The sequence below is a fragment of the Callorhinchus milii genome, unplaced genomic scaffold (assembly GCF_018977255.1).
Source record: "Callorhinchus milii isolate IMCB2004 unplaced genomic scaffold, IMCB_Cmil_1.0 Scaffold1, whole genome shotgun sequence".
Lineage (NCBI taxonomy): Eukaryota > Metazoa > Chordata > Chondrichthyes > Chimaeriformes > Callorhinchidae > Callorhinchus > Callorhinchus milii.
In genome coordinates this window covers 32,923,034-32,995,122 of record NW_024704742.1, presented here as the reverse complement: position 1 = coordinate 32,995,122, position 72,089 = coordinate 32,923,034, and positions in this window count along the sequence as shown.

Genomic DNA, 72,089 nt, shown 5'->3' with positions numbered 1-72,089 from the left:
GGTTCAGGAAACCTACTGTGCCACAGAGGACCAGCTGGAGAGGATGAGCAAATAGTTTTAATACAGAACGCACTAAATTAAGCTAGTTATACCAATAAATTGGAACCGGACTCATTGCGGACAAAGAAACAATGCAGATAATTAGTCATTTGGTAAAATAAAAATTGGCTGAGTTGGTTCATTAAAACAAAAAATCTCATTGTGCATATAGTACATTGCGCATCATGTGAGTTGACTGTCAGTCAATTTAAGAAAAAAACAGTTTAACCAAAATATTTGAAGTGACATAGTCTATCATTTTGTTGGTCTCAGAAGATTTATATATTTAGAATTTTCTGTTAAATCATAATAGTTATTATTTTACAAATAATATGAATATAAACAAGATGGTTACGAATTGGCAGCCTTATGAAGTCAGCATCCAAATAATTAAACAAAGGAGAAAAGTGTTTTGTGAGACTTAAAATCCAATCTTTACATAAATATGTTTTAAAAGGAAACAGTTCTTGGTGAGTAGAATAATTTTACACAACCATTTCTCTTTAGGAAAGGATAGGTCATAATAAATCTGTAGGTCCACAAGCAACTTGGAATCAATGGGTTGAAACTGTAACAAGTAATTCAATGTGAGCTGAGCTGAGTGTCTGAGCTGGAGTCCTGGGAATCGCACCCAAAATCTTTGAGAACTGCAACCTCCATGATGTCTGCTGAAAGCTTTGGGTCCAACCGTTTAACAAACTCCACAACAAGGTCACAATTTTCACCCCATGTTCCACCCCATTTGTAAAATTTAAAAGACCTCATAAATGTGGTTTAATGTGGCTGGTTTAATGTGCAATACATGGGTAGGTTTCATGAAAGTTCAAACTGAGATTGGTGTCCGAACAGAGTACCAGAGGGTCCAGAGGGTCAACAACAACATCCACAAAAACTTGCACTTATATAGCACCCTCCACACAGGGCAGCAACTCAGAGTGCTTAACAGTGGCGGAGCCTGACTCCGAGCTGGGGGGAGTGGGGATGTAGGCGTAAACATGGTCGAACAGGAAAGTTTTCAAGTGATACTTGAAAGAGGGGAGAGAGGGGCCAAGCCTAAAGGAATGATGGAGAGTGTACCAGAGTTTTGGGGCATAGTGGCTGAAAGCACGACCTCCAATGGTGGGGCAGAGGGTGCGAGGGACAAGCAGGAGGCTGGTGCTAGTCAAGTGGAGGCACTGGGTGGTGGATTGGGGAGTGAGGAGGTTGGAGAGGTAGGGAGGTGCCAGGGAGTGAATGGATTTGAACATGAGTGTGACGATCTTGAAGTAGATCTGCTCAGTGATGGGGAGCCAGTGGAGCCTGGCCAGAACTGGTGAGGTGTGGGTACAGAGTTTGGTCTGGGTCAGTATGCGAGTGGTAGAGTTTTGAATGAGCTGGATCTTGTGAATGGTGGAGCTGGGGAGACCGACAAGGAGTGCATTGGAATAATCCAAGCGAGAGGTGACAAATGCATGCACGAGGGTTTCGGCTGCATTTGGGATAAGGTACGGTCAGAGGCAGGCAATGTGGTGGAGGTGGAAGAAGGCGGTCCTGGTCAGGGACCGGATGTGGGGAAGGAAGGACAGTTGGAGGTCGAACCGGATGCCTAGGTTGCGCACAGATTCAGTGAGTCTGAGGGAGAGTCTAGGGAGGTTGAGGAGTTTAGATCTTTAGGAGTGAAGCTGTTGACGGGAGCCAAGGATTATGGCTTCCATCTTGTGCATATTCAGCTGCAGGAAGTTTACACTCATCCAGGCTTTGATGTCTCCCAGACAAGCTGTTAGCTCATCGGCAGACCTGGAGTTCGTACTGGAGGAGACAAAGTAGATTTGTGTGTCATCTGCATTCATGTAGAAGTTTACCCCGTGTCTGCAGATGACATCGCACAAAGGGAGCATATAGTTAAGGAAAAGAAGAGGGTCAAGGATGGAGCCTTGAGGTACCCTGCAGGTGACCCGGCAGGGGCAGGAGGAGAAACGCTTTGCTGAGATGAAGTGGAGGTGGTTGGTTAAGTAGGACTGGAACCCTGTGAGTGCGGTCCCACTAAGGTAGATGAGGGAGGAGAACCGATGGAGGAGGACGGCATGGTCGATTGTGTCAGACGCGGCAGAGAGATCCAGAAGGACGAGGAGGCAGAGGGAGCCCTGGTCACAGATAGAGAGATTGTTGTTTGTGAGTTTGACAAGCGCTGTCTGTGCTGTGGGCAGAGTGAAAACCAGACTGCAGGGGCTCGAGGAGGGAATGGAGGGAGAGATGTGATCGAGGTTGACCTGCAACAATGCATTCCAGGACTTTGGCAAGGAAGGGTAGGTTGAGGATGGGATGGTAGTGTGAGAGATTAGAGGGATCAAGGGTGTGTTTTTTGAGGAGGGGTGTGATGACAGTGGTTTTCAGGGGGAGTGGAACGGAGCCTGAGGAGAGAGACTGGTTGACCGTGTCAGCCAGCAGGGGAGAGAGAAGGGGAAGTTGAGTGACCAGCAGCTGGGTGTGGAGGTTCAAGATAGCAAGTTGTGAACTTCATCTGGGTTATTGTGATTGAGAGGGAGGAGGGAGAAATGGGAGCAAAGGTGTAAGGAGGGGGGAGTAGCAGGAGCTGTGGCAGAGGGAGAAGGTGGTGTGGATAGTCTGGGTGGGGTGAAAGGGGACATGGTGGGGGAGGGGGAGGTGTGGAATGATGCTGCCAAGCAGATGTTTCAATTTTTCAGGCAAAGAAGTCTAGGACCTCTTCGCACTTGGCGTTTAGACGTGAGGATCAAGGGGGCTTGACGGGAGGTGGGTACACGGAGGAGGTGATGGACAGTGAAAAACAGTGTCTTTGGATTGTTGTTTGCCTCCAGCATGATTTTGGAGTAAAAGTCAGTTTTGGCCTGTGAAAGGGAGTGGCAGTAGGTGCGGAGGTGCTCGAGCCACAGCTGGTGGTGAATCGTGAGGCCGGATTTCTGCCATCTGTGCTCGAGCATCCGGGTTTGTGTTTTGAGTGAGCAGAGATTACTGTTGTACCGGGGGAGCGGGCGGGTTTGGAAACTGCCCAGGATTTCAGGGGAGTCAGAGAATTGAAGGTTGTGGGAAATACGGTCATTCAGGATCGCTGCGGGTGGAGGACCAGAGGGAGAGGAGATCCAAGAAAGAGAGGGCATTTGTGAGGGATTCAGGGGGAAGCTTTTTCCAAGGGCAGAAGAAAATGGTGGCGGGTTTGGAAGAGGGGAGGGGGATTGTAGGAGGAGAGGGAGATGAGGAAGTGGTCCAAGATGGCCTTGTTCATGATTGACAGTTCGGAAATGTTAAGGCCATGTGTGATGACGAGGTCGAGGGAGTAGCCACGGTTGTGGGTTGACAAGTCGATGTGGAGGGTGAGGTTTTAGGGAGGAGAGGAGGGCAATGAAATCTGAAGAGGTGGTGCAAGGAGAGTTTCAGGTGATGGTCAGGTCAATTGCATCTTATCTGGGGTCACTGATTCTGAATTATTTTTCAACTCCCACAATGTAGATCCCTTTTGTCAGGTATAATTTATAACAGGGTAGTTGAGAGCAGCTACGCCACTGACTATATTTTGAAAAAGTAAATGAACCAGAGCAACAGTAAAATAAACATCGTGGAGGCTGGAGAGCAGAGGCCAGCTGTCACATGCCTTCTGCTCTGCTTTCTTTAACCCCTGCAAAGTATGTTGTGGTTGTTAGCATTCTGCACCGGTTCTGATTATCCAGGTAAATAATGAAGACCTTCTAGAGTGAAATGATCTGATAGTCACATCTGTACATCTGATTAAGTATTGGAAAATTTCTACCTCATTTTTTGCATATGTGAATGATATGGGAATGTACCACCAAGGACTATATAAAACCCAGATACAGTTGTTTCATGAGTCATGCAGACGAATGGAGTACAAATAGTAGCATTTGTGTTGTAGTCTGAATATGGAGCATACGGTTATATATTGTCTGCTCACAATAAGGAATGAAGGGACAACAGATTCTCATGCATGTATGCTCAAACATTGGCACATAGTGCCGTTTGCTGACTCTTGTATTGCCAAAGAATTTGTTGTTGATTAGAAAGAGCTGAGAAGACAGTTGCCTCTTTTCAATCAGTAGAAAATACCAAAGTGGCCTCTTTCACTGCAGGAAGTTTTTTTAAGTAATAAAGGCAGGGCTTGCGTCAGCTTCTTGTTCAATACGAAGCAAGAGCTGTAGGAGACAATTTCTAGGAGGCAGTTTAATTTCCAGAGATAATTTAAAGAGTCGGCTGGTACTTTGAAAATCTTGGCATTGCATAAATACAAAATGTGCAGCACAGGAACAACTTAACATATATTTGGCATTCATTTGGTGCAATAGATCTGGAACTGCGCAATAATGTCTCCCCGCCACACACACACACACACACACACAGAGGCACAATTTTTTTAAAAAAAAGCCCTGTAGGCCTGATTCTTTTTCCTTTACAGATACTCTGAGGCGACCATGCAAAAGTACACTGTTTACCTTGGAATCATTGTTTTTAGTGTTTCTCCCTCAAGTTTAAATGTCACCTGAGCAGACTCCTCACACACTCCATCAATCACACAATGACATCGAAACATGCTGACCTCACTGAACATATGTGACCCTGCTGTGCATATAGTGCAAAAGACAGTAATAGCAGAAACTGGTATGGGAAGGAGCAAATGGAAATAATGGTCATTTTCTTTGGCTCTTGAATGAATTACCCAATCCATTCGAAAATATTTTAAATAGTACCTGAGGAAAAAAGGTCTTTTGAAAACAATTATTAGGTGAGTGAATAATGTTTAACTATTATTTGTGTCTCAGATGTCGAGGTGAAATTCAAAAGTCTAGATTCTTGATCTGGACTGATATACATCTTGTTATCGAATATGGCCAAATTTGTTAGGTTTGCAAAATAAAATAAACTTGCTGCATGCAGTATGACTCTGTCATAATATGACTTGTTATACAGCATGAGTCCATTTATTGTGCAGATAAGTTGGTATAATGGGAGTCCAACTATGCCAGCAGTGCAGTACTATTCTGAAGCAGAGCAGCTGATTTCCTAGATCTGCGTTTCAATTAGTCCCGCAAGCAAGACTAAAGAAGTGAGACCAGTAGCCATTATTTTGCAGACCTGTTATAACATACGTATAATTTTAACATTGCTTAATAGGCTGGTCTTTTTCATCAGCAACTGTCTGACACATGTAGACTTCCATGCTTAAACCAGGTACCATGCTTAACAGTACTAAAACCAGACTGATAGTTCCACATATGTATGCCACCCACATATGAAAATTTCTTTGTGTCTGGAATGGAATGTACCTGGAGAATGCATCTTTCTCCCTGGAGGGATGCAGCCTGCTTACCTAATTCTGGAGAGTATTAGGCACAGGTTAGCAAGAGTTAAGGTGAACTAAAACCATTTGCAGCTTACTGCTGAGAGCACTGTTTGGCAAGTTTCCTGCTTGTCCATCTAAAAGCACTGTACTCATTACAGCATAAACTTACAGGATTAACTGGAGCTGAGTGGGAGGATTCCTCTGATCCCGTCTGATCCTCTGAGTTCTGTCGATGAGTCCAGTTGGCTGGTCTGTCATTAGCAGTGACTGGAGAACTCTGGATCCACCTGGTTCAGGAACCAGACTACCAAGAGCACACAAAGGGGTAACTTAGTTCTGATATTCCATTGTTGTGTTTTTTTGCCTCTTCTCAGGGTCTCAAAGACAGTATCCAAACAAAAGTCTGTGCCCACTACAATCCCCCTAAGAATCAATAATTGGGACACATGCCCCTTGTAGGTTCCAGTCAATACATTCAAGGTCTCCTCTCAAGTTGTGCAGAGCTGTTATACTGCACTTGAGAGTGCTCACCATCATTTGCCACTGAATGGACCAGTGTTCAAGATGATTAGTACAGCGCATGAAATCCCCAGTTGATGAGATCCCTAGGTGAGTCTACCAACAGCACAGTATCATCTGCAACAAAGCATCACCATTCTAACAGAAATGCCTGGAGCAGATACACCAAGTCCATCCCACTCAATGCCATTTAATAATCATTGATGAGGACATCAAATAAAGTTGGCAGCAGTGAACTGCATCCCCCAACCCTGCTCGGTGAGTCCCCCATTAAACTTAACATGAATATTGGAGCTGGACTACACATTCTGGATAAAATCCAAAATTTGGTCTTGTTTTACCTTGGTTTCCAATTTTGTCATGAGGTCTTCATGAAGTGCTGGGTCAAAAACTTTATGGAAATCAATGAACACAACATAAATAGATTTCCTCTGAGCATTACAACATCTCATGCAAAGACACAACCTACCCTACACACTGTCTGTTTCTTCCTGGCCTCCAATGCATCTGAAATATGTTCAGTGACTACCTCAACTGCCACCATAGTGGTGGAGTCACTGAAGTCACTGAAATTAATGAGATACCTAGTTAGTTTTTGGTCTGCCTGGTGTGGCCCTTCTCGTGAATAGATACTACAATTTTGCTCTGGTGGACACTGATGGATGTCGGGTCAGACAGAACATAAGATTCATAGAAAAATACACAATGCAATGATTTCTAATGGGATTCTGAGTTACAAATGGAGACTCCTTTTGGTAATCAGAAGTACATTATTCCCACCCACCATATCCCCAGTCTGGAAGTAGATCGGATTGGAGAACACAGGTTGGTTTAATGCACTTCCAGTGAGTGGAAGATATCCTATTTGTATCTTGGACATTTTTTCTCAAGTAGTTCCATTTGAAATCTCCGTGTTTTAGATTCCAGCATTTATAATTTGGGTAAATACCTGATAAATATCAGTAAAGTTGGAAAGGAACCAGAATAAGTAAGCTAACGAGTGGTAAATGAGGTGGAGCTGGAAGGGGTTGGGTTCAGATCCAAAGTCTTACACAATATTGCCTGGAGCCCACAAGCAGACCACAAGCGGTTTTCTGCAGTCTGCCAAAATGTTTGTTACTCCTTCGGGATAGAGGGAGTGCTGCTATCTGACAGTTTCTGAGGTTGGCAATGGGGCGTTTATTACATATATAGTATGACAAAACATTAATGAGGCCCACAAGCTGAATGTACAAAATGGACTGGATGTTTTGAACACATTAATCAGTTAAAGAATTTGCTTTGCTAACTTAGATGCTAAATATGTGAGTGGGTGAGCTCTCTGTTTTTCTTCCCATTTCATGGTTTCACTCAGCTATAAGATAAGCATATCTGGGAAGGTGAAGGAAAGGGTTGCAGCCTCAGCAAAGCCCCTCTGAAGAAACAGCTTGCTTTTATTTCCAGTGCCTTATTACGTTAAAGCATCTCAAAGCTCTTTATAATGATTACTGTCAAGTGTAGTGACTGATCTTTGTAGGAAAATGCAGCAACTAATTTGAAGACAGCATTGATCCACAAACAGATGATCAATTTTATCTGGACGATTGTTGGCCAGGACAGAGGGAGAAACCATTCTGTCCACCTGAGCAGGCAGACTTTGTTTAATATCTCATCTGAAGAACGACATCTCAAACAATACAATTTTCCCCATTGATTTGAAGTATCAGACTAGCCTGTTTGAGTACAACGACCTGACGTGAAACTTGAACCAATAACTTTCTGACTCAGAGTTAAGAGTGCTACCAACTGAGCCTGTCTGAGGCTGACACCTATTCTAGTACATTGGAGATCAGAAGGCAAAATAAAACAAAATTGCCGGAAATAAACATAGCAGGTCAACAAGCACATGAAAGGGAAAGATAAATAAAAATTTCATGTGTGACTCTTTTATCAGATTTGAAATCGTGAGTTGGGGAGTCTCTTTATAAGAGAGAGGGCAAATAGGATGAGTCAAAGGTTAATAGAAACACTTGGGTTGAAAATAAATAAATGAAAAGGCACTTGTTTCTATGGCAACTCTCTCATTGGATTCCAAAGTTCAAGGAAAGGAGAACTTCACAAATTGTTGGAAACAAGAGCACTTTACTGTCATTTGACATGTCAGAGTGATCAATAAAACTCAGCCAGCTGTGACACATCTACTTCTTTCCTGTCAGCTTTTGCCATTTTTTTCCAGTTTAATGGATTTGTAAAGTGGCTTCCTCTTCAGAACTCGCCTCAGGAATCAGGAAATCGTCCTGGGGTTCTGTGTCAGCATAGTTCATTTGTCTTCTGTTACTCCAGTAATGCTTGTTAAACCCAGCAGAAGATAAAACATATTTCCAATACTTCATTAATTTGTTTGCAGGTTAGTGAAATGCTTCAATTGTGATCTCATGTGCAAAACTTTATGAAACTATCTTATGAAACAGTCATGTGTCCGAGTACAGTTACATCCCCAACAGAGCACAAACTGCTGGGAAACTTTTTTTCAGGTGAATGGAAATAGTTCAGGGGGAAAATGTGACATGTGATAGCAGCACCAATAAATAATCACATCGACCAAAAATGTGGTAAAAAGCAGAGTGAATGGTTATTGAAGGGAACTTTTCTCGAGTCCACGGATAACTACTGACTGCATCTGACTGCATTCATGATCAATGTTGTAATTGTCATTGGTGATAACACCACCTGCTGAATGTTTACCCCTTTGTCTCATGAAGGATGTTGCATTTAAAGACATTTTTTCATACATACATACCAGAATAAGTAAGCTAATGAGAATTTAATAAATATCAGTTATTGTGCTTTATTACACTTAATCTAGGTCTTTAATTCGACTTGTTATGATGGTTTGTCTTAATACTTGCCTTTCAATGCAGCTTTTAAGACCATTTTCTCTTATAGCAGCATTATTAAACTGGAACAATTTAAGTCAGGTTGGGAAAAGCCAAGGCTTGGGGAAACAAATTGTGCATTGGAGCACTGTTGGATTTTAACCAACTAAAACTGTATTGGTTGTTGTATGTTGCAAGGTGCCTGACACATGCAGAAAGCCATCACTGTGATTAAGAGTATCCAAACCAAACTGAAAGTTCCATGCATCCCACCTACACATGGAAATCCCAGATATAGATGGTTGGAATGGAAGTGCACTCTTTCTCTGGAGGAACACATCCTGCTGACCTAATTACCAAAACTATTAATTGCAGGTTGGCAAGAGCCAAGGCTTGGCGGCCTCAGACTATGTTGGGGGTACTGATGGAGTCTAACCAGCTAAAACCGCATAGGAACACTCTCTAATTTAATTTAATCCTTGCATTTCATATAGCACTTTTCACGTCGGGAGGACGTCCCAAAGCGCTTCACAGAACACACTGTAAAGTGAATTGACTGTATATTTGTGGGCGAACGCGGCAGCCAATTGCACACAGCAATGTCCCACAAACAGTCGTAGATTGAAAATGACCAATTTATTATTGTTTTTGGCTTTGGAGGGATTATTATTAGGGGTGTGGAGTAAGGAAACTTGCCCAAGGTTTCGCCCTGCCTGGAATTGAACTCAGGTCACTCGCTTGCAAAGCGAGTGCTTTAACCACTGAGCTACAGGACTCTAGCAAGCTTTTCTGCTGATTGTCCAACTAGGAAAGCCGTACCCATCAGGGCCTTGCCTTGCAGGGTTAATGGGAGCTGAGTGGGAGGATTTCCTGTCCCCCATGACCAGTCAGCCCTTCCAAACCTTGCCGATGGCTTGGAAACTGAGAGCTGGAACTACTGCGCTTGTTAGTTCCTTCTAGACTTATTTCATATTTTGAAAGAGTTAACTGTTAATCTGAATGGAACTGTTATAAGAATAAGCACGCTGTTAGCCTGTTTAGTGTTGCCTCACACTGTTTGGACATGGATCGCAATGAGCCAACTAATGCCCCACAGATCTTTTTCAGCTTTCCTCTTGGCAACTTCTATGCAACCCATAAAGTGAATAGATGTGCTTTGTATTTTTCTTCCTATACATGGTACCTTGAATGCATTTACATTAAACTTTACTTGCTAGTGATCAGCCCAGATGCAAACATTATTAAGTTCTCTTTATAAGACCTCGACTGACTCTTCTGATTCCATAATGTCCCTTGATGTGATAAAATCTGCAATTTTAATTACTTTACATTGAGTCTGTGGATTCAGGTCATTTATGTATACTAGGAGCAAGAGGCCTCCCAGCAAGGAACCCTGAAACGCTTCAATAAATAGCTCTATACTCTTTAACCTGGAACTCCTTACAACTACTCTCCGGTTGTATCCTTTCACCAATTACTAAATCCTTGTCCATATCTTATCCTTGATACTCAGTGGCATTACTTTGTTAAGGGATCTCTCGTATGGTATTCTGCCATAGGTCATTTGGAAATCTATGTATACTATGACACACAAACTTCACTGATTTTATAATATCACCCTCTTTCAAAAGAAGGTCTGTTTTTAGTGTTTATTTTAGTTGTAGAAGGTTAACGTTAAAGAAACAAAGCTATTCCTTTGCATTTGAACAGTTTATTTTTTGTAACATTTAAGGAGAAGTGGTTATCCTGAGGTAAGTGTGATCAGGGGCCAAAATGCCTTTTTCCATCCATTCTATTTGGCCCCATTGTAGTTTTTAAGAATAGGTCTGCATAGCTGTTGAAGATATCATAAACATTAGGTTCAACCTATCTTCCTTTCTTGCCCCTGGGGATTCAGTTGGATCTTCCGAGAGACAACTGATTGGCCTCATCAGTGGGTATAATGGTAATTGCTACCAAGAAAATCTAATTCTCAACTAGAAATGATCATTTGTCCAGAAAAAGGAAAGCCTGTTGGACTTCATACCACCTAATGGGATGACATTTACCTACCACCACCAGCAAAATGAACATTCTATTTGGAGTTGGCTGCAATTACAGCTTGATTTGGCTCATGTTACAAAGAGGCCCATGCATATTCGTCTGTTTCAATATTCTATAGGGTCCAGAATCCTGAAAGGAAAAAAACACCTTTTAAACATCAACACTTGTTTAAAGTTGGTAATTGGATGCCATTCCAAACTCCCCCTGGAGCCTGGATTGTTAGTTTATTCCTATTCCTTCCAATTGAATGCATTTCTGGCATATATATGCTTTGAGCAATAATTCATTTTGAATGCTGGTGGCCTACAGTGTTATGATATAGATATGTATTAGATATATATCATACATATATATTGTTTTACTACAAATTAATGCACACAAATGATTTCTATTTGTTACAGTTGCTTAGTACTGTTCAAGTAACAGCAACATAGCCACAGTAATTTTACGAGTTCTCAGGAACTAGTCTGATGTGATAAAATAGACTCAGATAGGTAGATTGTCAAATAATGCTGGAAAGTTTTGAAATTGGGTTTAAAATCTCCTGAACCCACACTACAAAGTACTTGCACACATGGGAAAAACTCTATAATAATTAATGGATTTCAGGGAAATGGGAAGTGATGGAGATCTTACAAGCATAAAACTCTCCTCAAAATTGGGCTAGTGGGAACTGGCTAAGCTGTAACCTTTAGGAAATGGAAATCCGAGACGTTATTTCAGCTGAGACTAATGAATCAATTTTCAATCATACAAAAAGTTTTGTTTAAACTATGAGTTGTTGGACACATATACAAATATATGTTTAAATCTGCTGACCAGTCTCTAGCTGTTAATGTTTATATTGTAGTGTCAAATAGAAACCAGGTTACCACTGATCTGTTGTCTTACCCTATAACCTTATTGTGTGGACTGTTTCCGTGAGCAAAGCAATTATGTTCTTCAGGATTAGGTGCCAATGTGAAATGCTCAGTAGTTTCTGTAATTGCGGGTTCTCAGGAGCACACTTTAGAGTGACATAATTTAGCAGTAAAATAATGGAATAATCCAGCTGTTCTTTATTGTTTCTTCAGCTGTTGATGCCCTACAATGGAAATCAAAACCTTATGTTTCTTATGTTTCCATTGAGGATGAAATAGCCATTTTTTGCTTCTCTACAGATTGACACTATTGTTACTTAGGCATAATCCCTTGAGGAAAATCCTGCTAGGTTTTAAGCAGTAATTCTGCTACATAGTAATAATAATCCTTGCATTTGATATAGCACCTTATCACATCTTCAAGATATCTCAAAGCACTTCACAGAATACACTATAAAGTGAATTGATTGTATGTTTTGTGGGCGAAACACAGCAGCCAATTGCGCACAGATAGACCAACGCAGCCAACTGCGCACTATATCACGAAGATAGACATGACATTCAGCACTGACCATGTAGTACATAATATGTATAAGGTAGCACATTTCAAGCTTTAAAAGCTTTTTTCATGGGCAATAAATGGCTTTTAATTACCTGACTCCTTTTGTTGAATATCAAAGACCTCAAGTGTGTCCCACTTTCCCCTGAATTAAAATAATCTTGAGTATAGGCTTGGTGTGACTCACACAGGCAAGATAACATTCATTCAAACACATGCTTTCATGTTGTTCCCTATTAAAGAATCAAGACAATTTGGAGGGAAAAGAAGTTATATGGGCAAATTTTATTCATAAATGCTATTAAACAAATGAAATTATCAAAATCTTCTCTATTTCTATTTTGGCTCCCAGCACCAGCTCGGGTGCCAAGCCAGTACTGTTAGTTGCTTTGGGATATCCTCCCGATGTGAAAAGAGCGAGATAAATGTAAATTTGTATTGTATTGTATTTCATACTTGTAGAGCACAGGGTCATCCTTACAATATGTTTTCCTCACCAGCTGCATTTCCCCATAAGTGTGTAAGCGTTTCCATATTTTTTGTTCTGTGGCGTGTTGTATTATTCAGACAGAAATAATTCATTGTCACAATGAGGATAAGCTGATGAACTATTCAGTAGCACATGTTTACATTCAGAGCATTTTCTTTATGCTGTGTCTAACTGTGAGCTACACAGCTTCCTTTTTTATTACTGTGCTGCCTAGCTTACTCTGCAGGAGAACATTTGGATAAAGATTTGTTTTCTGGTATATCCAATGGAGAAATGCATGTGCTATGCTGCTGAGAAAAATCAGTCTGTTTTGGGTTTTGCCAGATGTATTTGGTGATGCTAAAACTGACCTCATTGTCCCTGGGCTAGGGAGAGGAAATCTCCCCAAGGTTTCTGCTCCTGACTGCTATTTTACTAAAAAGTGTGGAGACGTCAGTTTAAGAGCAGCTCCTGCTCTGCTCTGCTGTCCTCCACAGTCACATAGCTTGTCTTTATTTGTACAGTGTATTTATTTTACTTGTACAGTGAAGAACGCTCATCACATCAATGAGATACCATTGACCTGGCAAGTGGAATCATAACCCAATAAGATTCACCACCTTCACCACCGGAAATACAATTTACAATTTGCATTTACAAAGTGCCTTTCGCATTGGGAGGCCGTTTTACACTGCTATCTCGCACTCAAGCAGGGGGTGGGTGGGATCTGAAGAGGGTGAGAAGGGGAAAGATCATCAGATTGATTTGACTGAAGAAGACCCTTCAGATCATCTAATCTCATTCCTTCACAATACCCCTCCCATCATAGTATCAAGCTGCTTTCTAAATAAGTCCAGTATACAGGCCTCAACCGTCCTTTCTGGCAATCAACCTATTCCAGTCATTCATTTCTTTCTGAGTAAAAAAGACCGAAAGTACAGCTAACAAGGTAAGTTTCAAAAGGAAGAAAAGTGGATGAAATAAAATTCAGTTTCCTTGTACTGAACAGTGGATTAATTTGAAACAGTGGAAGCACAGACTGACCAGTTTCAGGACCAAATCATAGTCTTAATTAGAAAAAATATGGTCCAGAGTAAATGGTTAATAAGCAAACTTAACCTCTAGAGAAATCACTGTAATTATTCTATTTATGTATAAATTAGTGTATGATTCTTAAAATATCCTGGCTCCAGAGACTCAAACTAGAAATTAAGCCAGACCTCTCTAACTCTTTGCTTCCTGAACTTTCATGTTACATTTAATTTATGCCAGTTCTTCAGAGTCAGTTACACCATGATAATTAAATAATCCTTGCATTTGATATAGTGCCTTATCATGTCATCGAGACATCTCAAAGCACTTCACAGGATATACTGTAAAGTGGTTTGACTGTGTATTTTGTGGGTGAAACATGGCAGCTTTTTGTGCACAGCAATGTCCCACAAACAGCTATGGAATGAATGACCAATTTTATTTTTGGGGTTGTTGGCCTGGACATCGGGAGAAACCACCTTCTCTTTTCAAACAATGCCACGGGATCTTTAACATCCACCTGAACAGGCAGGCGGGACCTCGGTTTAACGTATCATCTGAAGGATGGCACCTCTGACAATGCAACATATCTCCAACACTGTATTGGAGCGTCATGTTAGATTTATGTAATTCTGCGTCCTGATGTGGAGCTTGAACCTAAAACCTTCTAACTCAGAGGCGAGAGTGTTACCACTGAGCCAGGCTGACACACAGAGTTTGAAATCTTTTATTGTGCCACTGTGGCAAAGCATTGCTTCATTTCGTTTTCTTAGAGGGTTGTGTTATAGTTTCCAATTATAATCGGTAAATCAGTATTCATCGGGTTTTCCACNTTTTTTCCAAAGTGAGCAAAATTAATTCCTTTTTTTTACAAAAATGTTTGACTTCCAAGTCATAAGGTTGCTATGGACATCACTTCCTGCGCACTGAGCATCTTTGCTTTGCAGACACTGGATCAAATCTTGCATTTGATATCCCATGCTATCATGTCTTCAAGACATCTCAAAACATTTCATAGAATTTTACTGTGACTGTGCATTTGTTGGCTATTGTGACAATCAATTTTCTCAAACCGTCATGAAGTGCATGTCTAATTTTATGTGGGGAATTATAAGCCAGGACATTTTGTTCTTCTCTTTTGAAATAGTGCCACAGGATTTTTGTCGTTCACCTGAACATGCAGTTCAACATCTCATTGGAAGGATAACACCTCTAATGAGGCAAGATATCCCTAACATTTCATTGAAGTATCAGTTGAAACTATATGAGTTCATCCTCCTGATTCCTTCTTTCCTTCCTCCCTCCTTCCACCCACCCCCAATGACAATTTCCTGGGGATATTTCACATTTATCTACAAGCTTGTTAATTCTACTTTTAATAACTTCCAAAACCTAATATCTTTAAGTGGTGAATGCAGCTGTAAACCATTGCTCTGCATCTATGATCTGTTTAATAGTGTATGTTTGTTATAAAACTGAATACCAATGCCAAATTTTCCGTTTGTGTGAGGCTACTTGTTTATGTCGAGAAATTACAGTATTGCTTGAGAAATACTGGGGGGACTTCCATTCTTTCCAATTACATTCAATAATGAATCTTCTGTTCTACAGACATCTATGCTGCACCATGCCATAAGTCCCTGTTTCAATGTATTTCTTGAACAAGAGCTTCAAGGCCAATCGTAAGCTTTGCTTGTGTGAACCCTCTACCTCAAATTGCACATGCACAGTTCAGCACGCATCATGAGAGCCAAGTAATTGAATGTGATCCAAAACAGTCTGATGGATGACAGAAATATACATGTGCTTGTAGACAGTTGCTAACTAACTAGGTGTTCCTCAGTGCAATTAAACTTTTGTGTATTTTCACATTTTTCCAAAATCTTAAAATTAAATCTCACAGTTTACAGGGTTTTTCTGTATTACTTCTGCTACTCAAATTCAATCCCTAAGATTAACTGCACTAATGCAGAAATTTATATTCTAGAAGGGCACAATTTATCGACAGTACAAGAGCAGCTGCATTTCAAAATAATTCATTATGTGAAGCGTTTTCAATTTTTTAACTCGATAAGTGGCTACACCAAATGTATTTTCTTTACTAATAGATATATGGCAATATTAACAGACAGGTAAACATTTCATCCCGAGGTACACATTAGAACCTTTGACAAAGTACAGTTATAATGGGATATCTGATTAGTGGCTGACATTGCTGCAGGTGAGGAATAGGAGTGTATGGAATTCTCAGCTTGGTTTGGATACTCTTAAACATGGTGATGGATTTTCGCATGTGTCAGACACCCGGCTATCCAATTAATTGGAAAGATTGATATTGAAGAGTTCCTGTAGAGAAAAATAACTAATGAATGACAACTAGCTCAGCTTTAGAATAGAGTGAATGCGTGTGACTAATCTCATACACCTTTTTCAGGAGGTGATAAATTGACATTGGGGAAACCTTATGAAGTGATGTATCTAAATTGCCTTTGAGATACATCAAAGGTTCACAGTGGACTCCTTCACAGACAAATGTTGCCTTCTCTTTGGTGGTCAGCTCTGGCTCTTTTTCATCAGTTTGAGCAAATCATGATATCTCAACACTTTATGATTCATATATTTTGCTCAATCTCTTTTGCCAGTATTAGCTCTCCTTGAGTGTTCTCTCTGTTCTACCTGAAGTGTGTTCCTTGCCTTTCTTCTGCATTGCCACTTGTGTTTGATTACTCTTCCGCTTATACCACTTCCAGTCCTTAATAGCACAATCACTGTACTGTAGCAGGCATAGGCATCAATGAGCACCAGATGTATTTTTGAACAAACCACTGGCTGGAATATGTGTTTTCTGATCACCATCTTAGATGCCAGGAGCTTAATGACCTTCACTAAATAAATAGACCATTTTATATTATTTTTCCTGGAAGTGATTCCCCACCCAAGCTGCAAATAAAGGTTTTTATATTTAGGTCACTTCTTGGCGCCTGCTTGCCCTGGAGGAAAGTGACTGCTTTCATTTTTGTTTGCTTTCAACTGATGCAAATTGCTTTTGATAACATAAAGGAAGAAAGGGACAAAAAAGGCCATTCAGATCATCAAGCAAACACCTTCTAATGAATCGTGCACAAGCTGATGTTTGTTAGTCTCACTGCAGTGTACTTAAACTTAAATCTTCAGGGAGAAGTAAATAGCCACAGGTAAGATTGCCTGCTAGGAAAGGAAACTGTCAAATCTCTCTCTGATCTTAATCAAGTCAATACTTCAGAGGCCCGAAATGGTCTTAATATTTTAATCGTGTAGAATTTTGGAAAATTATTTAAGTTCAGTATCAATCTTGGAATCACGGTGGAAAACCAGCTTCAAAATTAAGATTGAAATGAACAACTTTCCAAAATTTTGTCATCTTACATTTTAAGACAACGACTAAAACTGTGAGAAATTTTGGGTCTTAGAACTCAGTCTCATGTTAATTCAACATTGACCGGTGTCATTGCATGGGTGATATTCCCAAAATTCCAATTCAATGCTAGTTAGTTTTCACTAAACTTTATCTGTCTGTCAATTTATTGATGCTACATCTATAATTCCTGTACATTACTGCCTGTTTAAGAACTCTCCAGAACACGTAGGGCAGCTGCCAATATGTCAACTAACTATTAAGCGCTTCATGATCCTCCCCTATGAGAAGGGGGCTATATAAATGAAGGTTGTTGTTGGTCTTGTCGAGGTGGATCGTTAAATGGTTAAGAATACCATTGAATGTTAAGAGGTATAAGAAAGTCATAAGGCTAAGCACAGGACTAGATTAAACAATTAAACATTGTTGAATCTCAGTTTTAATTAATTTATAGATGATGAAATTTGGGAAAAAATAATCCCCCCCACCCACTTCCAGGGTAAACTTGGTGAAAGTTGGCATTTATTTTAGAACACTGGGTACTCAAGAAAGCAAGGAAAATACTAACAAAACAGTTGCTTTTGTTGACTAGCACAATTATTCATACCGTAGAGAGTTTAGTATCCACATTAATTAGTATTGGTCCCATTTCAGATAAGCAAACAGTGCGGATAATTGAATAATTCTCAACTAAAACTTACTTAGCCTGCCAGTGTAAGAAAACGAGGAGATGAATCATTTTTTAACACTAATAACAGCCAAAACACCAAATAAATTTAACAGACCTATTGTGATCAAATACATTTGCTTCCAAAATAATCGAATTCCCAAAATAGAGGTTTTTTTTACTCTTCAACACCAAACAGGAATTTAAAATGAAACCAACCAAGCTATTCTAACCTTATATAGAGGATAATAATTTGAGATTTAACCTGAATATCTGAATAAGGTTTAATATTATTAGCATCAGTTGACGGGAAAACATACTGAGTTGGTGGTGAGCAACTTTGCTGAATGAGAGCTGCTTGATGAATCTCTGAAGGAAATAGGATGAAAAGGAACAACTGCAAAAAATGGAAGCAGTGAGCTGCCATTTGAAATAAAAGCATTATTGCTAAATAACATGTCAAATCACTATCCCAGATCATACCTTAATGAGATGTATCAAAATCAGGCAATACATTTCTGCAAAAAGTGGAGTTGAGAGACTTACAATAAGGAACTTATTAATTGTGTATGGTTGACATTATAGGATGTTTCAGTCAATAAGAATAAATCTCTGTGAGAAACAACTGATGGCATGCCAAATCCTTGTACGAAATAGAGGTCTCAGCAGAATTCTTTGAGAAGAAAGACTATTCCAACCAGTAATGAGGGTGTCACAGTGAATTCCTCTGACAACCGAAAGTCTCTAGCACTGGGAGAAACAGGTGCATTTGCAATGAGTCAATTAGAGACAAAAGGATCGTAAGAGGGAATTACTGACAGAAACATGAGTATCATGGAGAAATTCTTAAAGGAATGAGAATGGCACAGTGAACAATTGGTGGGAAAACTGTCTGTTTTAATGAACAGTGCTGTCTCAATGACAGAAATTCCAACACAATTTTGCCTAGCATTTCATTGTGATGCAGAAAGCTGAGTACCAGATTTACTTGAAGATACTATGGATACACAACATAATTTCCACACATTATGCAACTGGCATCACAGCCTGGATCTATTAGTCTAGCCTCCCCATGTTTTAGTACTATGGTTAGATGGGCTGTTTGCTGCAAACATTTGGAAGATATAAAATCTGTCTATTTACATGCACAGAATAATGCTGGAGCCCCAATGGCAGCACTGTTCAGCCCTCAAGCTTGTTTCAGCAGGATCTCCTCTGTATGTATAATAAATCAAGGCCGTTTATATTAAATACAACAAAACTCAAAGCATCCATGATTACAGTCACTCATTTTCCCCACAGTCCTTGTCCGAAAGATAAAAGCTGAAAAAACAGAGGAGCAAAACCTTGGAGTGGCTCATGGAGAAAGTAAAATAATCCTTGCATTTGATACAGCGCCTATAATGTTGAAATGTTCCAAAGTGGTTTACAGTAATTACAGTCAAGTGTAGTGACTGTGTATTTTATAGGCGAATGCCGCAGACAATTGGTGCACAACAATGTCCAACAAACAGTCAGGAGATGCCCTTAACCACTCTGCTCTTTTTGAACAGTAACAAGGGCTCTTTAATGTCCACCTGAATAGGCAGATTGAACCTTGGTTTAACATCTCATTCAAAGGGTGGCCCCTCCGACAGTGCAGTGCTCCTCCAACACTCTCCTGGAGTGTTATCCAAGACAATGGGCCCACTAAGAATAAGAATAAGAATAATCCTTGCATTTGATATAGCGCTTTATCACATCTTCAAGACATCTCAAAACGCTTCACAGAATATACTATAAAGTGAAGTGAATGTATATTTTGTGGGTGAAACGCGCAGCCAATTGCACACAGCCATGTCCCACAAACAGTTGTGGTTTGAGTGACCAAACTATTATTTTTTAAAGGAATTATTACCCCCGGAAAAGTGATCCACCAATCGACTAACAACCGGGTTCCTACTTACTGCTAGGTAAACAGAGGCGTTTGGAGTTAGGAAACTTGCCCAACGTTTTGACCTGCCAGCAATGGAACCCAGGTCTCTCGCTTGCGATGTCAGTGTACTAACCACTGAGCTACAGGTCTCCACACTATTCCCAAAGTAGGTTTTCATCAAGTTGGATGAAATTATCTATCTTGCCTGAAAACAGTGTGATTTTGGCAAAGATTCCCCAGAAGAAAACAGCCAAATAATTCACTTGTAGTGCTGTTGCCAACAGCAGGCCTGCCTTGGGCAGCAATGCTGCATTGATAATAACAACAATAATCCTTACATTTGGTAATGTTCCTTGTTTTGTGGGTGAATACCCCAAAAATAATTGTATTGGGGCTTGTACATCTGGAAATGGTTTATGTCCCTTGTGAGAGGTACCAACTCTCTTGACAGTGAGTAAATAGTCCACTCTGCTGTTGGACAGTGTGATGGCTGACTATCCTTCGGAGATTGCTCTAAAATGTGATAGTGTCAGGAATCTGCAGTCAAAAGATGGTTTCTGCAATTTCTGCAAAGGTAATGTGAGAGCACTCATTTAGCAGTGACTGAGTTGAACATGATTACAAGCATTTCTCTTCATAGGCCGGCACATCCAATGGTGGCCACACACAGCTTTGGGCCCAATTTGTTGCATAAAAATCAGGCGAAGAGCTGTATGTGTGTGTGGTGGGGATGTGGGGCGGGGTCGGGAGGGACTGAGGGTCGTCATATTTGCAGCCGGACATCAACTGGGCAGAATGTCCTTTGATGTGTTGACACAGAAAGTTCACCATTGCTAGTGGGCAGCTTGATTTGGGTATAAACTAGTGCAGGTTTGATTAACATTTAGAAGGGAGATTGATAGATACCAAACGGGAGATTAGATTCTGTTTCAGAATTTCAGTATTGACTTTGTATTGCTCTGAAAGCCCAGCAGGACATTTTCTGAGTAGATATTCTGATTAATTCCTGTGGATGGCAAGGCCTTGTGCTTACTCACTGGGAAATAGCTCCAATAATTACTTTAGATCTCATTTCATTTAATCCTGAAACTTGATTGCTGAGAATGATGCAAATGTCAATATTTTAATTTAAAAACAAATGAGATTTCATAACATTCATATCCTCACAGACCCAGAGAAAATAGGTAGAAAGCACTATGATGTCTGAAGCTAATGCTGTTTGTAACCTACACAGACAAAGGGTTATTCTTTCATTCATCCATCAGTGGACAACGTTTCTACTGCCTTCCTGAAAATGGGGGCAGACACTATATGGATGATTAATATTGTTGAGTTAAGCCAGGAATCCAGTTAATTTGCAGTGTAATGCCATGATCAGCAAAACCCATGCCCATTGTAGATTGGCTTGAGACCTACACCCTGATTACTGGATATACTTCTGGTCACACGGTTTTGTAGAGAGGAACAAGGTTTATCCCCAGTGCTAAAGGAATTATCTATGACAAATGACCAGGTAAGCTAGGGCTGCTCGGTTTCAAAAGCAGATTTCTCCGAGAGGACCTTTTAACAACAACAAAAACAACAAATTACATTTGTATATTGCCTTTCAGATTGGGAAGACGTCTCAAGGTGCTGGACAAACAAGGATTTGCATCCGAGCTGGGGTCAGGAGGTTTGAGGGCAGGGAGGGTGAGGGTTGGAGAATGACTGAAGGTGCGATCGAAGAGGAATGTCTTGAGATGGGCCTTGAAAGAGGCAAGGGAGGGGATGAGAGGGAGAGAATGTGGGATGGAGTTCCAAAGAGTGGGGCAGAAAGGCTGAAGGACGCCCTCCGATGTTGGGGCAGGCCGGGTGGGTGACATGAAGCAGGCCAGAGTTCACTGAACGCAGGTAGTGGACAAGCTGATATGGAGTTAGCAGGTCACATAGGTAGGCAGGAGCAAGGCTGTACAGAGCTTTGAAGCCAAGGATGAGCATGTTGAACTCTATCCTCTGGGGGATGGGGAGCCAGTGGAGCCAGGCAAGGGTGCGGGTATTAGGTTTTAAATATATAAATTAATAATAATAATCCTTGCAGTTAATAATAATAATAATCCTTGCATTTGATATAGCGCTATTCATGTCTTCTAGACATCCCAAAGCGCTTCACAGAATATACTGTAAAGTGAATTGACTGTATATTTATGGGTTGTATATTTCATATAGTGCCTTATCATATAGTGCCCTGGGATGTCTTTCCGAAGTGAAGGGCACGATACAAGTGTAATTTGTTGTTGTTGTTATTGTTATGATGTCCTTGTCCAGCTAATTGTTAGCATGTGGCTGGGATGTGTGAGGCTCCATCATGTATCTGTCACGTTAACAGAGCTATCAAGAAATATCTGGTTCCAGCTCACACAGTATGGGCAAAATTGAGTTTTGTCTTAACACTGACATGGGTAAATAGAGCCGGTAAGAAATTCCTGGGGGTGGGGTAGAGGAAATCATTCATCCACACAAGGTTTAATTATCATCAGAGTGGAAATTTCGGTGATAACAAGAAACTAGTGTTACCAGTTCCTACTCTTACTTCACCTGGTTGGTAGTAAAGTGTAGTGGTTGTGCCGTTCATCCTATTCTGACAGTCGTTAGAATTAAAGTATTTGCCTAACTCTCAACACCTGCTTTGTGCTACTGAAGAGAAGCATTGGTAAAAGCCCAAATAGTTTTAATGATGCAACACAGTTGGACAAGTGTGAGTGTATACCTCCTTAAGGTGTCTGGTGGAGGGCTTTTTTTCCTAGACTGTTTGAGTTTGGTCTAGTGATCACAAAGAGTCAATGTTGTGTGATCTGTCCACTTCAGACATTCACTGACATCAGTAATTAAGCTCCATTATTCCGTCACATTAGCAGAACTAACAAGAAATCTCTGGTTCCAATTCGTCCACTATGGGCAAACTTGAGGATTTGCTTAGTACTGACATGGGTGAATGAGCTGGTGAGAAAACCCTGGAGTTTATTGTGTGGTGATAAGTGCTCCAGGCAACCTGTCCTATCTGTCCAGTAAAGCATGCAGGATGCTGAGCTACATTGTCAAATCAGTTGTGTTGAAAACCCAATAAGTCATTCTTGAGCTCGAGTCAACCGACACTCAGCGTATGGGATACAGTTCTGGTCACAGGGCAAAGAGGTTTTGTAGAGGAGAGAAACAAGGTTTATCCCTAGTGCAAGAGGAATGATCTAATAATTTGGTCACTCAATCCACAATTGTTTGTGGGACACTACTGTGTGCAATTGGCTGCCATGTTTCGCCCACAAAATGTGGAGTTAATTCACTTTACACTATTTTCTGTGAAGTGCTTTGAGATATCTAGAAGATGTGATAAGGCACTATATCAAATGCAAGGATTATTACAATTATGACAAATAACCAGATAAATTAGGGCTGTTCAGTTTTAAAAGCAGGTGTCTCAGAGAGGACCTTTTAAATATATAAGCTAATAATATTTCTTGCATTTGATATAGCACATTATCACATCCTTGTACTGACTAATAATCCTCCAGGTAAAATTGGTCGTTGCTGTTGGTTGATTGTTTCGGGGAAATTTCTGTGTGAAACCTGATTGCTGGGTTTGTCCACAAAAACAGTCACTGCATGTGATAATAGTGAAGCACATTCAAATGTTTCAGGATTGTAAGGCAAGGCACTGTAAAATGCTAAGTTCTTACATGACTACAAGGGAGGAGCGAGCAGCAGCACACAATCGATCGCCGAATGGCCTTCTTATTTGCTATCATTTCTATGTTTCTTTGATAGTCTATGTTTATTTGATATTGGCAAAAAAATGTGAATGTCCATATCTCCTTCAAAATGCAAGAATTATTATTATTAATTTTTAGTAGATTTTTAAAAAAAATAGAGGCAATCAGTAACTGTGAATGGAAACAAAACTCTAATCTTTCATGACATAAAGCAATATAACTTGCAGTTTCAATGAACAGTTTTGTTCTGTTTCCATAATTTGCACAGACTACCCTTGAGAGGAAATGGTAGCATATTTTAGAAACTTTGATTAAATTCCTGAGTGAATCTATGGCAAGCTGTCTTTTCTCTCCCTGCCTCTACCCGTCTCTCAGGCTGAATAATTACAATGGATGATATCAAGTATGGACCTTCAGAATTAATAAAGTATCAACACAACCAACATTATAAACACTCAGTGGGGCTCCCTGATCTGAGAGTACAATGTTTCCCAATGTCTACACCAATTCCAGATCTGCCAACAGACAGGAACTGTGACATGGGTGAGGGGAATAGATAATATAGGTGCAAATAGGTAATTTAACCTATAGAATATTAATAATAACAATCCTTGCATTTAATATAGGGCCTAATCATGTCTTTGAGACATCACAAAGCGCTTCACAGAATATACTGTAAAGTGAATGGACTGTATATTTTGTGGCTTATTTCATAAAAACGGAAATAGAGAACATGGATTTTAAATCAAAATTCCTCAAGCAGAGCTGGAGGTTTTCCCCTGCACACATACAAGGTAACCCAGTTAGAATGCATCCCAGTTGTGCCGGCTTTGCTTAGAGTGTGGGTCTATTGTGGATCTGTGCTATGTTAGAAGTATGGTACCTCTAGCTTCAAGCTCTGACTCGCTGGCTTCCTGCACTAAACAATGGCTGACTCCTGGGTTGTTAGGTTGCTGCTTCCATCACTTTTTGCACATTACACTCATGTACGTGATTTACAGAAAGCGCCTTTGACATTACTTTGAAGTGTAGGATGTAATGTCAATGGCAAACTAACATCTTGGAAGCAGGACTGTATCCATTTGTTTTTGCAGACCCTTTAGACACCGAGTTTAATTTTTTTGTTTCCAAGACAGCGTTATACTGTAAATGAGTTGCCCTGCTGTAAGCACGTGAAACAGAATCCTAACAAAATCAACTTTCATCCTGGCTTAATTGTTGCCACTCTTGCCTCTGGATCATAGTTGTGGGTTTGAAAACTATTTGGAACTTGATCTTCGAGCCCAAGTTGAAATGAAACGTTAAGTAAAGTTCCTATCTGGCTATTCAGTCGATGCTAAAGATTTTGTAACATTATTTGAGAAGAGAGAAAGAAATAGCTCCCAGTGTCCTAGTCAACGAACATCCACATAAATTGGGCATTCACGTTCACTGTTTTGGGCACCATGCTGACAGAAAAGCCTGTCACATTTATCTACAAATATACAGTCACTACACTTTACAGAAATCACTTGTAAACCACTTTGAGACAGCTTGATATTATAGTGATTATGTCAGATGCAAGATATGTTGTTATGTATTATTACTTAAAGACTTAAAAAAACTGAATAAGGATCATCTTGTGAACAGTATTAAACAATTTAGCAATAGCTTCAGATTGAGATGAACAACTATCTAAAGGGACACGGCGATTTGCAAGCTGCTGATGCTTGGAGAGGTTTGTCTGGGGAGGGAAGGGGCCAGATTCAATAATGGAAGTGTGAAGAGAGGCCAATATTCTACAGCTTTAACTTTGTTACCTTTGGGTTCTGGTAGTAAAACATGGAGTCCTGTAGCCTAATGGTTAGAGCACTCGCCTTGCAATCAAGAAGAACTGGATTTGATTCCCAGGCAGGGTGAAATGTTGAGCAAGTTTCCTTTCTCCCCACCCTCTGTTTACCTAGCAGTAAGTAGGAACCCTGTTGTTATAGTCGATTGGCGGATCGCTTTTCTGGGGATAATAAGCCCTAAAAAAAAAATCTATGACTGTTTGTGGGACATTGCTGTGGCTGCTGAGTTTCGCCCACAAAATATACAGTCAATTCACTTTACAGTATATTCTGTGAAGTGCTTTGAGACGTCTAGAAGACGTGATAAGGCACTATATCAAATGCAAGGATTATTATGTATTATTCTAAACACATTTGTTAGTAATGTGTATATATAACTGCAAAAGAAAAAGCTTGCATATTACATAATATCTTATAATGTTGAAATATCTCAAAGAGCTTTGCAAGTAGCTATTGTCCAGTTTTCGCCTGAGGTAAAAATATCTTTGTTTATCCAGTTAAACTCCCATAAATCATAACAGTTATGACCATAACATTTAATACGATTTATGGAAAGTTATGTATAAGTTTGTCTCTTGGGACACCATGTTAGTTCTTCCAAAACCAGTGCCTCTTTTATTGAACAAAACTATTTAAATTTCTACATGACCTGTATTACACAGACATCCACCTGACATTCTTAAGCAAATAATAGGTAAAGTTCCTTGAGCTGTCTTTCGGCCTTTACAATGTACAGTACCATGATAATAATCCTTGCATTTGATACAGGGCCTTATCACTTCTTCGAGATGTTCTCAAAGCGCTTCACAGAATAAACTGTAAAGTGAATTGACTATATATTTTGTGGGCGAAATGATGATTGGTCATGATCTTGTTTCCCATGCTTCAGTGTTTCAAAGGCAATACACTTCACACAGTACTTCATCAATGCAACCAGTAAGTGAGGTAGTGGAGATATGAGTTATTTGGGACTAAGAAACCATTATGATTTAGTCGTAATGACTTGTAAAATACGACTAGTGCAAAAAAATCTAAGCGTATTTTGGTAGGAAACTGATTGGGTCTCGGTTGCATGTCCGACTTAGACAATTATACAATTTATAATGAGACCTGTACAATGAAGTGAAGAGCCTTACACGTCTCCAATACAATTTTACATTGATCTCTCTCAGCAATGCTCCATGTCAAACATATCCTGCATTGTACTGTATTATTGGCTTTTAATTATAGCAGTATTCTTAGGAGAAGAAACAAATAATCAAACTTTCCTGTTTTACATCCTTGGCAACTTTCCTCTGAAATGGATATCTTAAACATTTACAAAGCAGAACTGTGATGAATTTTAATCTAATTCCCAACTTTAACCAAAAAATATCCTGGACACACACACACCTTGGTAGTAAAACGTTCTGGGACCCTACCTGGCGTGAGGGAAGCAATATAAATGCAAGTTGTTGTTTTTGTTGGCTTTGGTGAAAGCTAAGGGGTCATCTTAGCAAACAGTGACTCCTGTGTGTGTAGAGGGAAGCATTTTTGGATTAGATCTGGAAGAGCAAAATGGGAGAAATCACACACAAAAATCAAAGTGAAGGAAAATTTGTGCAAGTAAAATGTTACATTCATGGGCACTTTGAAACTTGCTGAGGTTAGATGTGTGGCACGCCTCAAGGGCGTGTGCTCTCTCATAGATTCATCCAAAACTAAGAGTGGGAGAATATGTTTTTTTGTCCGTTCTGGTGCCTGAAAAACTGAGGACATCTTATTTATAGATTTTTNAAAAAACGCAACTTAAAACCTGGGAGTGAAGTGCACCTCTTAGTTAGTACTTGGGTGTTCTGTTTCATGAATGCTCCCTGTGTGCTCAGCTATAGGAGAGGCATTGCTATTTCAATGTTTTCATTTGTTCCTCGAACGCTGGTACACAAATCCAATCTGAGACGAATCAAAACTTTTAATTGCGGTATTATTCTTAGGAGAAGAAACAAATAATCGCACATTCCTGTTTCATAATTTGTCATCCTTAGCATCTTTCTTCAGTGCTACAATGCACATTTAAGTGTGAAAAATGACTCTGCAATGAGTGTCTTAAAAGTTTACAGAGCTAAGCTGTGTTTCAATCTAATCCCCAGCTTTCACCAAAAAATGCCCAACAATTAAACCCCCACACACGGTAGTAAAGAACAGAATTTTTCATGAAACAGTTGATACATCAACTTACCTCAGCAACAATTAGAGCTTCTATGTAACATAAATACTTTTGAAGACTGTTTCTGTCACCACTTGGGTAAGTACTATAGCTGTGGATTCCCATTACCAAAATGAATCCCACGAAGGTTTCTAAGAAATCCATTAAGAAATACTACAAAGTTGACCCCGGAGTGCTTTAAAATGTTTTCAAGAGTTGTGGGTAGTGCTGGGAGAAGGCTTGTTGAATTATATCGGTTTCCAATTAAAATAAAAGACATTCTTGTTAGTTTACAGACCTTAGTTCTGTTATTCCATATTGGCAGTTAAAGCCAACGGATAAAAATGCATTTCCCTTTTCAATACAACATTAGCTGCTGCTCACATAAAAATAAACCAGAGCAAGATAGCTGTATAAACACCATGAGCTTATAAATTGTTCCCTAGATGCTGATTTTGTTTAGTTTTTTTTTGAGTAACAGCTATTATAAATGGGTCAAAGAAAGAGGATAAACAGCGTATTCGGACAGGGGAGTAAATTATACTTTTATAAAATATTTTAAAATTATTCAATTCTTTCCAGTTAATTAAATAAAAAGCATTTAAAATAAAAAGTAAATCTTTAGCATGTCAATCTGATCGATAGTTATCACCAGTAGTAATGAGATGATATATTACAGCCATTTGTACATCTAATGTGACTGCCCATCACTTGTACACATGTATAGAAGCTTTTTTTTGTTGTGTGTGAGAAATGAGGGCCTGATGCATTTGATTTCCCTGGTTGCTTAGTGGCTATATATGTTAGTTTAGATTAATTATTGTGTTACTGGGTCAAAGGCAAGTTGGCAATGTAGTGGGTCTGATGATTCAAAACTCTCTGTCAGAAGAGTTGAACCAATTGAAATGTTCTTGGCTTTTCAGCTTAAATGTAGTTTACTCCAAAATGAATAGTTTGTTACTATTCACTGATTTCTACCGACCAAATGTGGTCTATGCAAATTCATTTACAATTATTGCATTCAACTTCTTCTTACTTTATTTTGAAACATTATCACATCATTTCCAACAGAAAGTTAGCCCAGAAATCTACTCAAAGACCTTTGCCAACATTACTCTGTAACTAATCTCTTGTCACTGACTGCTGGCTAGTACCTGTGAGTGGAAATTGACAAAATCTACTATCTAATGTGCCTTTCTTCTATAACATTTCCACTGTTGAATGAACTGAGATTAAGAACTGAACAACATGGAGAAATAACAAGGAGCACCTCACATTCACAACTCTGTGCACTCCATTACAGTCTTTTTAACAATTGACTAATTGTCTGTTAAAACAGAGGAGACAGGGATATCGGGCCCCATTCGAGAATCTGCATGAGGCATGTTTTAGTTGGCAATTTGACAGGATGATAAACTTGGAATTAAAAGTTTAAACTGGATGACACTTCATTGCTAACTGTGAACAATTACCATTATATACCCACATCCCTCAAACCTAAATCTTCAATTTAAGATTTTGACAAAATATCTTTTTTATACACATCACATAACATTATATAATATCACAAGGGAGATTCGGATGAAGCCAGACCCTCATTTGATCTTACCCTTTCAGAATATCCAACTTGCTTTCTTCCCATTGCAGCATGAAGCTGTTTTTTTAAGAATCTAGTGACCTGGTTTCTAACATCTTTTCTGACAGTTGCTGATTGTTCCTAAAGGAATATTTATTTCTGAAATTGCTCTTCACAAACCTGAGCCTCCTCTCTCTTGTCCTTCGGATGAGATGTTAAGCTTAAGGCCCTGTCTACCTGTTCAGGGGCAAGCTAAAGATCCCTTAGCACCGCTGGAAAAGAGAAGGAGTTCCTCTTTGCTGGTGTACTCAGCTCCACCATGCCAGCTCCACTCAGATCCAGTTAATCCAAAACTCCACTGCCCCATATTCACCCACATTAAACTCTGTACCCCCAGCACACCAGTTCTAGCCAAGCTCCACTGGCTCCCTATTGCCAAATGGATTGATTTCAAGATTCTCACATTTGTTTAAAATCTATTCATGCTCTTGCACCTCCTTACCGCACAACCCGCTGCCTCCAGTCTACTGGCTCCAACCTCCTGCATCTACCTCGTGTTCTCCGTTCCACCATTGGTGGCCGTGCTTTCTGCCATTAAGCCCTGAAACTCTGGAACACCCTTTCTCTATCCCTCCACCTTGCCCCTTCCTTCCCCATCTTTAGGTTGCACCTGAAGACCTTCCTCTTTCACTCCCTGCTCCCCCACCACCAGCTCGGTGTCATGCTCAGCCACTGTTAAATGACCTGCGTGAGGGTGCTATAACAACAACAACAACTTGTATTTATATAGCGCCCTCCACGCCGGACGGCGTCTCAGAGTGCTGCACAGCAACGAATCCCAGGACCGAGCCAGGGGGAGGGGGAGGAAGGTGACCAAAGGCGCGGTCGAAAAGAAAGGTCTTCAGCAGAGACCTGAAAATAGGAAGGGAGGGAGCGAGATGAAGGGAGTGAGGAAGGGAATTCCAGAGCCTCGGGGCATAGTGGCTGAAGGCACGGCCGCCGAAGGTGGAGCGGAGGACTCGGGGGACAAGGAGGAGGCCAGACCCAGAGGAACGAAGGCTACGGGTACTCTTTTGAGGAGAGAGGAGGTCAGAGAGCTAGGGGGTGCAGAGGAGTGGAGGGATTTGAATACAAGGGTGAGGATCTTGAAATCGATCCCCTCTGGGACAGGCAGCCAGTGCAGTCTGGCAAGGACTGGGGTGATCGGGGAGCAGAGTTTGGTGCGGGTGAGAATGCGGACGGCAGAGTTTTGAATGATTTGGATTTATGGATGGTAGTGGAGGGGAGACCGGCGAGGAGGGCATTAGAGTAGTCCAGCCGAGAGGTGACAAAGGTATGGACCAGGGTTTCAGCAGCTTTTGGAGTGAGGTATTGGCGGAGATGGACGATGCGTCGGAAATGGAAGAAAACGGTGCTGGTGAGGGACCAGATGTGGGGGAGGAAGGATAATTGGGGGTCGAACCTGACGCCTAGGTTGCGTATGGATTCGGAGAGTTTTAGGGGGAGTCGGGTAGGTGGAGAAGGTGAGAGCCATGAGATTTTAGATATTGATGAGAACCAAAGAGTATGGCTTCTGTCTTGTCAACATTCAGCTGAAGGAAATTTGCGCTCATTCAGCCCCTGAGATCTGACATTTATTGCTATATAAATGCAATCTGTTGCTGTAGCTTTTAATGCTGGCTCAAGCTATAAGGTGATATTTTATAAGTATCAGCGTAAGCAACACACACCATTGAATTATACAGTTACATAAAATGTAAGAGAATACATATATAATTTTAATTTATTAAATAACTGATATATTTATGTGATAATATTAATAAGACAAAGGATCAGTAAACACTGAACCAGAGTTCTTTGCTGGACATATGTTTCAATTTGGTGTTGGCAGTAGTAGAAAAACAGATTAAAATAAAGCCATGGGTGACAACCCTGAATGTACCTGTGAACTGCAATAAACTTACAATGAGTTTGAGTGATGCAATACGTTGCCTTTATCCCTATGGGTCCCATAGATAGCATAAAATAAGCACAATGGTTATATTAAACTGACATGTTATAATGAAAGTACTTTCTAACATCAAGCCAGTGACAAATCTGGAATAAGTGTAGCTAAATTACATTATCACCACTGGATGATGGACTGTCACAAATTAACGAGTAGTGAAGTGTTCTCGGCCGATCAATAGCTTTCTAGGTTTGGATAGAACTGGATTTCTCCTCCCCGCAGGGTCAAAGCATGGAGTCCCATTGTATTCCCAGGAGCTTCAGTGTGGTTTGTATTCTCTAGTACCTTTACATCCAATAAAAGAAAAAGGAAACACTGGTTTGAACCTCTTTCCTAGATCTGTTAACACAGAATGTTTGAAGCCAGTGAGTATTAAGCAACCAATTAAAGTTTCAGGTCAGTCGGTACTTTGTCTCCTAGTCTCATTGACTTCAGTGGAACTATCGTTGGAGTTATTAAACCTCAGCTAGAGAGCTGTTTTTTTGTGGAGTTGGGAAGACTGTAAACTGTAATAGCTACTTGGTTACACATGATGCTCTTTATTCCCATGAGTTCTGCTGGCACTGAGGTGACCTGTTGGAACAAAAAAAAATTCCTTGACATAAGTGGAGTCCTGTAACTCAGTGGTTAGAGCACTTGCCTCACAAGTGAGAGACCTCGGTTCAATTCCCGGCAGGGCGAAATGTTGGGCAAATTTCCTTTCTCCACACGCCTCTGTTTACCTAGCAGTAAGTAGGAACCCGTTGTTAGTTGATTGGTGGATTGCTTTTCCGGGGGTAATAAGCGCTTCAAAAAAATTATTTTGTCACTCAATCCACGACTGCTTGTGGGATACTGCTGTGCGCAATTGGCTTCTGAGTTTTGGCCACAAATATACAGTCATTTCACTTTACAGTATATTCTATGAAGCGCTTTGAGACGTCTAGAATATGTGAAAAGCGCTGTATCAAATGCAAGAATTATTATAAGTATATTCTGGCACCAATGTGCTCATAATATAGACAAATAAGGTAATTTGGTTATAAATATTTCACCAAACATGGGAGTAAACCATTTGTATTACTGCATGATGCTTCATGTGTAGCAGTGTAACTCATTTTCCATTGCAAAGTCTGTGATATTCAAAACAAATAGGGTATTTTTCTTTCATTCTATCATGTCAATACAGCCCTAGACCAGATGTTTACAACATGCAGGAAAATAAGATTCTAGAATAAAGAAAACATTGCGTGATATAAGTTAATTGGATATTTCCTTACTCCTCCTCTTTCCCAAAAATCGGCTCAGTTAGCATTACATTGAAGTTACTCTGAAACATGGGAAGTGCTGTGTGTATGCCCAATGCAGTAGAAACACCTGATGTTTTATCCACCCATGATAGTAACTGGTGCTAACATTATTGCTGGAATGAACATCTGCCACACAAAAAATTTAGAGAAGTTTTTTTCAGGCTAAATAGACAAAGGATACTTTACAAAACTAAATGGGATCTCATCTGGAGACAGTTAAGTTAAATTAAATTAAGCATAAAGTCGAATGCAATGGGAGGACATTAGACCATTTGTGGGATGTTAGAAGACTGTAGTGCCACAACTGAACAACAACAATGCAGGGAGTTATGTAAACTAGAAGTACAAATGATGTGTACATTTGCTCATAGAAAACTTCTTCAGTGTACTTCATAGACCACCACAAAAATGTAATTTCAGAAGTAATATATTTTTGACTGTGAATTTGATCCGTGAATAATTGTCGATGTTATTGTTTGAAATCACCAATAAAAAGTAAATTTAACTAAATAAATGGACTATTCCCATAGCCTACGTTTTAAATTTAAAACAGACCATGCAAACCCTCAGGATATTTTTCAGTTACATTAATTGTGATGCCATGAAGTGATTCTCTATGCAGCCCTTTGCAGTGTGCTCCATGGCCGTGGTCAACAGATTGGATGTGCTTTCTTCAGTTTAGCATTCAGATTTGGGTTACAGAAAAGATGAGAGATGCATGGCATTAGCCTGGGTAGAAACAGCTGAAACAGGTTTCCCTGCGTCTGGACCTCTTGGCAATTAAACTACAAAATTACAATCTTATGCAGGTAATAAAATAAAGTGAATCATATAATATTCCAGATGTCTTAAGTCCCAGCCATATGTCTTCTATTGGCAACCAATGCTGGTATTTAGAGTGAGCGGTTACTTGGATATTAGGGTAGCTGGATGTTAAAATACAAAGCATGACATGCATTGCAGACTGTAAAGATGTAATGGATTCCTCAGTGTTTCCTAGCCTCCAAAACAAATAAGCTGCTGTTAGAAACTAGTTACGTATATGGATGCAGTGCATGCTGTAAGTTGGAAAATATCACTCAGAGTCTCAATGGCAATCTATGAATGTTTGCACAGCTGTCCTACAATTTGACATTTGTGCGAAAAAGCTGAAGTATATTATGGATTGTATTTGCATGTGAGCGTGTGTGTTCCATCTGACAGCTGACTAATCTGGTGGGAACAACCATCCCGGGATGCACCATGTCTCACCAGTCTACTTACATCAGGCAGCATGTATAAATCATGATTGGATGTNAAAAAGAGGAAATTGTTAGCAGGGTACATACCTCAGTGGACATAAATCCACAGCGCAAACCTCTTTATGTGGACAGACTATGTTTGACTACTTTCTAAATTCAACTTCAGTGGTTTTGGCTATTAAAGGAGTTTAAATTTGATGTAATGTGAAACACCTTACCTAGCAGGTACCTGTCGTACTTGTGGTTACGTGGCTGTGAGGAAACAGTTGGTGTACGATAACAATTGGTGTATAATACCACAGGGGAATTGTGGAGGGGGAGGGGCTTGTGAATAATACGATGCCAAAGTTGGCATATATTTGTAGCGTGGAGCCCCTGAACCACGCAGATACGGACGCACATGGAGATTCTCACAATAACACAAATTTAATCTCAGGGGACGGAAAAACCCCGAACAACAGCAACACAACAACCACAGAGACATACAGGCACCTGGGCTCATGAGTGGTACCTGCTACCCCTCTTACAAACCAGCGCACTCGCAACCCTCCTTGCTCCAACCATTAACCAGCCATGGGCCGACCAGTGTGGCCTATACCTCGTGCTCGCTGGTCCTGGGCCAGACCGGGGACTCCACTTACCAATGATCCACAAATACAGCCCTTGATTCCAAGACTGTTAACTCTTACTGAGAAATATGTTCTGCTAGCTTTGTTTCCATTAACATCCCTGCTTCCTTTTTGCTCAGGCTGAAACTTGGCATTCTGTCTGATCCTGAGTTGAGTTCCAAGCATCAGATCTGAACCATTGCCTGAACATGTTTAGATTGACATAATCATGGAACATTTACCATACAGAGAAAGGTCATTCTTCCCATTGAATCCAAGCTGGTGCTCGCTTCCCCACTGGAGCTCTTCTCCTCTGATCCCATTACTCTATGCTTTCTCCAAACACTTTAATGTTATTTTTTCTCAATTATTTACCTACAAATGATAAGGTTACAATTTTCTACAGCAAAATTCTGTGATACACGTTGAGATGTGTCAACGACATGATTAGGAGAAATATCAAATGAAAGGATTATTTATTTACATATTTGTTTATTATTTAAACGATGTTATGGATTCAGGCATTTGTGGTAAGGCATTCATTCCACATTCTGCCAACCTTTATATATATATATATATATATATATAATATAGCCTGACTTCTCCCTTTCTTTTGGACCATTGCCAGACTGCATCGCTGCTGAAATCCTTTGTAACTTTGTAACTTCTCCACTCCAAATATAGGGAGGATATAAGTGGTGTTTCCTTGTAGCTGAGCTAGTTCGAAGGTGATGGGCATGGCAACAGATCATTAGAATCGAGTCAACCCACTGTTGTAGTCTCTAGTTTGGTTACTAAGCTAGGCAGGTCTGCAATACTCCAGGGCATTGCTAATGACAGGTCGGTCAGCCTAGCTTGGAGGGCAAGACTTGGAGGGGCAGACAGGCACTGAGGGCAGGACTTCACATTCGGCTCCCATAGGGAAACTCTCCAAGCCAAAGGGTAGGGTGATCATATTTGGAAAAGAAGCAGGAGACTTTGTTAAGCTATGCAATTTTAGCTGGTTAAAAGTCCAGCAATAATCCAATGCGAACACTGAGATCCTCAAGCCTTGGCACTCACAAGCCTGTGCTTAATTCTCTTAATTAGGTAAACAGGTTGTAGTCCCTTTAGGGAGAGAGTGTACTTTCCATTCCAGATGCATGGCAATATCTGTGTGTGGGTGGCATGCACAGGTGGAACTCTCAGTTTGGTTTGGATACTCTTAAGCATTGTAATGGGTTTCCTCTGATGTCAGACATCTGCATGACCAAAAAAAAAATACTGCAAGATTGGAGTACAAAAATAATACAGCTCCTGTGTTGTACAGAACAAAAGTCCTCAAATAAAAGCAGGGAAGTTATCAGGTAAAGTTTTTGAAATGGACAATATAAGTGAGTTTTAGAAGCAAATATATGTATTTATATAGCGACTGGATTGTGGAATTTGATGAGACTGAAGATCCATCAAGAAGTGATAGGTTCCCTGGACCTAATTAGCTTCTTTCATTCCTAAAAATGGTTATCTTTCAAAGAACTGTCTGGTTATTTCAGGAACATTAAGCTGATAACAGAGCTGAGTTTAGCATGAAAGGGATTTTCAGTTATTGAGTTTCAGATCTACTTAGGCTGAGCTTCACATTCCCAATGGCTCCAGTCTGTGTCTAAGTGTTCACATCTTTACTTTCAGGTCAGAAAACAACATTTTAACAGGCTTATAAATGTGTATCTTAAAACAACATTTTAAATGCTCAGCCAGCATCTGAGAGAGAGCAGTTTCAAGGGAGCTGAACTATCCCAGGTCCCCGTCTGGTCTATCAAACAGTTCTTGGCTGAATAAACTCTTTGGACACCTAGATTAACTAAATATTTTAAAGCATAGATTGTGCACATTCTTTTGCTTATATGACATTTTTACAGCTCAAGGACTGCTTCAATCTCCGACGTGGCACTTAATGGCTAAAGGTTTAGAAAAACCTTGTGCTATTTGCTTTGAGTGTCCTCAGCTGTCCTGTTTGCTTCACAGTGATGCCTCCTTTTTAGTTTATCAACGACACTTGTTTCATACCATAGATAGATAAAACCCATGTAGTCTGGACATAAAACATTATGTGTGTGACTTAGATTGATGAATGGCTAATGTAAAGAAGGGGAGAGCTAATGGCACAGTGTTTGGGATCTGCTGGTTCCCTGCAAAGTAAATTCATAATTATATACACATCATCAGGTAACGTGCAGAGTGGAGCCCAGGCATTTCCCCACAGGAAAACAAGAGAAAAATAGCCAGCATGCATTGCACTTCTTGCTGTTCCCGAGTGACATTGGCAGAGCCCTGGGAACATTCATCTTTCATATGTAGGTAACTACAGATCTTATGTTGCAGATGTGACATTATGATTTGGACTGGATGGCTAGTTCTGGTTTATTGAGCAGTGTTAAGGATATTTAGAAAAAGATATTTAATAAAACTGTTACTATATGTGAAAGTAAAGATCCTATTTTATCTGAAATCTACTTTACAGCAGACTGTGGGAGCACATGTCTTCAATCAAAAGCCTTACCACTTTGTTGAAGAGCACACTATCTCTTGCAAGCCCTTTATTTTGTTTTATTCATTTCAAAACTTAGTAAGAGTTGAAAGAAATCCCCTTAGATCACAATAAAACATAATAGCATCCAATCTGGACATTATTGGGAATCATTCAGATCATGCCAAAATAGCTGAGTTTATCATCCCCCAGATAATTATGCAACAATGTAATTTCTGTTATAAAAGAGAAAGAAAGCCCCACGAAGAACAGCACTGTATTGAACAAGAATTAAAACAATCAAAGATTAATTATCCTTGTGAACTGTGCCAGGGATTTGAAAAGAGGTAGCAGTCAGATTGATTGATAAACCATTGAGTTAACACCTTTAATTAAGCCATGCAAGTCCTTGGAGCAGTTTGCAAATACATTCTTTATTGCTTTTAGATCGCAGTTGAATCGAATAATTAAGAAAAAAAGTTATTTTAATATCTTGTTACATTTCTTTAGCTGGATGATTAATGCTGTGTTTGCAGACTAGATATTTGCTAGAGGAGAGCGAGTTACTGTAAGGAGGCAGATTGCAAACCCATACTCGTTTGGGAATATTTTTGAATTTAGGGGTTTCACATAGGAAATAATTTCAAATCAAATGAAACAGATTCAATTTGGGGGATTATTTTTACTCTACAGTATGTCAGATCCACAGCAGAGCAGCACACCAACATATTTGCAAACCGTGTAATTGAATCCACATCTAATCAAAACTCATTGGTTTCTTTTTATAGCTGAATATTGATTGTAGATTCGTTTTCTGAAATTTCCTCTCAGGGAGCAGATGTGCATAGTACTTACACCAGAATTTGCAATGCTCATATCTCATATCAGCATTGGAATGCGCGAGTCTCTGTGCTTACAAGTGTGTGGTAGTTTGAATTGTAATGGGTCGATAGTGCCTTGAGTGCTCAGAGAAGCCTGGTTTTGTTCTGTACACAATATCTTTTCAGAGCACTGATAACAAAACTTTCCAGATGACATAAATGAGACATACTTATAACAGAACAATTTGTTCCGAAGCATTGGGACTTTGACCTCATGGTCTAGGCACACATTCCAATACAATAGTGAGGGTGTGTTCGAGGTGCCAATCTTCACGGTCCTGTCTGCCTGTTCAGGTGAAATATTAAGGATCACATGGCACTATTCAAAAATAGTAATAAATTTCTCCCGGTGTCCTGTCAAACAAGCCCCCAGATAAAATTGGTCATTCACTTCGAGGCTGCATGTGGGACATTGTTGTGTGCAAATGAATTGCTGGGGTTTCATAGAAAATACATTCACTGCACTTTATAGTAATTCCTGTGAAACGCTTTGAGATGTTTTGATGCTGTGTTAAGGCGCTATATCAAATAAAACAACAACAAATTGCATTTCTCCCGCACCTTTCACTTTCCAAGGTGCTGGACCGTCAAACGTTTGCACCCGAGCTGAGGGTTCAAGAGGGCTGGGGGCCAAGGGAGATGGGGGAGTGGAAGGGTGATAGAAGGCACAGTCAGGAGGGAGGTCTTGAGATGGCAAGGGAAGGGGAAAGTGGGAGAGGTCGGGGGTCTCCGGGATGGATTTCTGGAGGGTGGGGGCAGAAAGCTAAACCGCCGATGGTTAGGTAGGCAGGCAGTGGAACATGAAGCAGGTGTTATTGGGTCACAGAAGTAGGGAGATGCAAGACCATGGAGAGATTTGAAAGTCAGGATAAGGATCTTAAACTTGATTCTCTGGGGGATGAGTACCCAGTGAAGCCAGGCGAGGATGGGTGTGATCGGCTCATGGTTTTGGTGGAATAATACAATTTTCACTTCACCATTTGTATTTGAATACAGCAGTGTGGCTGCCAATTGTTCCATGTCAGATTCTCTTACATGGAGGTTAGTAGTTTCAATGTTATTTGAAGCTGAGAAGCTGACCAGACAATTAACAAACAGATTGGTTGGAACACAGATGCTGGCGGTGTTATAATAATAATCCTTGCATTTGCTATAACGCTTTCACATCTTCTAGACGTCTCAAAGCGCTTCACCGAATATACTATAAAGTGAATTAACTATTTTTGTGGGCAAAACGCGGCAGCCAATTGCTCACAGCAGTGTCCAGCAAAGAGTCGTGGATTGAGTGACCAAATTGTTATTTTTTTTATTTTTCTTGAGGGATTATTATCAGGCGTGTGGAGTAAGGAAACTTGCCCAAGGTTTCACCCTGCCGGGAATCAAACCCAGGTCTCTCGATTGCGAGGCGAGTGCTCTAACCACTGAGCTACAGGATTCCACAATAAATTTGCTCTAAAATGACAGCTGTGTTTGCTGCATAGAAATTGGGTAAAATTCCTCTCTACCACATAGGCATTCTGTTCACAGTGTCTTGTGTGGGAATTACAAGATGACTTTCAGCTTGCTCAATTTCTAAGACCATTTTTGGTGGTGGTGGATGTATAAGGTGGTTCAGTTTTTGGCTCAAAAAGACTGATGCCTCCATTAAGCTGTAAAAAGCATGACGACCGATATTTATTTGAAACCAGAAAGTTGCTACATCATGTCTGTCTCTGTGCCAGCAAAAATGAGGTCAGTTACAGCTAATGCTTGTTTCGAAACACTAAGGGATAAAGTTAGCTCAGAGTATTAGAGGTCTAATCCATGGCAAGTAGCATTTAGAGAACATTTTACAAAAATCGAGTCTAGGAGGTATCGCAATCCTGGATTTGAACCACATAAGGATTAGTTCTACTTTCATTTTATTAGCATTAGTCTGTGGGAAACATTGTACCAAGTGCAGAGATATGGTTTGGGGCTTGTGTTCAGTGTATCATGGGTTTCTATAAGGCATCAATAGGAAATCATAAGGTATAGCTTGAATATACGTATACAACGTTTGAGAGGTGAGGGTGCTTGGCTTTCATTATTCGGCATCTACCCATCCCTCCTTCCATACCTTCGAACCTGTCTCCTATTCCTCTCTCACCACCAGTATAACCCGCATGAAACCGACCACCTGCCCGCTCGACCCCATTCCTACCCCTCTCCTTACCTCTCAGCTCCACCTCCTTGCCCCTCTTCTCACAGACATCATAAACCTCTCCCTGTCCATTGGTACTGTTCCCACCCATTTAAAAACAACCGTCATCACTCCTATCCTTAAAAAAAGCCTCCCTGGATCGATCTCTGCTTTCAAATTACTGCCCCATCTCCAACCTCCCTTTCCTCTCCAAGGTCCTAGAATGAGTCGTTGCTTCCCAGCTTCGCTCCTTCCTCTCCCGCCATTCCCTTCACGAGACCCTCTAATTGGATTTCTGTGCCGCCCACAGCAGACACAGCCGTGGTCAAAGTGACAAATGACATTCTGTCCATGTGCGACCAGGGCTCCCTCTGCCTCCTTGACCTCTCTGCTGCTTTTGATCCTGTTGAGCACTCTATCCTCTTCCACTGCCTCTTCTCTCCCTCAAACTTTATGATTCTGCCCTTAAATGGTTCAGATTCTACCTCTCACACCGTCTCCACTTCATCACCGCAAACGGTTTCTCTTCTAACCCCCCTCACCGTCTCGTGTGGCATTCTTCAGGGCTCTGTTCTTGGTTCCCTCCTCTTCAATATCTATATTCTCCCTCTTGGTGGCATCATCCGCAGACATGGGTTCAACTTCCACATGTATGCAGATGACACCCAACTCTATCTTTCTACCGCCACCCTTGACTCCAGGACCACTGCTGTCCTGACAGAATGTCTCATACACCCTCATACATGCATTCATAACATCCAGGCTCGTCTATGCAAACTCTCTGCTTGTCGGCCTCCCCAACTTCTCCCTCCATAGACTCCAGATCATCCAGAACTCTCCAGCCTGCTTCAAGTCCCCCGCCTCGCCCGCCCCATCATTGGTGGGCAGGCCTTCTGCCACTCTGCCCCCACCGTCTGCAACTCCATCCCACAGTCCCTCCACCTTGCCCCCTCCCTTGCCTCCTTCAAGACCCATCTTGAGACCTTCCTCTTCGACCATGCCTTCAATCACCCTGCTTCCCCTCCTATCCTCCACCCTCCCTGGAATGAGTAGCTTTATACATATGATGTGTTACAATTTTCCAGGTTTATCCTCTCTCAGAATGTACTTGCAGCAATTTACACAAGGGGATCCCTTACCTCTTCTAGGCGGTGCTTAGGCTTCACAACCCTTGCTGAGTGAGTGCCCAAAGAGCTAACAATTTTCCCAAACCCATTTTTCTGTGTGTGGCATTTTATGTGCTCATATGTCACGCTATCAATCTAACTTTCTGAACTCACACCACCAAAATCTGTAAATTTAATAGTAGGGAATAATGGGATGGAAAAAGTCTAAGTTCCATAACAAATTCAATAAATGTTGAATGTGTTATCCAATTGGTGTGAAACAGCAGACTGTTTCAATTATTCCTGAAGACTTGCCACGGGTGTGAAACTCCACCACACACAGACACACACTGGATTCTGAACAATGGTTAAGTCTTGGGGGAGTTGCTTTTGATGACCGATCGCAAGATTTCAGTGCTTAACTCAGTTGGTATCCCATGAAGTGCTGCTCAAACTCCAGCTCCAGGATTGAGAACTAGAATCGGGACTGCTAGCATGAATCCAAAATAACAGATTATTTTACAATTATAGTCAAACCTGATTTCAACAATCACTCTGGGGACATTATACAAGGTGGCCAATGAGTAAGGGTTTGTTGGTGTGCAAAACAAGCTCTCCAAGTTGTTCTGGGGTCATTGTTAATAGGGTATAGTTGCTGAATGGAGGTGGTTGCATAGGTTTGACAGTAAATACAATTTACATCTATATCGCACCTTTCACATTGGGAGGATGTCCCAAAGTTCAAGAGCATTGGGCTGAGGTTGGGCAGCGGAGAATCACACCAAACCCTCCACATCCACACCCCAATAATAATTTAATAAGTATAAACATTGTTAGGACACATCTCATTTTTCTATCGGGGAGAAATTCCACCTAGGTCTAGTTTTACTCTATTTAGGTAACATTTATAGAACATCCAAAATTTGGCAAAAACTTAACTAGAGTCCATATTTTGAAGTGGGTTTCTGTAAGTTCTTTTAAATTACTACAGAATTTTTTTGCGGGGTCAGCTAGGTGACGGACACATTCCGAAACCCATCACCATGCTTTAGAGTTCCATAGAAAACTGACTTGAAAATTTGCTGAATTCAGGACATTAAAATGCTAAAAAATTAGAATACATCTAGACACACGTGGAATTTCTCCATATGTGTTAATCACCAAAGTTGGTCAAAGTTGTAAAATGAGTGGACTCCCCTGGCTTTAGTTCAAGTCAGTAAGGAGTTGTACAGATTGATTGCATTGCTGTACTTACTGCATGTGTACACCCTACTGTCTCAACTCGGGACACCATCAACAGTGGCCAATGGACAATGTGCAGGAAAGCTAAGGAGCATATAGCAGCTCCTGCAGTCAGCTAACCTCATTAATCCAATATAAATGCTAGAGGAAATAATGCAGGTTCAACGAGTACACAGAGGATGGTTAACGTTTCACCCACAAAGTATACAGTCAATGTAAATACAGTATATTCTGTGAAGCATTTTGAGATATCTTGAAGACATGATAAGGCACTATATCAAATGTAAAGATTATTAATTTAGCAGAAGCCTACAAGTTACTTACGCTTTACAGTAAAATCCTGTAAATCACGTTCACGTCTTCCTGATGTGAAATGGAAAGATTATCAATATTAAGCTCTGTGAGTATTTGTAACCCAGAATTAGTTCGGTGACATCAGTCTGAAGGAATACTACTGCTGCCATTCACAATCATTTACCACACAATGCACCTCATTTGTATTTATTTGGCTCCTTATTGAATTGGTTCACAGACCATATAAATAAAATGTTATCAGGTCTATGATTCTGGTAAAAATGTGAAATTAGATTAATGCAAAATTGTATACATTTAGCAACATCGTCAGATCCTGAGAAACCACAACATGAGTTGTTGAGATATGTCATGATAAGACACAAAATCAAATGCAAGGCTTATAATTTCTATGATAAAACAAGACACTATTCCTAGGTGACCAACTATTCTTCTGAGCATTAAAAAACAACCGCATTCAGATTTTGTACTAAGAGAATTTTATTCTAGACGAGTGAATGAGATGATGTTCACTGCTTTGGAATTCTGGGCTTGCATTTACTTGAAGATACTGTATGAGGGTAAGAATTCACACAAAACTCTCAGATTACTATCCACAGGTAATCTATCCTCCATAGTTATAGCTTTTAGAGAATATATTGAATTGACATTTCTTCAATAAATAGAACATGAATGAAAACCACAACAGCATTGATCGGTGCCAGAGAGGGTAATGATGTTGAAAAGCAGAATGGATCAGTTAGCATCTTCAGTGCAGTCTCCTGTCTCTTAAAGATTCAGAAGATTGACTTTACAGATGTTTTGTCTTTTCTCAGTCTATCCTGAGTCTGAATTGATGCCTGCAACAAGAAATTCCATAACATTAGGCCACTTGAGATTGAATAGATTAGGAAGGCTGAGGATACTGAGAATGTAACACAAAACCAGAAAACTGTAGAAATGCACAGTAGTCAGTAGCGTCTGTGTTGCAATCTTTCCTTCTTTTCCGGGCTTGGCATCAAACTATGCCATTCTTAAGGTCTGCAAGATGCTACCCTGTGTGATGAGCATAATGTAAATGCAAGTTTTTCCTTATGTTAATAGAGTAAAGTTATCTTTCTTCTCCCCATCTCTGTTGGCTCCAACCCACAGCTCAGTTGCCAAGTAATTACTGTTTAGTGCCTTGGGATGTTCTCCCAATGTGAGAGACATAATATAAATGTCAATTTGTATTGTGTACATGCTTAACTGAGTTAGGAAAGGTATGTCTCCTATAAAACAGAGATGTGCACTCACTTTATTAATAGCAATGTTTTGTGGGCCAAACTCTAGACTGGCTTACCTCTGAGTCAGAAGGACATGAGTTCAAGCCCCATATCACGAGTTGGAACCTATATAGCCCAGGCTAACACTCTAATGCAAATGCTGGCTGAGCCCCAAATCCTTTCCGCATCATGTCTCCCCACCCCAGCTGTCTTCAAGTCATGCTCTAAAACCTACTATTAGACTCACCTATGGTTATTTCCCCCGTTCCTCCTCCCCTTGCCCTGCTTGACATCTGTCCCCAACACCTTAAGTGCTTTAAGACATCATTCTAAGTGAGGACGGCTATATTATATGAATGCAATATATTAATGACTTTTTTTGATAAAGTGGAATTTAGTGGAGGAAAAAAGGGGTAAATTGATTTTTTGGAAAAGTGCAGTATTAGCTTTAGTTAATAGACTAGAATCCTGACGCCAACAGGGTCATGGGTATCAGCACGAATGTCATTTACACCCCCTTGTATAATCGGGATAAGTGCAAATCATGCTGGGTTCATTCACTTGTTTTTCCTCCCAAAGCTCCTCGCCTATGCTTTGGATAGATCAGGAACACTTTTTAATGTTATTAAAAAGCTAATGGTACAACCAGCTCTTTAACATCAAAAAATAAATGTACAAAATGACAAAGATTGAATATTGCCTTATTTTAATGGCTAATTGTACAATGTGAAGGTAACAATATAAATTTGTCTTTCCACCACATTTGTTTACTGGTTAGAGCAAAGGCAATTTAATATTAATAAGAATCCTTGCATTTGATTTAACTGCAGCACGAAGCAGCATTCATTCCTCCTTAGATTCACTGCCTGCACAATATTCATTGGAATGCATATTCTGGATTCCAAGTGTGTTCAGTCTCATACAATGCAAAAGCCTGGCAGTGCAAAAAACAATACATTATATAAAAAAAGTACATCACAAATTCCTCTGAAGTCTGAGCAAAACTCTTTATGAGCAATTCTGTGGTGAGATGGGTTGTAACACTGGCCTCTAGTGTTCATTCATATGCACAACACTGTGAAACCCCACATACTGTAAGAAAACCAATGCAATGGCAATAACTTCCCTATAGACAGATTCCTGTAGATTTCAGTATTCCTGAACAAGAGAAGATAACAGTGAACCAGTGTTTGCATTTTACTGCTCAGCACAATCATTTGCAATCCCCTGCCAAATGGCGCTGACACAATGGAACATTTTAAGAAACAAATCCCTTTTGTGTAAAGTGTTTCTATTTATTTTCTCCCCCTTGTCTCCTGAAGGCGGTGACATTTGCTGGGTAAAATTCCACAAGTGCCAGCAAGCCTCGGGTACATTACTCTGGTATTTAGGCTGACTTAGCCTGGAAATTGGAGCAAGCTGCTGAGGACAGGGAGTAATAATCCCTTCAAAAAAAAACAAAATAATAATAATAATTTGGTCACTCAATCCACAACTGTTTTTGGGACACTGCTGTCGAACAAACAGTTGTGGATTGAGTGACCAAATTATTGTTATTTTTTTGAAGGGATTGTTACCCCCGGAAAAGCAATCTGCCAATTGACTAATTTTTGACCTCTGTTACTTCATACCAAGAATGTATAGCTGGAGAGCATATAAACATAGATGAATGAGAAGTAAATTTAGAACAGAGATGAGGAAATTGTCTTTACTCATAGAGCAATGCATACTTGGAATAATCTACAAAGATTTTTGAGCCAAAAACACTGATGACAATATAATACCAGCTTCCTTTTCTCAAATGCATTCCTTGCTGGCCTACTCAGTTTCACCATACGCATAATAATATTATAATAATCCTTGCATTCATATAGCATTGTGCACGTTGGGAGGACATTCCAAAGCACTTCATGAGATTTACTGTGAAGTCGAGTGACGGTGTATTTCTGGGTGAATGCAAGGTCCAAGGTCCACAAGAACGATAAGTTCCAGCATATGCTAAACTCCGTAACTCAGATCTGGACCAGAACCGAACTCCACACCACAATCCTTGCCAGCCTCCTCTGAAAGAATCAATTTCAAGATCCACACCCTCACCTACAAATTCCTTCACACCTTTGCACCTCCCTACCTTTCTGACCTGCTTGAACCCGCTCTCCAACTCCACTGCCTTGTCCCCTTCACTCAGTAGACACAGGACTGCTGTGCATACCTAGGCGCAGCATTCCTTTGAGTCACCACATCCTGCATCTCTGAAACTCCCTGCTACAATCCCTCTATATCGCCCTCTGTTTATCTATCTTAAAATCCCTCCTTAGGAATTACCTCTGTGACCAAGTCTGTGGTCACCTCCACTTCCCCCTTGCTCAGTGTCCAACCAACCATTGTGCAGTGCTACAAAATGTTATACTGCATGAAGGATGCTATATCGCTTTCAAGATCCTCACTCTCGTGTACAAACCCATCCACTCTCTGGCACCTCTCCAACCTCTTCACTCCCCAATCCACCACCCGGTGCCTCCACTCGACTGGCACCGGCCTCCTGCTCATCCCTCGCACCCTCTGTCCCATCATTGGAGGTCATGCTTTCAACCACTACTTTCCCAAACTCTGGAACACTCTTCCTCAATCCCTTCGCCTTGCCCTCACTCTCCACTTTTTCAAGTCCCACCTGAAAACCTTCCTCTTCGACTTGTGGCCACCTCTCTCCCCCCAAACCCCCGCTCAGAGTCAGGCTCCACCACTGTTAAGTGTTCTGAGACTCTGCCCTGTGAGGAGTGCAAGTTGTTGTTGTTGTTTCATATAAATGCACATTGCTGTTGTTGTAATAAAGAATTATTCCTTTTGACACAGCAACAAGAGCAAAATTACATTTGTATTGCGTCTTTCATGTCAGGAGGGTGTCTCAAGGCGCTGGACAATCAGTCTTTCGGATCCAAGTAGGTGGTTGGGTTCAGAGAGGGTGGAAGGCAGAGGGGAAGCACGGTGAGCGAAAGCAGGGTCAAAGAGGAGGGTCTTGAGACGGGTTTTGAAGGAGGCAAGGGAGGGGCTGAGGTGGAGGGACTGCGGGATGGAGTTGCAGAGGGTGGGGTCAGAGGGGCAGAAGGCCCATCCGCCAATGGTGGGGCGAGTGAGGCAAGGGATGTGCAGCAGGCCGGAGTCCGTTAAGCAGAGAGAGTGGGCAGATTGGTAGGGGATTAGAAGATTGCAGAGGTAGTGGTGAGCAAGGCCATGTAGTGCTTTGAATGTGAGGACCAGGATCTTGAACAGTATCCTCTGTGTGATGGGAGGCCAGTGGAGTCAGGCGAGGATAGTGGTGATAAGGTCGTAGCACCTGGTGTGGGAGAGGACACAGGCTGCAGAGTTTTGGATGATTTGCAGCTTATGAAGGAAGGTGTTGGGGAGGCCAATAAGGAGGGAGTTGGCGTAGTTGAGCCTGAATGCGTATATGAGGGTCTCAGCGGCCTGTGGTGCGAGACAGTAGTGTAGCCGGGCGATGTTGAAGAGATGGGGCAAGGCAGAGTGGGACATGTCACAGATCTGGCATAAAAAGGATAATTGAGGGTCAAACAAGACCCCAAGGTTCCATCTGGCTTAGTAAGGTGGAGTGTGCAACCATGGATGGTGATGCTGTCAGCGCCTGAGGTGAGGAGGTGCTGACGGGAGCCAATCAGGAGAGCCTCTGTCTTGTTGACTTTCAACTGTAGAAAGTTAGCTCTCATCCAGGACTTGATGTCTGATGGACATTTTGTCAGGACAGCAGTGGTCCTGGAGTCAAGGATAGAGGGAGAGATAGAGTTGGGTGTCATCCGCACACATGTGGAAGTTGACGCCATGTCTGCGGATGATGTCACCAAGAGGGAGCATATAGATATTGAAGAGGAGGGGACCAAGGACAGAGCCCTGAGGAATGCCACACGAGACGGTGAGGGGGCTAGAGGAGAAACCATTTGTGGTGACGAAGTGGAGACGATGTGAAAGGTACGATCTGAACCATTCAAGAACAGAACCATGAAAGTTGAAGTGAGAGGAGAGGCAGCGGATGAGGATAGAGTGGTCAACAGTATCGAAGGCAGCAGAGAGTTCAAGGAGGACGAGGAGGCAGAGGGAACCCTGGTCACAGATGGATAAAATGGTCATTTGTCACTTTGACCAACCTGTTTCCGTGCTGTGGGGATTGTTGGGAGAAGAAAGAACAAAACTGAGAAGAAATGACTCATTTCAGCACCTTAGAAAGAAAGGGAGATTGGAGATGCGGTGGTGGGTTGAGAGCTGGGATTGGTCAAGGGAGGGTTTTTAAGGATAGGAGTGATGACAGCAGTTTTTAAAGGGTTGAGAATGGTGCCACTGCACAGAGAGAGGTCTCTCTGATGTCTGTGAGTAGGAGGGCAAGGAGGTGGAACTGGGATGTAAGGAGAGGGGTAGGGATGGTGGTCATGGGAGCAGGTGAACAGTTTCATGTGGGTTATGGTAGTGATGAGAGAGGAGGAGCAGACAGGTTCAAGGCATAGGAGGGATGGTTAGGGGCCGGGGTGTGAAAGGGAGATGGGGTGGGGATTGAGGTCGGAAGGGCAGAAGCAACTGAGCGGAGTCCAGCATCTTCTCGCAGTTGGTGTTGGAGGAGAGGATGGGCGAGAGGTGAGAGGATGGACGGAGGAGCCGGTTGGTGATGGAGAAGTGGAGCCTGGGGTTGTATTTGGCCTCTAAGATTGTCTTTGAGTAGAATGACGATTTAGCGGAGGTGAGGGCAGAACAGTAAGGTTTGATAAGGTCCAGCCAGATCTGCCGATAGACTGTTAAGTTGGATTTGAGCCAGGTGCGTTCAGCGGCACGCACCTGTGCCTTAAGGGAGCGGAGGTGGCTGGTGTACCACGGTGACTTTCGTGAGTAGGCGATGGTTTGGGTTATGAGAGGAGCAAGGGCATCAAGAGTGTAGGATGGGAGTAGTGGAAGAGAGTGACCGAGGAGGATAAGTCATTGTGGGAGGAAGCCTAGAGATGATTCCAAGGCAGCAGAGAGGGAGGGGGTGAAGANTTTTTTCCAGGGGGGTTGGGCATTAAGGGAGATGAGGAGTTAAGGGAGATGAAATAATGGTCCAAGATGGCTTTGTCGGTGATGGTGAGGTCTGAGACATTCGGGCCCTGGGTAATCACCAGGTCAAGCCGGTGGTCATAGACGTGAATGGCAGAGTGGAAGTGGAGGGAGAGATTGTGAGAGGAGAGGAGAAAGGATAAGTCAGCGGAGATAAAGCAGGAGGGTGAAGTGCAGATTGAAGTCACCTAGGATGAGGAGGAGAGGAAGCGGGAAGATAGGAGGGTGGAGATGTCTGAGAAGAAGGAGGGGAGGATTTGGGGGGGACAATAAATAAGGAGGATTTTGAAGGAACGGTTGGAGGGATGGTAGAGGGTAAGGTCACAGGAGGGGAAGGTTCTGCAGGAATAAGGATAGGACAAGTGGGGAACTGGAGATGAGAGCCATGTCGCCACCATGGCGTTTAGATCGTGGGGTATGGTGGAAGGTGTAGCCGGGTGGTGTGGCCTCGGTCAAGGGGAAGGTGTCACCTGGGATGACCCAGGTTTCGGTGAGGACAAGGATGTCAATGTTTTCATCAACAATGATGTCTTGGATGGCAGGCAGATGCTTAAAGTGCTTCACATCATTTACAGTAAAGTTTAGCAACTGTAGATTATGTAGGCGTCTTATAGAATGACAGGAGAATGATAATAATATTATAAATCATTCTTGCTTTTGATACAAGGCCTTTCAAACTGAAATTGTTTTAAAGTGCTTTATAGGATTTATTGTAAAGTATAATGAATGTGTATTTTGTAGACAAATGTGTCCCTTTAATGCATTTAAATTAAAATCAAAGACCTTCCTGGAGCTAGAGAAGAATGTGCGACGTTTACAATGTTTCATAAGAACTCCTAATGAAATGTCATAAACTTTACATCATGTTGAAATAAAATTCATATTTTTTTAAACACATGCATGAATTTTTAAAATATATATTTTGAAATCTGGATTGACTGTTTTTAAAGCAAAATTGGAGCCTTAGAATTTAAGAATTCAGAATCATTCAAACAATGTGTGTGGGCGTTGTCCATTCATTCAATTATACTGTGTACTCTGCCAATACGCTGCCTACATGACCTCTGTGGTCGAGTGACATGCTGACGTTCACAGCACGGGATCATGATGGAAGAGCACTTTGCTGAGGTAGTGAGAGCAGATGGTTCAAGCCTCACATTCGGAATTTGAACTGACACTGCAATGGAGCTCTGCTTATTCAAAGCTGCCATCCTTTGGATGAGATGTTAAACCGAGAACCTGTCTGCCTGATTGGTTAGCCGTTAAATATCCTATGGCACTATTCAAAAAGAAAAGGGAGTTTCTCTCGTGTCCTGGCCAACAATCCCCCAAAATAAAATTGGTCATTCACTTCATGGCAGTTTATGGGACATTGCTGTAAGCAAATTGTCTGTTGTGTTCTCCTACGAAATACACCCTCACTAAACTCACTCTCAGTCTGTCTCTGTCGAAGTCCTCTCTGAGAAAGGCACTATGTCAAATACAAGGATTATTATTATCATTAAATATTAACCCAAATTGAACCACCATCTTCAGTAGAGGAGAGGTCAAAATATTTTTTTTTTAAAAAGAGTCCTTGAGCATTTTTGTGATTATGTAGGTTTAATGATGTACAATAATATTAAACTTTACAATAGTGAAATAATTTAGGACCAGAAGATGAGAATTCTGGTCTCTGCAGGCATTTGAATCTAAGGTTGGTTCATCCTTAAGAGCTACTTGCTTATCTCAGCTGAATTATCAGACTCAACACTAGGTGGAAGCAATGCACTGGCTAAAGATTGGGAGTCGAACTTCCTTCTCTGTGAGCGCGGCTGAATATTTCTCTGCAAATTAATTAGGAGAGGTTGTGATGGCTGTTGTGACGTTGGGCCAAGCATTCCACATCAAGAAAGATCAACAAAGAGCAAGAGACCCATTGCAGGAGAAGAGATCGGGAGAATAAAAAGCACATTAAATATAAAAAGGCTTTTCAACTTTCCAACATCTATTTTTCCATTTTAAATCTTTCTTTGATCAGATGAGTGTCTTTCACACGCAGAAATCTATCATGATGTATAAGGATATCCAAACCAAACTGAGATTTCCATGCATTCCACCTAATTTCATATATTGGAATGGAATGAGCACTCTCTCCCTGGAGGGACTCATCTTGCTTACCTAATTCCAAGAGTATTACGCACAGGTTGGCAAGAGCCAAGGCTTGGAGACCCCAGAATGTGTTTTGGGATACTGCTGGAGATTAACCAGCTAAAAGCGTGCCATTGAAAGGACTGCCTAGCAAGCTTTCCTGCTGTGTTGTTGTTGTCCATCCATCTAGGACCATCATACCTGTTAGAGTTTTGCTTGCAGGAGTTAAGTGGGAAGAATCCCTGGCTGCTGTGACTATGTCCACCCCTGCAAGATCCACCAATGAACCAGTCTGGCTGGGCTCTCATCAGCAGTGCCCTCAAGTACGGTGGGTACGCCTGGTTTAGGAACTGAACTATAGTGCCTTATCACATCATTGAGATGTCTCAAAGCGCTTCACAGAATATATTGTAAAGTGTATATTTTGTGGGTGAATCACGGCAACCAATTGCGCTCATTAGTGTCCTACAAACAGTCATGGATTAAGTGACCAGATTTTAAATTTAAAAAAAGTTATTTGAAGGGATTATTTCCCCCGGAAAGGTGATCTGCCAATCGAGAAACAATCATGTTCCTACACAGTGCTAGGTAAACAGAGGCGTGTGGAGTAAGGAAACTTGCCTAAGGTTCCTCTCGCCTACGAGGTCAGTATTCTAACCAATATGTTACAGGACTCCATGCTACTTAGACCGTCATTGCCAAGCAGATCACCTTGGAGCCGATTCAGTTCCAAGGAGATCTATTTTAGATCCCCTGCAGGAGGATTTATAATCTCATTGGGGAAATCAAACTGTAAGAGCGAAATAGAAAAAGATACTTGCCTGTTTAATTTCTATTGTCTGAATTAATCCTAAACTCTGAATTAATTGAAACCTTTTTAGGAGTTTACAAATAAATCCAAGGATTGAAATGAAATAAGGTAACTTGTGTAAAAATTCTGACCCCAAACTGCTTTCAGTGTCTGGGTCTGTCGGCTAGTTAAGGTCCACTTCAGTTTCCTACAATAGTCCAGGTAAATAATCAAACCTGCACCGTTATGTGGAAAGGGTTCTACGTTAGGTACGGGAACCTGGAAATGTTGTCTGTAAACTCGTAATCAGAAAAATTAATTATTCTCTGAAAAGTGCTTGCAAGTTTTGTAAATACTGTATCTTCTTTGTTTTCTCTGTGATCAAAAGGTCATGTGTTAGAATCCTTGTGCCCTGACTGGATGGTAATCTGCAACAGTTTCGGCCTTATCGGCGAATAAGAATCGATCGTATGATCTGTCCCAGTGTTATGAGGAGACCACATCATATGACATAGACAGCAACTGCAGCTTTAAAATTCACAAGACTCAAGTGGGTTAGGAGATAAAAAGGAATGTACCATTCGCCAGACTGGCGGATATATTGAACAGACTTCTATGGAAATCAAGGAGTCTTGCAGCTCAGTGGTTAGAGCACTCGCCTTGCAAGCGAGAGACCTGGGTTTGATTCCCGGCAGGATGAAATGTTGGGCAAGTTTCCTTACTCGTCATACCTCTGTTTACCTAGCAGCAATTAGGAACCCGGTTGTTAGTTGATTGGCGGATCGCTTTTCCGGGGATACTAATTCCTTCAAAAAAGAAATAATAAATTGGTCACTTCAATCCATGACTGTTTGTGGGACACTTCTGTGCGCAATTAGCTGCCATGTTTCGCCCACAAACTATACAGCTCAATTCACTTTACAGTATATTCTGTGAAGTGCTTTGAGACGTCTCGAAGATGCGATAAGGCGCTATATCAAATTCAAGGATTATTGTTATTATTGATTTGATGTCAATTAACTCCTTCAAAGGACTGAGCAACTGTCTACTTAGGAACAGTGTAGAGTTGTAGGGATAGGTTCATAATGCAGAGGGGCAATGACTCCTGCACTTCAAGACTTTCATCCCACATGAAAGATGCTACAAGAGTGCAAGGTGTTGTTTTTGCTCCTGAGATCTCGCAATGAGAGAGGAATGCTGTGTGTGGGGAGTGTAACAGTGGAAGGTGAATACTCTGTGTGTAGGGGGCTTAGCAGTGGGACATTTATAGTGCAAAAGGAAGCCAGTTGGCCATCAAGTCTACCAGCTATCACTTTGAGACATCCTCCTGAAAGTGAAATGTCCTCTACCAAACACAAGGATTATCATTATTATTATAATTGTTTTTGGTTATTGTTATTATCATTTCTATCAGTATTTTTATTATTTCTATTATTATCATTACTATTGTTATTATTATTATGTCTATGTTGCTGAGGTAACCTGCACTGTATGTACACAGACCTAATGTTATGAATAGGAAGCAAGTAAACAGTAAAAAAAAGTCTTCTTCACAAGTGTTTAATTATCAGCTTTGTGAGGGGTTTGCACAGCTGTGAGGAACTTTTCCTGAAAAAAACATTACATCTCAGCAAAGAGAATAAATGGTGGCTGCTTTAACTGCAGGGATAACGTGTTTCAATTGGCAGATTTTGCTGAACATTTCAGCTGCAGTCACAAATGCGAATATATGCAGTCAGTGTAAAGAGACAATAAATGTGTCTTCTATTCCAGCTGATATGTGTAGCCATTCTACAATTGGGAGTACTTTCAGCTGAAGGGGCTGTAACTAATCCATTTGTGTGACTAGAAAAAGTCATCAGCATTAAAGAGAAAAAGAAAACTTTTTTTAAAAAAAAGTAATAAATATATAAAATATACTGTATATTCAAGTGTATATAAAATCAATTATTTTAAATGATTGCAAATTACAATTTCTGGTTCTGGAAGTGAACTAATAATAATAATAATGCTTGGATTTGATATAGTGCTTTTCATGTCGGAAAGGGGTCCCAAAACTCTTTGCAGGATTTACTGTGAAGTTTATTGTGAAGTAGAGAGACTGTGAATTTGTAGGCAAATGCAGCAACCCAATTGCGCACAGCAGTGTTGCACAAACAGCTATGAATTGAAGACCAGCCTTACTTCGTGGAATTTTTGGCCTGGACACCGGGAAAAACTCCCTTTTGTATTCAAAAAGTATTATGGGATCTTTATCAACCACCTGAGCAGACAGGCAGGACCTCGATTTAACATTTCATCTGAAGGATGGCACCTCCAACAATGCAACTGGAGCTGGGGAGTTTGGTAGAGGAAGAATATAATAATAATAATAATAATAATAATAATCTTACATTTGGTTTGGCGCCTTTCACATTGGGAAGATGTCCCAAAGTGGTTCACAGGAATTACTGTAAAGTGCAGTAACAGTGTATTTTGTGAGCAACATTATCTGAGATGGGGGTGGGGCAGTGTGGTGAGGCGTATGTTATTTGTGGAGGTTTGAATAGCTATTGTATGGGGCTTCGTTGCCAATGAGATTCAGGGAGATATTTATGTATTAGTTTCCTCCAGGATATGATAATGTTTGAGTAGGTTTTATATGTCTGAGAAGGGAAGTGGCCCTTTATTTGTACCACACTAAACCAGCTCAATCCTATTAACAAAAGATCTAATTCAGACTCCCTAGGTTTGAAAAAAACACTGCTGAGGAAAGCAGTTGTGTTCCTAGTGCCTACCTGGTGTTTCAGCAGGGAATTCCTCCCACACGTCACACAGGCTCTTGAGGCTTCAACACAGCCTCAGTTACAAGAGAAAAATAGAATTCACACAGAATCATCGGCTTCATTCAATGGTAGAGATTCAGGTACAAAGTATTTGTTTCATATTAGGACCTCATTGGTTTATTAATGATATTGTTTTATATATATGTTTATATTGTTAATAGGCCCAGCATCAAGTGGACGAGCTTTCAGTTATTCTGCCCCTGCTCTCTAGGACTTCATCTCTGTCCCTCTGTCTTACCCCTTCTCTCCGCGCCTTCAATACCTGCCTTAAGACCCAACTCTTTAATCTTATTTTCCAGCCACCTTCCGCCCCTCAACCCCCTCTTCCTCAGCTATCCCAGCCCCCAACTTGAGCACCCAGTCAATTGTGTAAAGCGGTTTGAGGCGTCCTGAAAGCTATATGAATGTAAATTATTGTTGCTGTTTTGTGCTGTTAAATGTGCAATAGTTTTCCACATATTTATTTTCCATGGGTGAAATGTCTCATTTACACTTTATAGTTTATCTTTCTGAGTGGAATATATATAATAAGGCAATCTAATTTTTTGACGTTCGTACTTTGCAAATATTATGAAGTCTGGAATATGGGATTTCTAATTGGATTCTTCACCGTAGCTCGAGAGTGAATGGACTGTTGATAGCCACAAAGTTGTGAAATAATGGGTGCGAATCAGTGGTTGTAATCAGTTCAGTCTGAAAATCAGAGGATTTGCTGAGGGGGTGTAAGGCACTCAGGGTAGAAAAAGGTAGATGGTAGGTGGCTGAATGACATTCTCATTCAGCTTCTAGCAATATTATTCCAGCAATGGGTTACCCAATGCTATTGAGACAGGCTGATTAGCATTGGGTAACCCACTGCTAGAATAATACTCAATAGTCCATTGCTTATCTGCATGCCCTAAACTAAATAGTTTTTTGAAAAATGTGATATGAATGAATTGATGTACAACTGAATTAATTACACAAATTTCTATTTTGAGTACGCCCTTGTACGCAATTGTTTTTCTTAAAATTAATTGAAGCCTTTCCTGCGGTTCAATGACAATACAAAGCTGGTGCACCTCCACTTGTGGTTAATAAATGTTATTCTGTGCAGTAGGGAGGAGACAATTGGAAATGTGATAATTGCAGTAATTTCACTGCTCTGATGCAGCTATTGAGTGGAAGGTTGCCAATTATTTCTATTGCTAGCCCTTGAAGAGGTTATTGCTATTGAATGACAAACTGCTTTTTAGATCTAATTATTATCTTTATAATTAAAACCTGAAGGTAACAAAATTAAGGAGCAACTCTTTTCTTAGTAATGCTTTCATAGAATCATAGAAATAAATATACAGCACGGGAGGAGTCCATTCAGCCCATCTTGTCTGTGTCGGCTCTTTGTAAAGAGCTATCCAAATCAATCCCACTCCCCCGCGCTCTCCCCATAGCCCTGCAAACTTGTTCTCATCTGCTTTGCCCAGATGAGGTAGTCAGCATATTTAATTACAGTATATGTGTTCCGCTGAGATTAGCTACATGCATATAGTGGGATCCTTGTCTCAGCCAAGATATCATGGGAGCAGCTTAGAGCAAGACACTTCTCTACAGCCATGGATGAGAAGCCAATAACAGGGAGGGTGTTCAATAAGATAATGCTGATCTTCAGATATACTTAACGTTTCTGTGCTTATTTTAACAGCACAAGAAACATTATGCTGGGAAATGTTTTCATTCAAGGGTTCAAAAAAGCATTGTGATGTCAAGATAGCATCAAATGCATTGGCTTTATGTAGTATTAAAAGACTTGCAAACCTAATTTATTCAGCACACAATCCTAGTTCACACCTGCTCTCTCTTTGTTTCTTTAATGTGGAGAAGGATTGTCTCCTTCACATAAAAGAAGTTAAATTTCAGAGCATGGGCCCACCCTGCCCCCATTAATCAGATGGCACTGTATTGGGACAGAGTTGCATTATCAGTCATATCATCCTTCGGATAAGATGTTAAATGGAGGTGCCGTCGGCCTTTCAGGTGAATATTAAAGATCCCATTACACTAGCTGAAAAGAGAAGGGAGTTTTTCTCAGTATCCTGGACATTAATCCTCCAGATTTAAAATTTCTTGGCTGTTTGTGGGCATCCCTCTGCATGAACTGGCTGCTGTGTTCACCAACAAATACACAGTTACTACACTTAACAGAGAAAATTCTGAATTAACACTGACGTATTGTTCAGTAGGGGAAGGGACTGTGTGTGCGAGTGAGAGATAAGGGGGAAAACAATCACATTTTTCACTTTTAGTCAGTGACCCTGGCTGGAATGTGTACATGTGTGGACAGTAGGTGAGGCTAGAGTCTGTTTCAGTAGGAATACCCCACTCAACTGAACAGTTGACCTTTAATGTCAAGGCTCAAACATGAAAAATGACCACGTGACGAGGTGGAGCTATACTCCAGCAGGAATCAGCACCTTCAAGAGAGGAGGAGAGAAAATTAGAGGGGGAAGATCCTGATCGTTTCTTAAGACCAAAAGATACTAAAAACCTATTGTGAATGTTATCGGATATTCCTGACATCAGGTCATCAGCAAATGGTTCAATGTATTTTTAAAGAAATACAGACAAATTATATCTACTGTAAATATATATATTACAAGGATGCGATTTTCAAGGCTGCATACTTAGCACACATTTAAATGACAGTTCAAAAATGATCAAACAGGGCTCTCAAGGCTCATTGCATTATTTGAATACCTAGATTATATTACATTCTTATATCTAAATGCGGGTATCAATTATTCTCCATGTCCTCTCCAGCAGCTTGGTTTGTGCCCTGCATTTATTTCTGAGTAATTGGCGTTCAGCAGTAATTCTCAATAATGCTTTTATGTGCCATCGTTTGGTGCTGCAGAGAGTGACACAAGGCTTCCCATTGTCTCTCTTTCAGTTTGCTCATATCTTGGAACAACACACAAAAGCCATTCAGGGAAATGTCAATGGTGGCCACGACTACAATATCATACTATATGCAGAGAATTTATGGCTTGTTATGTACGGCTTTCTGAAAGTCTTTCGGATACACAGTAGGGATCCGTAGGACACAAGCTAAGGATTAATAATGAGCCAAACCTGGATTAATTCCTCCTTAAATTGACAACAATAATAAAAAAATAATTTGAGGAAGTCTATATTGTTGCCTTTTTATCACTGCTCTATCAACTGCCCTTTTTGAATTGTTGTCAGTCAAGGCAGGAAAGTACCTAAAAGGCACATGTATAGTAAATGTAGAGGAGAAATTAAGTTTCTCTCAAAGTCCTGGCCAACAATCCTTCAGATAAGCTGGTTGTTCACTTCATGGCTGTTTATAGGATCTTCCTGTTTGCAAAGCGGCTTGCATGTTCGCCTATGTAAACAGTAAAGTGCTTTGACACGTTTTGAAATAACCCAGCACTCTAAAAGTGCAGTTTCTTTCCCCAGTCTGGGTGAAATTTCGAAAATTCTTTTTAATAGCTTTCTTGAGAATCTTGTTTTAAAATGTTTGCAAATTAATTTCTTAATTTAGTTGGTGTGAACTTACCCGTCAATCACCCAATGTCTTCACCTCACGCCCCAAGAATACTAGCTGCTGCTCCACCTCTATGTTGAATTTTCACTCACAAGATTGGTTCACAGAAGAGGACCTACAACCCATTTGATCTCATCCTTCCAGAATACCCACCCTATTGTTTTCCCATCACAGATTTAAGCTGTTTCTTAAATGAGTCCAGTGTCCTGGCCTCAACCACTCTTCCTGACAACCTTCTCCAGCTGCTAAGTACCTTCTGGGCAAAGAAAATCATCCTGGTGCCTGTCCCGAAATTGCCCTGAAAAAGGTTCTCTTGTTGTACTGTAATGGCATATTGAAAAGTATTGTTTTGAATTACCTCGCTCAATCCCATTTACAATCTTATAAATCTCTATAAAGCGTCCCCAGAGAGTTCTCTTTTTAAGGGTGAAAAGCCCTAACTTGTCTAATCTTTGTTTTCTAACTCANTTTTTTTTAACATTGGGGATCAGCTTTGTTGCTCTCTTTTCCACTGCTTCTAAGGCCTGGGGAGCCCCATTCTGTCGCTGTGACAGAACTGAATACAGTATTCCAGGTGCATCCTGACCACAGCATTGTACAACCTGAGCATGACTTCTGGTATCTGAACTTGATTGCTTTTCTGGCCCCGTTGTTCATTGCGATGAGATAAATTTCCCTCCTATTGCCTCAACACATTGACTAAGTTTCAAGTAATCCCCAATTCAAATCTCTGTGTTTCAGCTCTGGCTTTCTAACAATCAACAACAACAATTTGCATTTATATAGTGCCCTTTATATGCGCAGTTCTTGGAGTGCTTAACAGTGGCAGAGCTTGATGCTGAATCGGGAGAGGGGAGAGATGATTGTAGGCAATAGTCAAAGGTCTTCAGATGAGATGTGAAGATGGGCAAGGAGAGGTAAGGCAGAAGGATTGAGGCACAGAGTTTGAAGGTTTTGGGGTGTAGTGGCTGAAAGTACGGCTGGTGGAGCGGAGGAGACAAGGGACATGTGGAAGGCCAGAGCCAGGGAGGTGTTAGGGTGTGAATTGATTTATAAATTAAGTAAGGGATATATAAGAAATTAATTTGGGTTGTTTCATAATATGTTCTTTGTGATAGTTTTCACCAAGAAATTCATTATGAAAGCTTCAAATTTCATCTCTCTCTCTCTCTCTCTCTCTCTCTCTCGTTTTCCACTGCCTAAACATCAGAATGTCCTCTACTGAAACTATGAGGTCAATCATTCACTGATCACTAAACACATCAATATTCTTGTTCCACACTTATATTGAGTGACCACAAATGCAGGCATACTCACTAGACATTACATTTATATTGAGCGACCACACTGCAGGTGTACCCACAAGAAGTTAGGCGACATTTCCTTGGGATGAATTAAAAAACATTATAAATCATGCACAATTAAGGAGTGACAGCTTCCACAATCTTTCTGCCTATATTTCCAAACTCCATTATATGTGTTTATTGCTTTCCAGACTTGGCACGATTTATCTTTCATTGTCATGTGAACAAGTAACATGGAATTAATGCAAAAGTTGTAAATCCAAGCTCACAAAAAATCGCAGCTCCCTTGCTCCACAAATGGAATTGTGCTAACATTAAGCTTTGTTTGGGTGTCAGCCTGGCTCAGTGAGTTGCTCTCTCACCTCTGAAATCAGAAGGTTTGGGATTCAAGCTCATCTTGGGACTTGAACTCATATACTCTAGTCTGACATTCCAAAGCAATGCTAGGGGTATGTTGCATTGTCGGAGGTGCCATCGTTAAGATGTTAAACTGAGGTCTCATCAGCCTGTTCAGGTAGACGTTAGGGATCCCATTATATCCCACTACTCGAAAAAAGGGAGTTTCTCCCAATGTACTGGCCAACAGTCTCACAGATAAAATTAGTCATTAATTTCATGGCTGATTGTGGGACATTGCTGTGTGCAATTGAGCTGCTGTGTTCATAAACACACAGCCATTCTGCTTCACAGTAATTCCTCCTGACATGAAAGACACTATGCCAAATGTAAGGATTATTATTGTCTGAACTGGCTGTTCTCAGCAACAACAACAACTTTCACNTTTTTTAGCTTCCCCCACGCAGGGCAGGTCTCAGAGTGCTTATCAGTGGCGGAGCTTGACTCCGAGCTCACTGAACCGGGGGTGGGGGGTGTGGGAGGATAGGCAGCCATAGAGTTTTGGGGCGTAGTGGAAAAACGTAACCTTCGATGGTGGGGCAGAGGGTGCGAGGGATGAACAGGAGACCGGTGCCAGTCGAGCGGAGGCGCCAGATGGTGGATTGGGGAGTCAGGGGATCAGGGAGGTAGGGATGTGCCAGGGAGTGAATGGATTTGAACACAAGTGTGAGGATCTTGAAGTCGATCCATTCGGTGATGGGGAGCCAGTGGAGTCTGGCCAGACCTGGTGAGATGTGGGTACGGAGTTTGGTCCGGGTCAGTACGTGGGCGGCAGAGGTCTGAATGAGCTGGATCTTTTGAATAGTGGAGCTGGTGAGACCGGCGAGGAGTGCGTTTGAATAATTCAGGCGGGAGGTGACAAAGCAACACTGCTTTGCTATCATCAAATAGAGTCGGTGACAATGGGCAGCCTTGCCTTACCCCCCCTTTCAACAACAACAAATTACATTTGTAAAGCACCCTTCACATCGGAAAGATGTCCCAGTGTGCTGGACAATCAGGGATTTGGGACTTGAGCTGGGAGTTGGGGTCAGAAGGAGAGGAAGGCAGGGGGGATTCAGGTGAGCCAGAGGAATTGCGGGATAGAGTTCCAGCGTGTGGGGGCAGAGATGCTGAATGCCTGACAGCCAATGCCGATTCTGAAGCAGGCTGGAGTCTGCTGAGTGGAGGGAGCGGACAGGCTGATATGCGGTTATGAGATCGGAGAGGTAGGGGGGAGCAAGACCGTGGAGATCCTTGAAGGTAAGAACAAGGGTTTTGTACTCATTTCTCTGAGGAATGAGGAGCCAGTGAAGATGGGCAAAAACAGGGTGATAAGTTCCCGGAGCCTGGTGCAGGAGGGGACACGAGCTGCAGAGTTCTGAATAATCTAAGCTTGTGGAGGTAAGAGCTAGGAAGTCCAATGAGCAGACAGTTGGCGTAGTCAAGCCGGGACACAATGAAAGCATGGATTAGTGTCTGCGAGGAGAGGCAGTGGCAGAGGCAGGCAATGTTGCTGAGGTGTGAAAAGGCAGAATAGATCGTGGCACGAATGTGGAGTTTGAAGGATAGCTGAGGCTCAAAAAGGACACAGAGGTTTCAGATTGGCTCGGTGAGGTGAAGAAGACAGCCATGAAGGGTGATAGTGTTAGCGGCTGAAGTGAAGAGGCGCTGCCAAGAGCCAAGCAGGAGGGCCGCTGTCTTGCCAACACTGGGCTGGAGGAAGTTGGCTCTTATCCAGGACTTGATGTCAGACAGAAAATTAGCCAGGACATCAATGGTCCTGGAGTCGAGGGTGGAGGTGGAGAGATAGAGTTGGGTGTCATCTGCATACATGTGGAAATTGACCCCATGCCTGCGGGTGACATTGTTGAGTGGGAGCATGTAACGATTGAAGAGGAGGGGACCAAGGACAGAGCCCTGAGGGATTCCACATGTGACAGTGAGCCCCCTCACCCCCCTTTCAAGAGGATGAGCTTAGTCAGTCCACTGTAAACCCTTACACAGATCTTGGAGCTGGAATACAATTCTAGATAAAATCCAAATTTTGGCAATATATTCCAAAGGCTACGATTTCATCATGGAGGTTTCATGAAGCACAAAGTCAAAAGCCGATGAACCGATCTCGTATGAGGTCACAACCTATCCCGCACAATCCTCACGAAAACAGAAGTTAACCTATTCCTTCCTGATCAAACCACAAGTCTCCAATGCATGTGATACATGTACAATGACTACACAAAGCACCAGTTTAAGAATCACTGAAATCAGTGAGATCCCTCTGTAGTTCTTGATCTCACTAGGGTCACCCTTCTTTTGGATAGAAACCACAACTGTGCTCTGGAACACTGAAGAAGTGCATGACTCAGAGAGAGTCCTGTTGACCAGTACTAGGATGGCAGTTCCAATGCGAGTTGTAGGTTCCTGGCTTGGATCTATAAGATCCTGACCATTCTCCATCCCTTCCCTCAGAGCAGCTTTCACAACAACAACAACTTTGATTTATATAGCTCCCTCCACCCGGACAGCGTCTCAGAGCGCTTTACAGTAACGGATCCCTTTTAGGAACTCAACATCAATGCCGTCTGCACCTGCTATCTTGGTAGGGAGTCTAACTCCTCCCAATGGATTGAATGATTAAAGTCTTCAATCTGTTCCATGCCTCCCGCCAGCTCTTCCAACTTCTTCGGAGGGACTTGGAAGGGCAGACGAGTCACTGAGGGTAGGGACTCTTCCCACTCAGCTCCTGTTAAATCTGCAATCCAAAGCTCTAATGGATAGGGTGATTCTAGCTGGACAAGCAGCAAGAAAACTTGCCAGGCAGTGCTCCCAATGACAAGCTATGCGTTTTTAGCTGGCGAGGCCTACACCTGCACCTAATATTTTCCAGGGTTAGATCAGCAGGATGTGTCACTCCAGGGAGAGATTGCACATTCCATTCCAACACCAACTTGCATTAATATAGTGGTCTTCACGCCAGGCGGCGTCTTGGAGCGCTTAACACTGGCGGAGCCCGATGCCGAACCAGGGGGAGGGGAAGGTGACAGAAAGCACAATCAAAGAGGAAGGTCTTCAAGCATGATTTGAAAATGGGAAGAGAGGGGCAAGGTGAAAGGATTAATAAACATCTCCAGAATTTCCATGTGTTGGTGGGGTGCATGGAACTCTGCTTGGTTTGAATACTCTTAAGCATGGCAAAAGGTGTACACAAGTGTCAAACACCTCAAAAAAACTTTTTCAGTGAATGTGTGACAACCATCTGCTGTACACTGCAACTGGTTCCAGAGAAATGTTATTGATGCTTTTACTTTTGACAGGAGAATGAATTAAAGAAGATAAGATTGTGAGTTCATAAGTTGCTGATAGATGCAATTCTAGCCGCTTATTCCATCTTATAAAACACTTCAGGAACAAATCTGCTGTTTTCTTCCCAGCAGTGCATTATGCCCTTTACAGGGATTTCAGTAAATCAGCTCGGTTTTAAAGGTCATTACTGAAAAAAATTAAAACAGTGAGAAAGGCTCTGGGGGGAAAAAAAACAATGCTCACAAGATCGATGTGAAAACACTTTCAGATGAACACTGTAGCATTTCTTTGCCATAGGACCTCAGAGATCATCATCCCATTCCTTGATTCTGTTATTAATTTTAGATTCTGTCTGCCTTGCAATTTAGGTGGACATAAAAGAACCACCTAGCAGTTGCTATTTGAAAGAAAAGTGAACTCTTTCTCTCAGTTTAACCTGGTTTCTATTCCCTTCCTGGCACAAATAAACTCCCCAACTCAAATGAATTGGCTACTCATTTCATTATTATTGTTAGATGTTGCTGGTGCAGATTAGGTACCACATTTACCTATAACTAAACACTAAAAATGGCCAACTTCTGAATCAACTGGTCACTGCCAACAGGTCACTGTCAGCGATGACCTAATGATCCTGTATGCCTAAGGTGGCTGATTTTCAGATCATGAGGTTCCCGGGGTTCTCCTTCCGGTAGGCTGTCTGTGCAATTTTTTAGCACTTGGAAGCCTGGGGACACAGGATGCAAGTGGGATAGCTGAATGCATGTGCAGTGAAACCAGCTATCGCAGCCTCCAAATAACACGAATTGGGATTTTTTGGGGACCCTAATCATCACATTATAGCATTATAAAGCAATTCTATTGTATCTTGTTTAGCTTTCCAGTGGAAAACAGCAAACCTATTTACAAGGTGGGCACTAGCCTATTGGGCAAAACGTCACCTTTGTCCTTTCATTTTCTGTCCTACACTAAAACTATATGAAATGTATTAAAGTGTGACAAAACTGTGAATCTTCAGTCACCGCAACAGTTTTCAGTATTTTTGATCTTCAGATACAATGTTTGTTGATCTTCCAGTGAACCTGAAAAGAACAACCTTGCATTTATATAATCCCTTTCATGTAAGCCTCAAAGAAACAAAGTCATATATAATAGAATACCAGAATTATAAACGTGGACATACAAATTGGTTTAGTCAGTCTTTGGCCTCATTAGAATTGTGTTCCTACATATTGCAAGACATTTGTTCATTTGTTTTGTACAGAGACACAAGTTTGTGGTTTATGGGAAATAAGTAAATGAAGGCTACAGAACCACATACGTGTTAGCCACTGGCAGTGAAGGGCCCACTGAGTATTATTAGCTGCATCATGAGACGTTTATTTGCTATGAGTTTCCAAATAAGCTTGCACCACATGTCAAGTGGCACATTTTAAAATGTGTATGTTTTTCTAAAGTTTAAACCAAATTCTTTACCCAAGTGATATTTTTATCATCTTTGTTCACAGCTTGGGAGTAGTTCATATTTTAATATTGTAACCTTCACTGGTGTAAAAGTTCTGGGTGGCTGTAGCCCTTCTTACAAACTCCAAACTTTAATTAAGAGATTGCACTGGGCAGACTAACCTGCTCAGATCATTGGGAGAGACGTTCCACCCAGCAGCTGTGCCCCTCGCCCCTGAGAAAGTGAAATTTTCTACCACAGCTAACATTGGGAACCTCAAGAGGATGGCCTAACTGTTCAAACGATTTTCACATCCTTGCATTTACGTAATATATTGTCAGATGAAACTCATTTAGAAACCGTGTAAATAGCTTGGACCTGTGGCATATTGTAAAATTATTCTTGGGAGAATTTTTCTTACTACAATAATAGTATCAAGTTTTTTTTCCCATTATTTCCTGTTGCGGAGAGCATTGGTTCATTGCCTCTTCAGGGTGTACCAAGATTGAGTCACTGATGATAGTAATAATACAATTAAAAAATAATTATTATAAGAATAGTACTTGCCTTTGACACAGTGCCCTAACATGTCATCGAGACATCTCAAATCACTTAACAGGATATACTGCAACAGGAAATACTGTATATTTTGTGGGCGCTCGCAGTAAGGAATTTGCATTATCCTACAATAGCCATGGAATGAGTGCCTTTTTTTTCTATTTGGGGCATTGTTGGCCAGGACACTGGAAGGAACTACCTTCTCTTTTCGAATAGAGCCATGAGATATTTAATGTCCACCTGGACAGGCAGACAGGACATCTCATCCGAGAGATGGCAGCTCTGACAATGTAGCACAGCTTCAGCATTGCATTGAAGTGTCATCATAGACCATACGGATTTCAAGGCCTGGCAATGGGGCTTGAATCCACAGCCTTCTGACTCAGAGGCAAGAGTACTACCAACTAAGCCAGGCTAACACATGATTATATACTGCACTATAAGCCTCGGCCCTTAACCTAAGTTATAAATTGAACAAACAGAGCTCCAGTAACTTAGATACAAATAATATATTAAACTTTGAAAAATTATACTACCAGTCTGTGAAACAAATATAATCTGGATGAAGGATGTGGTTTGAACCGCAGAACAGTAAGACATTTTAAACCTGTAACTTTTCTTGTGATATAGCTTAACATGTGGTTTAAAGCTGTTGATAAACTCATAGAAATAAACATCTTATAGTAGCATATTACTCACTGGCCCTTGCACTGCCTGTGACTGATGTGTGTAGTTCTGTATCAAGCACCCATTTGTTTCTCATAAACCACCAAACAGTGACTCTAGATGAAAAAATCATTTTTTGTATTGCAATATGTAGGAGCATAATTCTAATTGAAACTTTGACAGAACAAACTCATATGACTAGGCCTGTTGTTTGAAGCCCATTAGAATTCACTTCTGCTGGTGCTATATAAATGTAAATTGCTATTATGTAAGCATTTGTGCCTATGAGACTTACTTTATACAAACGGAACTATATAAATGTAAGTTATTTTGTCACATTCACTGGAATATCAGTAGAGATTGTGTCTGAAGATCAACATTACTGAAAGAAGAAAAGATAAATTAAGAGCAGTGTGTGACTTGTGTCAGCCTGGATAAGCCAACAGCCATTTGTTAAATGAATCTTTGGATGCCTCAAATTTTCTCCTAACATGAAAGACGTTATATGTGTGTCAAACTTGAATTAAAATATTAAATGAAAATACATGGGAGTTGAATATTTCTGATGTTTCTAACTTCCAAAATGAAAATATACTCGTCAGTCATGAATAGCAGTACTTCCATTGCTTCTTTACCACAAGATGCCCATTGAGATGTACTTCTGCTAGTATTATCTTATTGTATAAGGTTTGTCACTTTGAGACTCATTTTATACGAACAGGGCGATATAAATGTAAGTTATTTTGTCACATTCACATTGTGTATGAAGATTGTGGAGTCCTGTAGCTCAGTGGTTAGAGCACTCGCTTTGCAAGCGAGAGACCTGAGTTCAATTCCAGGCAGAGGGCGAAACCTTGGCAAGTTTCCTTACTCCACACGCCTAATAATAATCCCTCCAAAAAAAACCCAAAACAATAATAAATTGGTCATTTTCAATCTACGACTGTTTGTGGGACATTGGTGTGCGCAATTGGCTGCCGCGTTCGCCCACAAATATACAGTCAATTCACTTTACAGTGTGTTCTGTGAAGCGCTTTGGGACGTCCTCCCGACGTGAAAAGCGCTATATCAAATGCAAGGATTATTATTATCAACATTAATGAAAGAAGAAAAGGACAAAAAGTTACTTTTTCTTATCATTATTAATCCTTGCATTCGACATAGTGACCTTCATGTCAGGTGGACATCTCAAAGCCTTTCATAGGATTTGCTACAAATTATCGTGACTAATTGGTAGGTAAACACAGCAATCAATTTGTGCACAGCATTGTCTCACAAACAGCTATGAAGTGAATAACCAATTCTATGTGGGAAATTGTTGACAAGGACACTGGGAGATAGGTCCTTATCTTTTTGAACCATCAGTGTGAAATAGTTCCTCCTACATTGTCTTATAAGATCCCCATGTCACTATATGGTACTTGTGTCCCTTGGTTGCAGATCCCCAACAGATTCCAGATTTACCTGGAAAATTCCTCTTTGATTCCCGAGGTCAGTATTTACTTACCTTATAGCTAAACTCTTTCGTTTAGGTGCATATCAGGTGTATGATCAATAAAAATAGGCAATGTAGATCATGACAGGCTGTTTCAACTTATCCAGAATCGTATAACCAGAGGAATGGGGGTAAATTCAGAACGAATCTACGCAAACACTATTTCAGTGAGCAAATAATGAACCTGTGGAATAGGCTCTCTAGGTTGACGATTGGAGCAGAAAGTGTTGATTCTTTCAAACACAGATTAAATTTTTTTATATAGAAAATAACATTATAGGATATAGTACATAGGTAGTTTGGGACATATGTGCATACGACCACCAAGAAGGTGGAAGGTGAACTAAATGGACCATGATCTTTTTTTCATCTAGCATTTCTTATGTTCTTATGTTATGTAGGCAGATGGAGCAATCAATTTGAGCAGTCTATGTCAAATACAAGGATTACTATAATTTGTGCACCGCAGTAACCCTCTCGCTTGTGAGGCGAGTACTTTAACCAATATGCTGCAGGATTCCACGTAACGTAATGTACTTTGGCAAAAGGCATTGAACGATAAGAAGCTTAGCCATTTCTTTTATGTAGTTTTGCTGTTAAATGCAACTTAAATTTAACTTAAGCTTAGGCAGACCTGTTCAGATGGACAGTAAAGATCACATGGCACTATTTGAAAAGACAAGGGAGTTTTTCCTAGAGTCCTGGTCAATAGTCCTCCAAATAAAATGAGTTAATCACGTCATGTTTTTTGTGGGACTTGGCTGTGTGCAAATTAACTGGCTGATGTCACATTATTTTATTCCAAATTGTAACTACCTGTTTTTGCCATCAATCAATTATTAGCTTAATTTGATCTTATCGATCTTACAACATGATTGCTCAACAGTAATTAATTGTAATGCATAAAATTGAATCTGATGGCAAATAGCATTGGAAAAAGAATCTGCCGCTACCAGTATAATGCGATCATTTAGTGAGTGCTATGTCAAATGCAACGATTATTATTATATTGACCGAAATGTTAGCATCAATGAAATAATAATTTTGAAAGCATTAAAGATCATTGTTACAGTCATCATAATTACTGTCTGGCACCATCAGACTGTCGTCATAAGCAGGTTGCACCAATAAATGAGAGTAAAGGTACTTAAATTGTTTATTTCTTCTGGCAGTATTTATTCTGCTGCTTAGTTACTTGCTAAAACATTGCTTCAAACTGTTACATCAGGTAAATTAGGTTATTCTATCTAACGTGGTGGCAGGTTGACTGTATGAAACAAAATCCACACATAGTCACAGACTGGTTACATTCAAGACAACAAGCGTAGGAGGAGGATTTAATTAGTCATTCAAACATGTGGTGTCCTTTTGCAACGAGAATCCCCTTCCATTTCACAGGTACAAAATCAGCTCAACAGCATTGTTTTAATGGTCCTTGAAAACTCAGTCCAAATAACAATTGAAGCACAGTGGCTGAGTTCAAATTATCAAGCTCACACGAAAGCATCCTGTTTTCTAAAAAAAACGCTGTGGCTTTTTAAACAAAGTTAACTGCTCTCTTTTTGATATTTGAGCATCAGGTGTAGCATTCACGTAAGCATGCATAATGAGCTTGTAACCAGCACAGCTCTTGAATCATTAACAAAGCAATTGCAAGGTCAAAAAAACATTGGCTTGCGTAAGGAGAACATGTAGATACCTTTTTCAAAAGTAGGTATCTTTGCCAAGTGGGGAACATGAATACATGTTGCTTTTTGCTGTTAAATGATGATCAGTGCCACCTTGCTTATTGCTCAGCCGTTTGTTTGTAAACATTTTAGCAGCAAAAAATGTTCACTGGCACCGTGCTCTCCTCGTTGCCTAGCAAATTATATCAATTTTTTGATGGTTTTTGCAAATTGAAAATAGATTTAGGAATATGGAACTCAGAGGCTTTTAGGTTCTGCTGATTAAACAAAATGCATTGAAATGTTACGCGATTGTTTCATTGCTGAATGAAACCATTTTCTTTTGGGGGTTGCAAGAAGTGACTGCAGAGAATTATGCTCTGAGTTCCCTGGAGACATCTCAACCTACCCTATTATTCTCAGAATAGCAGTCGTGTTAGTCTTTTATCAAGGTTAACCATAAAAGTATTGTGTTATTGCTTCAACAAGCGCTCCAGATATTACAATGTGTGAAGGGTGCTATATAATAATAATAATAATCCTTGCATTTGATATAGCGCTTTTCACATCTTCTCGACATCTCAAAGCACTTCACAGAATATATTGTAAAGTGAATTGACTGTATATTTGTGGGCGAAATGCAGCATCCAATTGCGCACAGCAGTGTCCACTATATAAATGCAAGTAGTTGTTGTGCTACAATGAGAAATTCCTATTTATTCAGTAGGGTAAGGGTTACAAAATAATAACAGATCAATTCTCTAAATAGGTGCATGGTGCACTTATCTCTGGTGTCAAATGAATACTGACATTGGATGGCATATTGATGTCAGTTAAAGAGGCTGTGACATATGGTTGGAGACATTAAGGTGTCTGACTGTGGTAACAGCTAAGAAAAACTGCACTGTTACCAATGCTTTTACTCACTAGCATTCTAGATAGTGACAGACTGTGTCTCTGCTGTATTCTTTTCAACAATGCTATTTCTTAAGAGATCAAACCATGAGATCGCAACACACAGTTTTGATATAAAGAATGCACTGTTGAGGAGAGACTGGTGATGCAGTGTGCAAGTGGGCTGATGCACAATTCCTCAGAGCGGAAGGATCAGTGTTCTGTTACTACAGAGGTAGAGTTTGGCCTTGGCTTCTAGAGACTTTAAAGAGTTTCACTTACAGAATAGTCTGCTGTTCTGATGCACCTGTGATTTTCTTGGAATAGGTTGTCAATTTCTGGTTAGACTATTAGGTGGGATAATAGTATTGTGTTCTTGTAAACAAAGATATCTATACAGTTTACTGCATACTGTATTCCTAGAGGCACTAAAAGAAAATTATTAATTGGACTATACTATTGCACCTTTGCCTATTATAACAGTGGTGCCTGCCACCCTACCTCAATCCCTCTGTCGTGTATTTATTTATCTATCTTTCAATCCCATTATATGCCTTACCTCTTCGACTGTACCTATGGTTACCTCCCTCTCTCCCTTCTCACTTGCTTGGCATCTAATCCCATAGCTGTACAAGCTTATTCATGTTTTGCTTAACTGTGTTAAGGTTTAATCAGTCCCATGTGTTCAATTCAGGTAACCTCCAATATAATTTAATATATGTTAGTTTGACTCATTTTGTAGCACTCTTTGAGTCAGAAATTTGCAGGTTCAAGCGTTGGGACCTTTAAAACATAGAAACAAAGAATAATAGAAAGTTACAGTACAGAAGGAAGCCATTTGGTCTGTGCTGATGCTAGATCCCCTTTAGAACTATGCACTCTACCTTCACCATATTCTGTAATCTACTGCTGGGTATTAGCCAAGATTGAATCACGACATAAGCAATCCAGTTAAAGGCTGAACTTCATGGCTCACTTCTAAGAATGATATACGAAAGATGCAGCCACTCAAATCACATCCTGTTACCAAAATACTAAGGCACAAAGTTGCTTCAGATTTCATTTACTTAAAACAAAAATACATTTCTTTCAATTTGTGCCTTTTCTGGGAAAGTCTTTCTGACTGATCATGATACATCGAAAGGCTTGGATAAATAAATAATATTGGGCTGGAAATGGCATCTTTTCAAAAGTTTCAAGAGCGTTCTATATCTCATTGCATGTAAGCAATTAATTCACTGCTGAAATCATTGCTATCATGACTTTATTTCTCTGGCAGCAGGAATAGAAAGGGAGTTGCATAAATCTGTTATTTAAAAATGTTATATTTTGGCTGAATATTCTGCACGTTGTAAGGAGGTTGAATTGATAAAAATGGGCTCAAGGACAGTGCATTTTGGAGACGTTGCTATTTGAAAAAGGCACCTTTTGTATTATAAATTGAACACAAGCTCATTATTTCCTTGCTTTTGAATGATGCATTATAGAAAACAAACCAAAAGTAACTCATCTGTATTTCGTTAAATCTATCAATTCTGAAGGGAGTCAGCATCATCTCTGAAGTGTGAAGGCTTGGCAAAGCACAACGTCATCAGATTGCGGGCCAGTGTACTACAAACTTAACCTTTTGTATATCTCTTCTAAGTAACCGTTACTTTGCTGCCATAAAACATGCACAATAAGCTATACTATGTGCAGAGTTCACCAAACTACACCCACACATGTGTACATACATATATATATAATATATATATGGGTATATTCAAGCACTCTGGCCGCTAGCCTGCATCAGGGGCACAGGGAAGTTGTTATGTAATAATAATAATCCTTGCATTTTATATGCACCTCATCACATCTTTGAGACGTCTCAAAGCACTTCACAGAATATACTGTAAAGTGAATTGATTTTGTGGGCGAAACGCAGCAGCCGATTGTCCCACAAACAGTCATGGGTTGAGTGACCAATTTATTATTATTATTTTTTCAAGGAATTATTATCCCGGAAAAGCAATCCATCAATCGATTAACAACTGAGTTCCTACTTACTGCTAGGTAAACAGAGGCGTGTGGAGGAAGGAAGCTTGCCCAATTTTGCCCTGCCGGGAATCAAACCCAGCTCTCTCGCTTGTGGGGCATGTGATCTAACCATTGAGCTACAGGACTGCACAATACCCATAATGTACATTATTTCTTTCATTTCTTTCGTATATTGTATAAATATTTATATAATATATCCATATCCTCACCTTTGATATAGTGACATTCAGGTCAAGAAGACATCTCAAATTGTTTCACAGATATTTACTGTAAAGTGTAGTGACTGTATTTTGTAGGCAAATTTGTCAGCCAATATGTGCACAACAGAGTCTTACAAACTGTCAATGAAGTGAATGACCAATTCTTTATCTGGGG